At 40.5% G+C, this 53778-nt stretch overlaps 2 protein-coding genes across 3 annotated transcripts; one reads left to right on the forward strand and one right to left on the reverse strand.

The window, feature by feature from the left end:
- Positions 1-15035: 15035 nt before the first annotated feature.
- ctns (cystinosin, lysosomal cystine transporter) lies at positions 15036-35819 on the reverse strand. Of its 2 annotated transcripts, none has more exons than XM_070960292.1 (12): positions 35672-35819; positions 32861-32918; positions 31860-31962; positions 31322-31400; positions 28332-28422; positions 27570-27673; positions 25189-25326; positions 21086-21185; positions 19074-19193; positions 18489-18659; positions 17779-17896; positions 15036-15553 (listed from the first exon to the last, which is right to left on the reverse strand). In XM_070960292.1, exons 3-12 carry the CDS (start codon positions 31933-31935, stop codon positions 15405-15407), a joined length of 1146 nt encoding a protein of 381 aa, XP_070816393.1. In that variant the 5' UTR covers positions 31936-31962; positions 32861-32918; positions 35672-35819; the 3' UTR covers positions 15036-15404. The 2 variants fall into 2 exon arrangements, with proteins under 2 accessions (XP_070816393.1, XP_070816392.1); XM_070960291.1 differs by having other exon boundaries at positions 31854-31962; positions 35672-35717.
- Positions 35820-49265: 13446 nt separating this feature from the next.
- On the forward strand, positions 49266-51607 carry mrpl55 (mitochondrial ribosomal protein L55). The gene is made up of 3 exons (XM_070961118.1): positions 49266-49396; positions 49715-49919; positions 51160-51607. Exons 1-3 carry the CDS (start codon positions 49344-49346, stop codon positions 51307-51309), a joined length of 408 nt encoding a protein of 135 aa, XP_070817219.1. The 5' UTR covers positions 49266-49343; the 3' UTR covers positions 51310-51607.
- Positions 51608-53778: the final 2171 nt, after the last annotated feature.

The raw sequence follows: 53778 nt of genomic DNA on the forward strand, positions 1-53778 counted from the left end.
TCCTCCTTACTTACAAAGCCATAAATGGCCAGGCACCTTCTTATCTTAAAGAGCTCATAGTACCTTATTGCCCTACTCGAACACTGCGTTCCCAGAATGCAGGTCTACTTATGGTTCCTAAAGTCTCAAAAAGCAGAACAGGAGTCAGAGCATTTAGCTATCAAGCTCCTCTCCTGTGGAACCATCTTCCAGCCTTTGTCCGGGAGGCCAACACTGTCTCTACATTTAAGAGTAGGCTTAAAACTTTCCTTTTTGATAAAGCTTATAGTTAGGGCTGGCTCAGGCTTGTCTCTCTCTCTCTTTCTGGCTGCATTTCTGTCTGTCTGTCTGTCTGTCTGTCTGTCTGTCTGTCTGTCTGTCTGTCTGTCTGTCTGTCTGTCTCACTCTCCCTCTCTTGCTCTTCCTCTCTCACCCAACCGGTCGAGGCAGATGGCCGCCCACCCAGAGTCTGGTTCTGCTCGAGGTTTCTGCCTGTTAAAAGGAAGTTTTTCCTCGCCACTGTCGCCAAGTGCTTGCTCATGGGGGAATTGTTGGTTTCTTTGTAGATAAAAGAGCTTGGTCTGTACCAGCTCTATATGGAAAGACAAATAAAATTGAATTGAATTGAATTGAAAATTGAATTGTGCAACGGGCCCCTGGTCATCATTTATATCATCATCATCATCACCATCACCATCCTTACAACTCTATATCTATATATCTATATCTATCTATACACACACACACACACACACACACACACACACACACACATACATACATACACGCACATACATATATATATACATAAACACAATCATACATATATATGCATACAATACATATATTTATACAAACATACAGACTTACACATAAATGCACATACACACACACACACACACACACACACACACACACACACACACACACACACACACACACACACACACACACACATTTTGTGCTTATATTACTTGTGGGGACATTACATAGACTTACATTCATTTCCTAGAGCCTTACCCTTAACCATAACCACTATTTGCCTATTCCTAACCCTGTACCCTAACCTAACCTAACCTAACCTAACCTTACCTAACCCGTAACCCTATCCTCAGTCTGCACCCTAAAATTTAATGATTTACATTAAGGGGACCTGCATTTTGTCCCCATAAGGGAGGTCAGTCCCCACAATGTGACTGTGTAAACAGAGTTTTGTCCCCACAACGTAATAAATACCTGGTCACGCATACACACACACACGCATCATTGCAGTGACTACAAATTACGCAATATTGTACCTGTTCAAGAGGGGAGAAAAGGTTGAAATATAACTAAGGCTGTTCTTAAATGACATGACTCCACTCCCAATATTCTGTATGTAGATAATTGCATAAACAGGCTTTACCCTACCTTATCATTTTGTGATTTGTATCAATGTGGACCAAGGAGAGAGGGCCGCAGACAGAATAACTTCTTTGCACAACACGCTCCAGATCAAGGATCCGTGAGAAGATCCCTGCAGCATCAACTTGGTGCATGGAGGCCATCATTCTCCACCACTGAATGCGAAGGCCCAGTGAATCCAGATGGCCTTGAACCATTCGGTATCCAGCATTTGGCATCTGAATTTTAACACCTGAAATTATGTTGTCAAGGTCAGTCACAGAACTGTATGATCCTCTTACTGACAAGCCAAATTCTTGCATTCTCCTGTAAACAGTCCTTAAAACACCAAGGCATTTTGCAATGCAGAAGACTGGCAGATGTGTGTCCAGCAAACTCTTCGGTTTTTCTTTCTCTATTACAATTTTGGGGTGACCAGGACCTGCACTTACTACTGAGCTTTTTTTTCCTGTTCCACAATAGGCATAGAGCTGGCATTAATTTCCCTCTGGACAATGTGATGGAGGTTTTGGAGTGTCTCTGTAATCTCTGATACACCTCCTGTCTGCTCAGAGAATGATCCAAATAGTATAAGATCATGGCGAGTTAGGAACTCCAAATAATCCAGATTTAGTGGTTGCTGGTTTAAGGCAGATTGCAGTCTGATGAGAAGTCTCTCCGTCAACTGCTGTGTATTCTGTTGGACAGAGAGATCAATAAGAAATAAAAGAAAAAAGGGACTCATGGTCAGCCATGTGTTGTATTTGACATCTCAGGTTACAGTATGCCTTATGGTAATTTTTCTAAAACAGTCCTACAAATCTACAGCAATCTTTCAAAGAAAGGTACGATTACAAATGTAACCGTAAACAAACTGTAAGTGCTGTAACTTGTAACTGTAACTTTTTTTTTTCACTGTCAGTTTTGCCAACTATCATGTAAGTAACGTTAATGTTAGTAAGCTTCTGCTTTTCTCCCCGACATTAACTAACTGACCTAACTTACCTAACTATCAAGATAGCTAACTTGGTTTATAGGCTAAAAGTGTACAGACAAAAACAAACAGAATTTCATAAAGGTTCATAAAACATGACATAATACTAAAGTAGAAACTACTTACATGTGGCTGTGGTTTGTTCAGAAGACATCGTCTGAAGCTAGCAGCAGCCAGGATTGCTAAAGCGGGATATGAGTGAAAAATGTCACTCAGTGGCCGATGTCTCAAGATACATGGACGTGTAACGTTAATGTTAATCAAATTAACGCAGCAGGCATCATTATAATGTAATATCATTCAATAATACTAATATTTAGAGTGAAATACTGACCGAAAATGTGTTTTCATCCAATCAATTTTCGTCTGTCTTGACCTTTGGTGGGAAGCAACACAACTCCACTGGGATGCTGCAACCTCATTGGAGCCGAAGCAGCCAATCAGAATGTACCCACCTGCCCCCGAGTTTTCTCATTGGTTGATAATTGTGGCACATTTGTAACACCCATGTACAACTCCAGCAAGTGCTGCTGGGGGGGAATCAAGATGGCGGAATGAGCAGCTGCACCTTTAGCAGGGTCTGAAAGAAAAAGTTAATTTCGTCCTAAAAATGTCATTCTAGATCAAAATATCTAACCTAACGCAACATTAAGATTAACACAACACTGTAAAGTAAGTTTCTAGACTCCAGCTGTGAAAAAAATGTTAATCTGACTGACAGCATGGATAAGGCTACAAAACAAGCTAGCATGCAAGACCATGATTACAACTTGACAGTATTCAAAGAGGTGTGTGATGAAGAAGACATTCAGGAGTTTGAAGACATGGAAGAGAGCACGGTAACTCTTTTGAATGAACACACACCGCTTCACAGTCCTGATCCCAAAAGACTGAAGAAGAGAGACAAAATGAGAGATAGAGAAGCTAACATTAGCAACGATAGCATCTACAAAGCATCAAACAGTACTTGACACACAGGACAAGCGTCTCAAGAGCTTTGAACTCCGCATAGAGGCTAACACACAAGCGGTTAAGGAAAACAAGGAGGAAATTGAAAAAATGCAAAAACTAATAGCCTCTCTGAAGAAAGAAAACCTAATGTTGACAGAAATGTGCAAAGAAAACGCCAGATACAAGAGGAGATGGGATCTGAGGCAACTGGGCTTGCCGGAGAAAGATAACGAAGATGTAAAAAAGGTTGTAATTGGGATCCTGACCAGGGTGATTCCAGTGGCAGTGGACAAAATCCGGGAGTTGGTCAACACGGTTCATCGTCTGGGAAAGAAAAATTATGCAGCATACAACAAAATGCCGAGGCCCATCATCATTCAGTTTGCAACGCGGACAGCCAGGAGCAACATCTGGAAAGAAGTCCAAAGATGCAAGAGTCTGCAAAGAACTGAACATCCACTTCAGGGAGGACTTTTCCAAAGAGGAACGAGAGGCCAGAGCCAAGTTGTGGCCAAGAGTGGAAGAGGCCAGGCGTAACGGCAGAAAGGCTTTCCTGAAGGAGGGATATGCTATCATAGATGGCATACGAGTTGAGCCCTGACAAATGGACAAAAAAGGCAAATGGCTTTATCTCAGGTAACCTGAAGTGCTAATAACAACAGAACTGAGGTTGTACAGTATAATCTATACTTGTGTTAGATAAGTTAAATAAAGGGGAAAAAACACTGATGTGAAACACAAATGTTGTTTTCTGTTTTGAAATTTTGTTTTCAGTGGAGAAATAGTTTTAAAAGAAAAGGTATCTTTATGTTCAAAGCAAAATGACAAATTCAAATAACAAAAAATGTTAGCTAAGTTGCAATCCCTTGCCGCCATCTTTCACGCATGCGCAGTTTGTAGAATCGATGTTATCTTCCACTCGATACATAATGCCTGTGACCTCGTGACGTAGTTTTGACAGTTACTTCATGCTTGTCAGATTCGTATTCATTCTGAAGGAAGCGTACGTCCATAAACTGCAATCCGTATTTGTCATTTTGGAAAGTTGTAACTTTACAAGTTGCATTCTCACAGATAATTTATACACTGCATAATCTATGCATGATTTGACTTAAACAAGAGTTTACAATTTTTTTATTTATGCACAACTACAGACTAACACGCACACATTTTTAATACGTGCACGATTTTTATGTCCACGCACAAAACTTTTGACAGTAACCTTACCCCATACAGGTGGAACCACAGGATTGGTCAGTACACTCATCGGGGGGACGGGTCCGGGACGGTCGGGAGGCATCTCCGAATCAGGAGCTGCCGCGAAAGGGAATCCCCGATGACGTCACGGTTCCCATGCTGCTGAACTGGAGATGCTCATGAATGAACAAATTAAACAGGATTTAACGCACAACGCCTGTAACAATGATATGGAAAAAGCTAATGGAGTGTTTATAAAATCAAGAACCAGATGGATAGAACTAGGGGAAAAAAAAGGATTAGAAAAGCATAGACAGAGTAAAATGAGAATAAATAAACAGGAAAAATGATACTATTACTGATGACCAAAAACAGGTAAATGATGAAATATGGCTTTTTTTTTATAACAATTTATACAAATCCAATTTCCAAAAAGAAGACTGTGACATATTATCTGAAACAGTCAAAGATAACATAAAAATGTTAATGAAGAAGATAAAAAGAATTTTAGAAGAGGATCTTACTACATCAGAATTGGAAAGTGCACTAAAAAAGATGATAAAATGGAAAGTCACCAGGAATAGATGGCATAACATCAGAGTTTTATAAACACTTTTGGAATGACATTAAATATCTATTACATAAAGCTTTTTTGGAATGTATAGGAAAAGGATGCTTATGCACAATGAAAACTGGGTTGATAACACTACTACCCAAACCTAATAAGGACTTACTGAACCTAGACAGCAGGAGACCAATAACTCTTGTTTGCAGTGACTACAAATTAGTAGCTCTTGTATATACAAATCGACTTAAAAATGTACTGGTCAATCTGGTTGATGAGTTTCAGTCAGCCTTCATTAAAGGTAGACATATACACAATAATGTGAGATTAATACTGGATATGCTGGACTACCAATCACTTATTGATTCAGAAAGTCTCATTCATTTCATGGACTTTTTCAAAGCTTTCGATTCTGTAGAACACTCCTTTCTGAGACTAAAAAAAATTTGGATTTGGTGAAAAGTTTTGTAAAGTGATTGAAATGTTTTAGAAAGAAATAATCAGTTATGTTTCTCTTAATCCAGGAATGACCCCTAGCACTAGCGGAAAAAATCAGTGCCGGGCCGGGGCCGGGCACATGACCGGGCCCTTTAAACCCAATAAAGCTCATGATAACATTTCTTTACAACATACACACCCAACCGGTCGAGGCAGATGGCCGCCCACCCAGAGTCTGGTTCTGTCCGAGGTTTCTGCCTGTTAAAAGGAAGTTTTTCCTCACCGCTGTCGCCAAGTGCTTGCTCATGGGGGAATTGTTGGTTTTCTGTAGATAAAAGTGCTTGGTCTGTACCAGCTCTATATGGAAAGTGTCCTGAGACAACTTCTGTTGTGATTTGGCGCTATACAAATAAAATTGAAAATGAAAATGAAACACGTCTGCAACAGCGGGGCTTACAAGCACACATACTACATTTTTGACACAAGGCTAAAAGCCTTCAGTAAGGCTGGGGCCACCCCCAAAATCAAGGTATCACTCTATTGTGAGGCAAACAATCCCCCATTAAGGCGGGGTAGGGTGCAACCCTTGGGTGTCAACGACAGTCGTCTGCCTCGTTAGTGTCCCATTCTTGGGGGTTGGCCTCACTTAGAGGATAAATACTTGAATCTAACACCATTTCATTAGACTAGAGCTGTCCTATCTAGTCTGATGCGCATGAAGCCTGCTCGGATGAGGGGCGAAACGTCTTCCAAGACAAACTGACAAAGTCCACTTGCGAACGTATCAATGCCCTGAAGCTTACAATGACCTGGATGAATGAGAATATTCACAGGCAACTGCCACTCATGTTTAGCTTAGTCCGTAAAAATGCTCCACCTAGTTTGCACTCTGTTGACAAATGATTGATGATGACGTGGTAGACGGTTGATGACGATTTTACCCAAAATACACTTGGAGACAATATCGGTGATCCACTTGTAAATTTGTACGTAATGAAGTTAAATGTGAGAGTGAAAATAAAGCCAGTCATGCAGCATGTCATTTTATTCATATTTTACACCTAACTACATCACTAAAGTCAGTCTTGTACAGTTTTTTACCAACCATGACTCATCCTGACTGGGTCAACATATTGCACATTGAAAAATATCGTAGGGAATGGGCCTGGTGCTCCCTGCATGGAACAGAGTTCTCTCCTTACCGCCCCGCCCCCCGGCCGAGGACGCGCAGCCCCCCCCCCCGCGAGTGGGTGTGTTAATGGTTCATCAGTGTTAATTGTTCATGTGTCTCTGATGTGCACATCCCAGCATCACCTCTAATGTCACCACAGGATCAACAGCTGTAGAAACGTGCGTACGCCAGCCATGAAGCTTCCACGGTCATTTCACTCTTGATACATCTGAAATTTGCCTTGAAAAAGAGCGTACGGCACGTTTTTGTGCGTACGCACCCTCTGTACATGAGGCCCCTGGTCGCTCGGCGATCGAAACAAACGCTTCCGCCGAGCTTGAAAGTTTGTTTGCTGGTCGCGACTTTGAACAGGTGTTTTGGTCTCTGAACCACGGCTTTCTCCAAGGTTCGAGAAAAATTCAGCGGTGTTTAAAAGGAAGTGTTGAAGTCGGCTGCTGTTAAGTGGAGCTCGCGCTCTGTGTGCCTCGCTCGCTTATTCAGTTTTCCTGCTAATATGAATGAATGAATGTTCACACAACCACCTCAAATCCTCATGAAGGGCACAGCTGGCTGAGCGTGAAGGCCACAGCTGGCTGAGCTTTAGTTTTTTGACCTCCTCCCATTCATTCTTTATGTGAAATTTATCCGATCCCGATCAAGACACACGTTTTGATATATTCGCCTGGGTGCTCTCAAAGCTGTAGGACAAGTAGCGAATTGAAATTTGACACGGAAGAGGAAGAATAATAAGAAGAAAAAACACGCAGGATAACAATATGGATTGAGGATTCACCTCGTGGCCCTAAAAACGTACTGAAATTGCACTGCAGTCAAGCCAGCCTCCACTTCGAAAACCATTGTCAATCTAGCCCCCACTTGTTTTGTGGTGCGCGTATATACTAACCATTACGGTAAGGCTGCATTAAGGACTGATTTCAAAATAAAAGGAACCTTCTTGTGGACTTGATCGCACAGATTCGATCGCTCAGCCTGTCTAATGGCGTGGTTGTGAATCCATCCATCCATCCATTATCTATACCGCCTATCCCTTTCGGGGTTGCGGGGGGCTGGAGCCTATCCCAGCTACAATGGGCGAGAGGCGGGGTACACCCTGAACTGGTCGCCAGCCGATTGCAGGGCCACATTCAAGGACAAACAACCATTCACACTCACACTCACACCTACGGACAATTTAGAGTCATCAATTAACCTAATGAGCATGTTTTTGGTCTGTGGGAGGAAGCCGGAGTACCCGGAGAGAACCCACGCATGCACGGGAAGAACATGCAAACTTCACACAGAAAGGCCCCGCCTGACCCGGGGATCGAACCGGCAACCTTCTTGCTGTGAGGCACGCGCACTACCTGCTGCACCACCGTGCAGCCCGTGGTTGTGAATCAATTAATGAATTTTTAATCAATTCATCTATGAAGTATTTAAATAAAACCACAGGAGGGAATTCAATATGTGCAATTAATATAAGGATATTTCCAGTATTTACACCTAATTGTGATTGATATGGAAAGGAAACGCCCTGTTTCCACAGAGCAATTATGATTCAGAATGATAGTACCCATCCTCAGTGTGTCACTCACAATGTTTCAGGGAAGTCTGATGTAGAATTTCAAAATTAAAGCCCTGAGAAACATCCAATATTTTCAGTATTTACATCTAAATTCAGATTGATATTAAAAGGAAACGCCCTGTTTCCACAGACCAATTAGGATTCAGAATGATAGTACATCACCTCAGCGTGTCACTCACACAATTTCAGGGAGGTCTGATGTAGAATTTTTAAATTAAAACCCTGACAAATTTCCCAATTGCATGGTCATTAAGACAGTAATTTCATACCAAACCATTGTTTATCATACTCTAACAATACTTTCTTTTACCAAAAGGGACACAGATAGTGGGTTGAAAATGTCATGGTCATGAGTACTACATATCTCTCGAAATCAAGTTTTCTTAATAACAGTTTTTATAATAATGATCCCAATTCTTTCACACTTGAAAATATTCATATTGTCATAACAAAGCAAATTACAAAAGTAAAACATATCAAGTCCTAATAAATAATATTTATTAAAAAAAATCAAAATGAGCTAGCCAAAAATACAATTATTCTGTTTTTCTTTTACTGAAGAGAACATGCAGTAATTGCCTCATCAAGTCCTTTAAGAAAGACACGTGACTCGAAAGAAAATGACTCAACACACATAAATAAAATAAAAAGCACCAAAATTGTGTTGTCCAGTTCTTTTATTTTAATATTAATCACCACCAAGTTTTAAAAACACAAGCAGCAATTCCACATTTCTGCCCTCGCCTTCTCCAGGGCTGCAGTGTCCATGTTAAGGCACTGCTCATGGTACCATCTGTCACACTTTTCACATTGTATCTACTGCAGACAAGTCTCTGTGAGAAACAGACAGTGTTATATTGTCATCCTCTATGACAAGTCTGTAATAATGGAGGCCCATATCCACCAATGGGATCCTTAGGATCCTGTAAGTCATTATAATTACACAATTTGTTAAAATAATTAAAGTCTAAAATAATGACTTATTATATCAAAATATTGAATCAGTATGTCAAAAACATAATATCTTAAAATAAGGAGAAGCCTTATTACCTAGAAGTCCTTATTTTGAGATGCAGATACTAAGTTATTAAGATTTTGATTATTTTTATATAGTGAGGACATAGGTCAATATTAATAATTTTATGAACAGCATTTTCACTTCAGGCACACAAATGGCCAACGGAAAGTCCACAAATCATGCACAACATAATTTTATGTCTAAGCACTTAAAGTTGACAGACCTTGCAATGATTAAAAAAAGAATAAATTAGATACATATAATCAAAAAAGTGCCTTCGTCACCCAAACACAAAAGGAATTCATTTTGAATTTAGTATGAAATTGTATCCTAACTATGATGACATTTACAGAGCATAGCATCTGACATTCAGCATTTAATGTGGATTTCAAAACAAATAACAGTCATCTAAAATTCCATTATGTCATGCATATTACTGAAATAGAGAAATATGCTTATGCTGTAAATTTTTGACTTTGACACTGTGACTGGTATTTGATGGAGAGCTAGGTACAGTAGGCTATGTCAGACAAAACATAATTCCACTGCATTATTGTACACATTACAAAATTGCCCAATATATTGTTGAGAATATACTATGCCTTACATTTTTGCATGCACATAAGCTTGCCACACATATAGTCACATATCAGTGCTGAACGTTTCACCTTACACACAGAACATGACACTTGGCAGATGACTCATGCACAGTGGAAATAACTCAAACACAGATAAAGACAGCTGATCAACAATTTGGTGCAAGGCATACAGGAAGATATTTAGGACAACTAAACCACAGTTCCTCCCCACCAGTTTAGACCAATTAGATAGTAGCACATTTTTAATATAAAAGTTTTAACGTTAAGCCAGACACTCTTTCTTTGTGAAGTGGCTACAGCTAACTGCTTGCAGACTGTGGTTTCTGACCAAGGAAAGATCTGTGTACATGCATTTCTGTTCTGCCAATGTCAAATAATTTTTTAACTGAGGATTAGATTATCTCCTCGACTTCTTGCAAGTAACAAACACACTCACAATATACTTAATGGTGGGGCCCACTCCTCTTAGTTTGCCATTACATTTTCCAATAGTAAAATACCAAAATTTCCATTCTGTCAGATGGTGAACTAAAACGTAAACACAGAGGGCCAATGAATCTACTGAGATTGTGAGTCTTTAGCAGCAGCCCTAGATTTGACTCCTGCCAGCAGACTTTTGCTGAATATCAACCTCTCACTCTTTCTCCCACTTTCTAATCCTCAGTTCTGCTGTCAAAAGCAGAACTGTCATTATTCTTAAAATGAAGAAATTATGAAACAATAAACATCTAATGAAAACAATTAAATTACTTCTTTTCACAAATAGAATAGAACAAACAATGATTTCATAAAAAATGAAATCTTGAGAGTATCATCATTTTTTTATTTTTACCAAAGATGTATGTGTTCCCTTGCTTAACACTTTTGGCTGTGTTTTGCATATTTGGGGCTTTAAAAAAGCCAGCATGAATGTGAACAGTGATATAACACTCAGAGAAGGTTGAAGAAAAGACTGCTGAAATTACCTAAATTCAGGTCGGCATTATTGTATATATAATAAATAAGTGCAGTCCAGCTTGTTAATTTTCTACAGTCAAAAACATTTAACAAGTTTCCACAAGATGTGTATATCACTTGGTTTGTTAGCAAGCTTGCATTTATGTGCATTCACTTAAATAAGTTACCATTTGCTACTTCAGCTGAGAAACATTAACCTGTCCTGTGTCAGTCTGAGGATGGAAAATCTGTATGTGAGTTTTTTCTTCATCCAATCGGTCAGAAAATGTAAAGATTATTTCACGAAAAAGACAGCATTACAAAAATTAAACGTCTCATAAATGAATGAGAAATTATAGTTGTGCAAAGTTTCTGGAGGAATCCAAGACTCAGGTGCAGAGAGACTCGCAGGACTCAATGTAAAATGCAAAAGACATATTCTTTACTGAGGTTGTGAAATCATGCACACAATATCAGTCAAAGCAAGTGAACAAATTCATATAAGAAGAATAATTAAAATCAGAGAAAGAAGCAAATTCCAAAAAATGCTAAATGACTGTTGCAAGGAAAAGACTGTAAAGTAAACACAACAAGCTCTTGCAGTACAGGGACAGGTGATGGAGCGTATACCAGCAATAAAAATTGTTGGTGAGACTTTAAATTGAATTCAGTCTAATTGGACAGGGAAACTACTGGATATTTCCCGGGCTTTTATTTTGAAATTCTACATCAGACTTCCTTGAAATTGTCAGTGACACGCTGAGGTTGAGTATTGTCATTCTGAATCCTAATTGGTCTGTGGAAACAGGGCGTTTCCTTTTAATATCAATCTGAATTTAGGTGGAAATACTGAAAATATTGGACGATTCTCAGGGCTTTTATTTTGAAATTCTACATCAGACTTCGCTGAAATTTAGTGACTGACACAATTGGTCTGTGGAAACAGGGCGTTTCCTTTTAATATCAATCTGAATTTAGGTGTAAATACTGAACATATTGGACGATTCTCAGGGCTTTTATTTTGAAATTCTACATCAGACCTCCCTGAAACATTGTGAGTGACACTCTGAGGTGGTCTACTATCATTCTGAATCACAATTGGTCTGTGGAAACAGGGCGATTCCTTTTAATATCAATCTGAATATAGGTGTAAATACTGAAAATATTGGGCTTTTGTCAGGGCTTTTATTTTGAAATTCTACGTCAGACCTCCCTGAAATTGTGTGAGTGACACTCTGAGGTGGTGTACTATCATTCTGAATCCTAATTGGTCTGTGGAAACAGGGCGTTTCCTTTTAATATCAATCTGAATTTAGGTGTAAATACTTCAAATGTTGGACGTTTCTCAGGGCTTTTATTTTGAAATTCTACATCAGACTTCCCTGAAATTTAGTGAGTGACACTCTGAGGTGGTCTACTATCGTTTTGAATCACAATTGGTCTGTGGAAACAGGGTGTTTCCTTTTAATATCAATCTGAATTTAGGTGTTAATACTGAAAATATTGGACGTTTCTCAGGGCTTTTATTTTGAAATTCTACATCACACTTCCCTGAAACATTGTGAGTGACACACTGGGGATGGGTACTATCATTCTGAATCCTAATTGGTCTGTGGAAACAGGGCGTTTCCTTTTAATATCAATCTGAATTTAGGTGTAAATACTGAAAATATTGGACGTTTCTCAGGGCTTTTATTTTGAAATTCTACATCAGACTTCCCTGAAACATTGTGAGTGACACACTGGGGATGGGTACTATCATTCTGAATCATAATTGGTCTGTGGAAACAGGGCATTTCCTTTCCATATCAATCACAATTTAGGTGTAAATACTGGAAATATACTTATATTAATTGCACATATTGAATTCCCTCCTGTGGTTTTATTTAACTACTTCATAGAGGAATTGATTAAAAATTCATTAATTGATTCACAACCACGCCATTAGACAGGCTGAGCGATCGAACCTGTGCGATCAAGTCCACAAGAAGATTCCTTTTATTTTGAAATCAGTCCTTAATGCAGCCTTACCGTAATGGTTAGTATATACGCGCACCACAAAACAAGTGGGGGCTAGATTGACAATGGTTTTCGAAGTGGAGGCTGGCTTGACTGCAGTGAAATAGCTGAGCTTTGGTGGAGCACTTTCAGATCCTCCAAACATTCCCCTCATTTGCATTTCCCAGTCCAATCTACGAATCTATCCATTCCTTTGTCTTCTTCCTCTTTCGGAATCTTCTTCTGCTATAGAGTCACTGTTTCAAATAATGCCGACCCCAAGGAGCCAAGTTTGCAGTTCTTCCACTTATGAAAGACTTTCTATGACATCTTTAAATATTTTACACATGTTATTCAGAGAGGGTGAATGGCGCAGTGCCTGAGTGAGGACCCGACCAAGAAGCTTCTACACGGAGTCTAATACTCTGTGCGCTTGATCGCTGGGGGTTCTCAAGATGTTAGAACTGAAACATAAAGTGTGATCACTTTAAGAGCATGTTTGGAGCTCAGTTTACTCTGGACATTGGAGGGTGGGGATGTGTTTGTAGAGGCTCCTTAGATGGGGACCCCCGGATAGACCTGTCACATCCATCAACTGGCATAACTAAAGGCATTTAATCAGACAATTTTAATTTTGTGAGTCCAATGTGCAGAAGTTTCTGATAGAGAGGAGGTTTCTGCATACCTTTTGATTTAGGCACCTGGAATTGTCTGAAAAAAAGTTCTCCTCCAATCAACTCCGGTGGTCATCAAATGGACACGGTCTCAGAGTCAGCCAATCTGGGTCACGGCACCAGTTTGTTAGCCCGATTCTTTTGTGGGAAGCCCAAGAATGGTCCTGAGCAATCTTGAGTTGACAGTCAAAGTATTTATTGAGGTCACATATAAAGCAGGGCGGCACGGTGGTGCAGCAGGTAGTGCACGTGCCTCACAGCTGGAAGGTCGCCGGCTCGATCCCTGGGTCGGGCAGGGCCCTTCTGTGTGAAGCTTGCATGTTCTTTCCGTGCATGCTTGGGTTTTCTCCGGGCACTCCCACAGACCAAAAACATGCTCATTAGGTTAATTGGTGACTTTAAGCAAAGGTGTGAGTGTGAGCGTGAATGGTTGTATGTCTGTATATGTTATGTCTAGCCGTGAAGGACATTCTTGGGTTACACAAATGCAATGAAAGGATGGTCAGCTGGGAGCAGATGAACCAGGTTGTGATTGGAATAGGCATCCTTAGTGTTTACATACAGTAAGTCCAGTATCTAATTTTCGGATGAAAAGTTACATTTCTTTTTGATTACAGCCTGTATTTTAATGGTATTTAATGATCATGTTTTCTATATTCAACCACTTCTACAGGGCCTCCTGGACAGTTTTCTTGTCGAAGGCAAAGAAATCCTTCACATACTGTACAGGGTATACCAGTGAGGTGCCACTGCGCTGATGATTTGTCTGCTTTTGCCTACAACCGTGTGTGATGTAGTAGATGTCACAACATATATATCATAGCTAAATAACTACACGTGTCATCTTATGATTTGATACACAGGACAGTGACCACTGGGACAACTTGGAAGCAAGGCTGAGTGGCAGCGTATCCAGGTCCATCATTTTAACAAGCATATACTGTTAAAGTGGACTTGGGGTAACTAGGTGTCCCAGAATGCATTTTGCACCAAATGGCATTGCTGGCTGAGATTTTACACCGAGCTGGTAAAGTACAAATAAGAACACAGATTGGGAAAGGCAGATTGTATGTGACCAATATAAGGGGTTATCATTCAGATTTAAGTTTTCCATTTGGATATAAGATGTCTCCCAGTCCCAGGAACTTCTTTTACTGGAACCAGTCCCAAGAACTATTTGTCAAGGAACTAAAAGGTCCCTTCAGCCAATTGTTGTATGCATTTCAATTGTGGTCTAAAGACCCGTGAAGATTAGAAAAATTATTACGCTGCTGTATGAAAAGGCATTTTTGCAAGGCCTGTGCTTGATAGAAGGTCAGTACACCTGCATTCTTCTGTAACTCCATGTTGTGTCAAAGCCCAGTTAACAAAAAAATGTTTTGATGACAGTGGTGCAGAGCACTGTCTTACAAATTACTCAAAAATCTTTCATGGGTGTTCAGTTGGGTTCAGATCAGGGGACTACACCAATGAAAGCACCAATATCAAAACAAAATTACACAAAAATGATCACCCCCCCAAAAAAAACATTAAACACAGTGTTCTTTGCTGGACAAACTGTGTAATGGAGATACTCTCTTAAACATATCTTAGACATCTGTTGCTGTGAGATTGCATTTAATAAAAAGTGTTTACACTGAAATCATTACATCAGTTTTACCTAAACCTTCTATCAACCAAAATATTTATACAGTGGTTAAAAAAGGACAAGTGCTGATCCTGAGATATTTAAGAAAAAGGCACACTGTGTGTAACCTGATCTGGAGAACTCCGCAACATATCATGATGGAAGTCAAAAATGACAACTGAATGGCCTGCCTTTAGCAGCTTGAATAACATGTTGGTTAATCAGGTAACAACTGACAGAAATCAGTCGAGTACCCTTATGATTGTGTGTTACACAGCACTGATCAGCATCAGTCTTGTTGTTGCTCGGAAACAGCTTCATACTCTGGTGGCCGTCTGTAGAGACAGTAGTGCTGAGTCATGAATAGAATGTCAAACACCACAGAGAAGAGACCCAGACCAAACTTTGTAGGATCACCAAATATCAGCTGCCACTCATCTGAGGAGAAACACACATTAATTAGTACAAACAATATGCTCTGTCAGTCAGATATACAGTATACCATTTGTTTTGACAAATATTACCAGCATTATCACCAGCAGGTGGTAAAAGTATTTTCTTTTTTTTAATTCATTTTAATCTTTCTGCAAACACTGTCCTCTGCATTAATTTTCATGGTTGATATTCCCAAGTAACAAACACGCATTGTCTGCCTCCTGTCTGGTGCCATGTATTTTAATTTCCCTTCTCCATCTCTCAGTCTCAGAGCTCCAATCATTTCCTAAACAATTTGCTAAACAGCACTCTGTTGATTTACAGGAGACTTTGTACTTTTAAATTTAGAGTGAATCCCAAAACTGTGGGATCCTCACAGCACACACGTTTTCCATCTCCCCTCCTGTTTCTCCCTTTGTCTCTCAGAGTTCAGAGTTCAAGTCCACCTGAAGTGGGAGAGGTTATTCTCTCAGAGCTCTAACAAACTGGCGTCCAAAACAACCAGTCTTAGCAATTTACATGCTTGCACCATTTTTTTTTCATTTTAGTTCAATATTCTACTTTGACTACTATTGATTCTGGCAAGACATATAAAAGCTAAGAACAAGCGAACAGAAAATATTTCTCTCTCTCTCTTGGAATGCTGCTGATAATGCCAAATTGATGCGGAAAATGAATAACACCTAACACCTGACAAAAGTGTAAACCCACCATGATGTCACCCAACAATTTGAGGAATACTGTACCGCCATCTTGTTTTTTGGTGCCAGAAGTGAACAGATTTGGATGAGAGAGACAGAACTGACAGACAGAAGATATAAATTGCACCTCTATCTTCACTGGATCTGACTGAGAATCCGAAGCTGTGGTCGTGATTTGTCACGAGGTCACCATGCCCTGAAGCACACCCTTTTTCAATCGTATATTTTACTCTAAATCGGACCATAATTTAGAGAATGAACATCATGGTGAATTGAAGATGAGTCACTCTTTGATGGCCATGAGAAATAAACACAGATTTAAAGCACTTCCACATTGGCTTCTCTTTTCATACCTCGAAGCTCTGCCCACAATTTTCCTGTCAGTGCCCTAAACCAAGCACTGGCCAAGAGCTGGGGCTGGTCCTTGACTATATAGTGGAACTTAGACTTTTACTTTATTGATGACAATTTGGGAAATTATTTTGTTGCAGCAGCAGTTTAAACATACACATAAACATAAAACACATACAATAAAGAAGAATAAGGATGAGTGATGAAAACCAAGAAAAAAGGAATGTTCTCAATAACTAAGCGTATAGATGGAATAACAGCAACTGTTAAAAATATAACCAAGTATAACTAAATATATAGTTATATAATATGTATTATAATATATAATGCATACCATATAATATTCTGATAATATAATAAAAATACAATATCTCTTAAGAATACAGGTATTAACAACAGTCCTTAAGAGAGTGTGCCAGAGCTATAAACTATATATTAGAAAAAATATGTGCAAGTTGCAGATGATAAATGAATGTAAACAATGTAAACAAAACAGTATAATAACTGTAAACAATAAACAGTATAACAGTGGAAATAGGATGAAGTGCCTATTATGAGGCTATGAAAGTGCTCACTCTGTTTTATGGAAGGTTGTGACAGATCAAAGTCATCACTGCGTCACTGCAGCATTTTTCCAGTTGCCAAATATCTTGTGTAAATGTAATATATGCTGTATTAATGTATGCTGTATTAAAAAATATAAAATATGTTGACTAAGGTGGTCCTGACTGAACTGTGCATAATGGTTGCGCATAATTACAGTTGTTCGGGTGCTGTTGGAGAACATTGCCGATGCAATACAGTCAGTCACTTCTTTGCTGTTCTTCTCATTGACTGGTCTAAGAAGTGATTACATCTTATAAAAACAACAAGCCGTACATAGCTTTATATATAAATTTGAAAAAAGTTTATTTTACCTTAAAGATTATAGTTTGCCTCATTTTTAGAATACAGCCACAGAGTCTGTTCAGACATCATTTACGAACCTTCTTTAGACCTTCAAGTCCAATGGAGCTCCTCAAAAGGAATCTTTGATATTAGTTATGCAACCACAGAAACTCAATTGACATTTTGTCAAAGGTAAAACCTTTACTTTAATTTAAATATGTGGTTGTCCTAAATGCTACAAATGTTACCAAATGAAGTACGTCACAAAGTATTAAGTACAGTAGTTACCATTATTGTGAGACTGCAAGATCATCTGTAGAATACTGAGGATTCCACCAGTGAAGTCCAGCAACACATTGCCAATACTCCACCCCTCAGTACTCTGTCTTCTGTAGTTCATGTACACCTTGAAAAAGAGCAAGAAAAAAAACCCAATACTGTATCCAGGGATGTCAGGAATAATTCATCTAATGAACAACACATAAAAAAAATACAACAAAATAAAATACTGGATTGAATTTTGAGCAATAGCAATGAAACAGGCTCTCAAAGCATATTGCATATTGGATATTGTATTGACCAATTTACAATAAACATGGTATCAAGCAAACTATATGTATAACATGCTGTTAATCAGTGTATTTTCTATGTGCAAAGGGAGTAGAAAAACAGTGAAATATAGTCTGTACATTGTAATGCATTTCGATTCTTTCAATCCATTTAATCAGATCCTGCTTTTATGAAATTTTAGCTGTTGACACTGTCAGAAAAGTGTAATTGTAGTTTTATCTGTTGCTGTACTGAACCTTATCGGATTGTTTTTAATAATTTTTTCAAGAACAAGAATGGCACTACCTCAACTACAGTATCAAAAAACTGACATGAACTGAAAATTTTAACGAAGGTAGTATTTACTGCACGGCTACTGTACTGAAATACATTACAAAGTCCAGGTGTTTCAATTTTTTGTACTCTCACTGTATATGTGTACAGCTCACCTGTGGCACATATTTGACCAGAGTGACTGCTAGTTTAATGTAGGAAAAATAGTAGAGGTAATCCAACCACATTATCCATTTGGCTACAGCAAGAAAGATGCTGACCACAGCAAATGTCCAGCCGATCAACAACAAGAACAGGGCCATACGGGAGACCTTTTGACCTCCCCTCTGAAAGAGAGAGGAAACAGAGGATTATGAACCAATTCAGAGTTGAGATATATATAACAATGACAGCTGTAGACATTCATACACAAACATATTACTTAAAGAAAATCTGCAGATACATTTAACATTGTCCTAACAACTGTCCTGTATGACGGAATTTTCCTTCTTTAAAGCTGATAAGGCTTTAAAGAAGGAAGTCTCTATCTTCCATGGGGTCATATGCTGCACTCTGCCCCAGATTCAACAGACTGACTGACTGTTGCCCTAAAATGTAATACATGTGACCTACGTGTACCATACTATGCAACTTAGGAAGGCATAGTTTCTGGTTTCTGATCCAAAATACAATATGAATACTGAACATTTCAACTTTGAGCATCCACTTATCACAAGCTTCTCTACATTATACACACACACCTCATATATTGCAGCCTGGTTAATGTAGATCAAACACAGCAGAACAGCATGGAGACTGAAGAAGACATCATTTGCATTGACAGGGTTAATTCCATTCGGGTTCCTCTTCAGAAACTCTTCCTACAGGGCAGGCACACAGCAGCTTAATAGACAACAGACATCAGACATGTTTCACTGAAATCCTACCGTAACTCTAAACAAAGGAAAGTTGTTGAACAACTGAGCCATTTAGAAGCTGTTGAAACTATTTATATAAATATGAAGAAATGCCCAATATACTCTGTGGCTATATTGTGTTGCTTAAATTAAATTTTCAAACAAATGTGTTTCTGAGATTTCGTTCCCAATTTTAACATACTCCACTGTTAACTGCCCTGAGATTCCAACCATGAACAGTGACCTGAGTGCAAAATTTATCAGACAAAAATGTGACATTGTGTCTGATTAGGAAAATAAGACTGTGATTTTTAATTCATAGACTTCAGGACTGTTGCTAACCCCATTACTGTTCTGGGTGAGGAGGTGGAGGTGGTGGACACATACAAATATGCTGACATTCATCTAGACAACAGACTGGACTAGAAATGTAGGCTGTTTCAGGGAAAGGAGAGACTCTACTTCCTGAGGAAAACATCTCACATTCTCTTCACAACCTTCTAGTCAAACAGCAGACCACTTTCAGTCACAGACTGATGCAGCTCAGCTGGGACAAAGACTACTACAGGAGGTCTTTCCTGTCAGCTGCCATCTCCGTGTACAACCAGTTTCCTCTGTGCCAGGAGGGGGTGTCAAGGTCCCCCTAACATACCAAAACTAATACAAATACTCTCACCCTGGACATCTTTCAATTATCTGATCCATAATTGCACTACAACTTTACAGTAAATTTGCATTAATTTTAAACTATCTGCACTTTGTCAATTGACTCAATTGACTGCAAATGTGGCCTTTAAATTTAAATTCTTAAGTTGCCCTATTTATTGATGTACTCCTATTTCTGGGCTGAGCAACCCCTCAACCCCTCTTTATTTCGCAATAAAACACTTCAAGCACTTTAAAGGTCCAATGTATAGGAATAAGGTGGATCTGATGGGAAAGTGTAATATTCACAATTGTATTTTAATTTGTGTATAATTACCTCAGTATAAGAACAGTTGTTTTTCACCTTAGAATAAGTTCTTTATTCTGTATTCTTTTACAGACAGTGGGTTGTCCATTTTCCCTCAGAGAAGACTGCTCTGTAGCTATGATTGAAGTGATAATACTAGTTCATTTGTATTGCACCTTTCATAAAAGAATTGCAGTTAAATGTGCTTTACAATAGGAAATCACCTCATTGGAGGGGCCTGAGAAATCATCTCAAGATACAGCAGTGACAGCAGGAGGGGCCCAGAATCTGGAGATTGGGAATGGGCAAATGAACTGAACCTGTTTTTCAACAGATTTGATTCCTGGAGAATCAATTCTGATGAAGTAACCGGGTGATTCAAAGTGTTGTAGCAGGGGATGGAGGAGACAGGTTGAGGAGGTTTGTAAGCCTCATCAGCTGATCCAGTGGTTTTAGTAAACATCCAGGGCAGCATGTCAGCCAAGCCTGTGACAGGATGCTCACATATACAGCAGCTACATACAGAGTCAATGAATTGCTCCTTTTCACTTATTTGTTGCAGTGTTTCAATCTTCCTTTCAAGCTGTGCAATTCCCTCAATCTGCTGCTAACATTCTGTGTACCATATAAATTTAAGTCCAAGTGACATATATGTATAAAGGATCCATATTCCAAAACTTTTGGCAAAAAAAAACAAACAAGAATATCAGCAAAAGAATGCATGCAAAGCAAGCAGAAAAAGCATCTGCTCTGTAAAAGAGCAGGTAGACAGATGATGAACACTGTTGATCGAAGAAGTACCCCAGTAATTTTGCTTCTGAAAGGTTTTGCCAAGATAGCTGTACGAAACTTGACTAGAAGGCTGATCTTCCTGTGTATGAACAGTGGAGTGTTTGAAAGTTACCTTTACATAAGGTACCCAGAACAGGCCTATATTGAAGACGCTGTAAGCGATGAAGCCCGTCAGGTTGAGAGCCAGGAAGTCAAAGTTGAGACCTACAACACTGAAAACAAACTTGTTAGTATTATTTGTCTAGTTTGATTTCCTGTCTGTCTCTCTTAAGTTGATAAAAAAAAAAAACAAAATCAAAAATAAATTATTTTGCTGGCGCATCCTGGCAGCCAAGGGATTGCTGACCATGTCAACATGGAACATCCTGGTTTGAGTTCAGCTGTGGACCTTTGAGGCATGTCATCCTCCATCTCACTCGCCTCAGCTACAGTATCTACTGTCTCTATAATAAAGCCAGCAGTGCCCCAAAATACTTCTGGTACTTCTGGTCAGGGCTAGAGAATGGTGTCACCTGTTAAGGCTCGTTTCCACAGCATGATACAGCTCGGGTCAGCTCTTCTCAACTTAACTCAACTCACTTTTGGTATCGAGTGCTTTTCTTAATTGCCTGATGGCAAAGTAAGAAAAAAGTCTGAAAAAAACAGGAGTTTGGGAAATCCTGCATCAGAAGGCAGACAACGAGACAGGTCTCAAGTCATGGTAGTGACCATTGTCTCTGACCAATCAAGTCTGCAGTGTTTTCACTCTACCTTTAAGTATCCATTCAGCTCACTTGGAACCTCTACCAAGGTGATACCAAAAATGAGCATACTACGTACAACTTTTGTTAATGGAAAACCAAAAAACAAATGGTTCCAACTGAATCGAGTCAAGCTGAGCCATACCATGCAGTGCTTGCATGCTTCTAAAAGTCCAGACTTCGGTCCCCATCTGGGCCAAATGGCAAGTCAATCCAGACCCAACCCATTTTGTTAACTGACAGCCCACAGCATAAATCTAGCCCACCAGGGCTTCCAATCCAGCCCGCAGAGTATTAATAATTTCAGAAAATGTGCACACCTAACATTACTTACCTGTTGAAGAGGCCCAGTAAATCCTAAGAATAATCATGATTAGCTTGTCAACCCCTGGCAACAAGCCAGAAGTCCATAAATTAATATATATTAAAATATAGTTCACCCATTCTACAGAAACAATCTTCACAGAGAATCACTAAGCTTGTTTATTAGATGCAAGATGGAGTCTCTGTTACGTGCGTGCGTGTGTGCGTGTCAGTCTGCCCTCCTCCCCCTCCCTCTACCTGCTACACACCTGTGTAGCATCACGATCCGGGCTGGAAAGGGGAGGGGATGATAAACTGGGCAGAGTGCAGAGAGTGGCACGGGCAGAGACATGGCAGCTTGAGATAGTGGTGAGAAAGTCCCTCTTTTCCCTCCATCGGGTTCTTTTTTCCCCCAAGCAGGTTTTCCTCCATTCACGTTTAGGTGCTGGAGGTGTGTTGTGTTAGTTTGTTGTTTTAGTTTGGGCTGGAGATTACTGGTGGTTCAGTTATTTGTTTTTTGGTTTAGGTTTAGTTTTTTTCCTTCTTAGGTAGTTTAGGGAGAGACGTTGGGGGCGACGACCCATTGCGTGGTTGGTCCCGCGCCTTTCCTTCTTTTGTTCATTTTGTTCATTTTCAAAGTGGGCAGATGAGCTGAACACCTACTTCTGCAGGTTTGAGGAAGCATCTGCCCCTCCCCCAGCTGTACCAGCACTGCAGCAGCCCTCCTTTGATCTGCCAGCACCCCCGGCCCCCCCCCCCCACAGTATTCAGCTCACCGCCACCAACGCCACCCCCCACTGTTCCTCCCAGCCCCCCATCCACTTCACAAGACACTCAGCCCCCCTGCTCCAACTTGTCCCTCACACCTCTCCAGGTGAGAAATCAGCTCAGGAGGTTAAAGACCAGGAAGGCTGCAGGACCGGACGGCCTCAGTCCCTGGCTCCTCAGATCCTGCTCTGATCAGCTGAGCGGGATCATTGGACATCTGAGGCTGGGAAGGGTGCCATGCCTTTCAAAGACGTCCTGCGTGGTACCTGTGCCAAAGACCCCACATCCTAATGACCCTAGCTGCTACAGGCCGGTGGCACTTACATCGCACCACATGAAGGCCCTGCGCCCCCTGATGAGCTTGTCCATGGACCCGCTGCAGTTCGTGTACCAGCCTGGCATCGAAGTGGAACGATGCCCTCATCTTCCTCCTCCATCGAGCCCTGTCTCACCTGGAGTTTCCTGGGAGCTCTGTTCGGGTCCTTTTCCTGGACCTCAGCAGTGCTTTCAACACCATCAGGCCAGCCATCTTGAGAAACAAGCTGGAGCTTTCAGGAGTGGACCAACACCTCACATGCTGGATAGTGGACTACCTCTCCAACCGCCCACAGTATGTGAGGACACAGGACTGTGTGTCAGGGACTGTCCTCCTCAGTGTCTTATAAGTACCTGGGTGTTCATCTGAACAACAAACTGGACTGGACTCATAACACCACTGCACTTTATAAAAAAGAACAGAGCAGACTATCTGCTCAGGAGGCTGAGGTCTTTTGGGGTGCGTGGAGCACTCCTGAAGACCTTCTATGACTCTGTTGTGGCATCTGCCTTGTTCTATGGTGTAGTCTGCTGGGGGGGCAGCATCACAACAGCTGACAGGAAGAGGCTGGACAAACTCTTCAGGAAGGCCAGCTCTGTCCTGGGATGCCCTCTGGAACAGGTGGAGGAGCTGGGGGAGAGGAGGATGACAGCCAAGCTGTCCTCCATGACAGACAATGACTCCCACCCCCTCCAACACACACACTGCATTGAGGAGCTCCATCAGTGATAGGATGCTACATCCAAAGTGTGTGAAGGAGCGGTATCGCAGGTCATTCCTTCCTGCAGCCGTCAAACTGTACAACAGAAAGTGCTCCAAGTAATCGGTACAATAATATGTGTAATAATCTGTGCAATAACCTGTGTGATACTAATACTATTAAGTATAATGTTTTTGTTATTTTGGAATGAAATTTCTATTGCTCAATAAATTGTTTGCAACAGTACATATACAGTGTAGCTAAAGATCACTAACGGTGATCCTATCCTCAAATAAATCTGGTTTTAATGCGGCATATTTCCCTATAGTTGCCATCGTTGACATGGCAATGTTAACTGCTAGGGAGGGTGCTGTGTGTTGTTGCTGCCGAGTTCACACATTGACATTACACTGCAGTTTGCTATCAGCTCCTCAATCAAAGACAAAGAATGTGCCTCCTTCGTCTAGTACACAATTTTTAAAACTAGCGTAAATGTAGTTGTAAGAATATGTTTGAGTCAGAAATAACTATGGACTAACTGCTGTCCAAATCACAAGAGATTTTATGTTAATAAATTGATTAAATTTTGTTTTTGTTTTTGCTAATCGTTCCAGACCACTGACCATGAATATAAATCAGATGCAGACCTTTGGGTAATGTTTGAGAACCCCTGCTTTAGAGGGTTGAGTAGATTTCTGACGATACCCACTGTAGAGCCAAGTGAAAAGTCAAAACATCATGAATACTGGGCCTCCATAAGAATGCTCACCCAGATTTTGGCACATTTTTCAATGTACAAATGCACAGATCAGAACTAATAAGAGTTTTGTTGTTAACCCCCTGTGCCTTAAATCTGGGCCTCAAATGTGACCATTACTGCAAAACTTTGCAAATGTAAGCCTTTTAACTACTTTTCACAAACACAATAATTTGGGAAACATCCATTTAGAATTAATGTCAGATTAATTAGCTAACTACAGAAAGCATTAACATGATGATCAACCTTATGAACAACTACAAAAAAGGTGCTGCAGATTTAACATAAAGCATGTTTCCGCATATGCATGGCCTATTGTTAGGCTTACAATTATTCAGAAAATGACTCTTGTGGATAGTTTCATTTTCATTTTCACATTTCCAGTGCAGAAACCATGTTTTATTTTAGAAAATTTAAGGATAGAGCTTTCAAGTCTGTTTGAGCAGGAGTATATTTAAGTGAATGCATATGGTTTCATATGGTATATCTGTGTCTCTAGATGGTATTAAACCAATGATCATGATGTTGATTCTAACAGGATAAAACACCATTCTCCTATAGTTCACTTGGGCAAAACTGCAAAATATCCCAAAACCTAGATGACTGAAGAGCAGGGCAGACAGAAAAATACCTTTTCCTTTTCCAGTTTTCCCAGGCTTGTGGATAGAAGGAGACTGACCAGGCCAAAAAGTAAATCCAGCCAATCACCTGATTGATTTCTGACAGGACGTTGCTATGGACGACCATAAAGCGGATCCTGAGGGACAAACTAGAAGAGATAGAGGCAGGCTTACACACACACAGGGTAGCAATGACATGGCATGTATTGGTGTGTCTAAGAAATTGTGCTATTTTTATTATTGCGCATAAAATTTAGTTCACCTGTTCATGGGTGGTGTGTAGCTGTGGGTAAAAGCAGCTGAAGCATAACTAATGTTCACTACAGAACAGAAAATGGTTGGAGAGTTGAAAACAGTCTTCTGTGTCCAGGGTTGAGGCATTTGAACTAGATCTGTCCAAATAAGTTGCCAGTCACCAAATTCTTCTCGACACTTCACACAGTAACTTAGAGAAAATGACAGGTGACAGATGGGGTATGCTGCTGCTGCTGCTGCTGCTGCTGCTGCTGCTGCTGCTGCTGCTGCTGCTGCTGCTGCTGCTGCTGCTTTTTAAACATTTTCCATCATTATGAAGTATTTGACCAGTGTTGCTGCCTGACAATACTGACAGGCCTTCTGCTCCTGGTCATATTACACATGTACTATGTATATAACAACTAAACAGTTTATTGTTGACAGGGTACAGAATATAAGACTTTAGTGAGGAAACTTATGTCATGTTTGTCTTGAGGGTGGGTATAGAGGAACATACTCTTAGACATACAGGACTTCCTGCACTACAGAGCAGACACATTTCTGTTTGCTCTCTCCTTTGCTTACATTCTTTGACTAAAATTTTATTGACATTTTCATATTTTTTTTAATATTTAATATGTTCTTTAATAGTCAATATTTTCTTCAATATTTAATTTTCATGAATACCTTGTCATCTGGTTGAAATGCTGTGGCTGGAAAGTATTCTCCTCTTGACCAACTACTCAACACTGCACCCCACCCGTCCAGTGTTGTAAAGAACACTGTTCTTCAGTAACAAAATAATTTCAAATAGAGGCAGCATTGTTGCTGATGTAAACACAGATTACCTCAGCAAACCCTGTAAAAAAACATGTAATAATGCGAAAAATGAACCTACATTAACTAAGTTCTGCACGATTGTTACTTAGTATAACTCCTCCACTTCAAATATTGATTCTGTACCCTGAGCATCTTTAAAGCAGGTGTTCAACGTAGTAAGGACGTAGAAATACATCTCTGCAAACAGATGCCTTCAAAACAGCTGCTGTAAAACCCTTGTTAATGCCCCAGATTACGTCCATGCTAGTAGGGGAGTCTACTTGAAGATGAATGAATCTGACTCACGAAATAATAACCACACGTGTGCTATAATGTTAGCTAAAGGTATCAAGATTCAGATTCACAAGAAAGAAAGCAAAATGAAATCTAAAGTGTATGATGGACAGATTAATCAAAAGGCAAAAAGAAAAACGTGATGCTCATCCGCAAAAAATATGGCAAATGTCCTTTTTCAAAAAGAGTCAGTTGAGGGAGCAAAGACTATGCATTTTCAAAAATAACATGCATTTGTGTGGACATGACTTCTTTTCGAAAGGAACAGTGAAGGGAAGGCAGAACACTGAAGAATGAGAATAAGGGCATTTTCACACCTATTGTTCATTTGCTGTATTGCTATTTAACATGTAGCAACGGCACAGCAGGCATTTGCTTATAACTGTGGTAATTATCTGGGCAATATACCAGGCAAAACTAAACCAGCGGAATGGTGACTGCAACTCGTCTTGAAAATACTACACTGCTTCACACTTTGAAAAGAAGACATGCTGCCTTCAGATGACTGAGCAGAACAAGGAAGCTAATAATGGACATGGACAACAAACTATTTAGCTCACACTTGAAGAGTACAATTGGTGGTTGTGTCTGATCAAGGTCAGATCACGTTCCCATAACTGAACTGCTTCAGAGTTTGTTTTGCCCCCTCCTCGGTCGTTTTGGCCCACACCGATTGCTGTGTTGACACCTGCCCAAATGAATCACACCATGGGGGAAACTGAACCAGTCAGATTTAACTGGACTAAAACGCGCAGGTGTGAAAATACCCTAAAGGAAAGCCATCTTTGCTGAATCATCTGTATATTTTAATCTCTCACAGGACAGCTGGCATCTCAAATATTTTCTGTACTGTGGCATAGGCTGTCGGACATCACTGCATCACTATCAACAAGTGAAATCCACTGTTAATTTATTGTACTTAGTAAATTAAGTGATTCTTAATGTCATGCTGGACTAATAGAATAATGGACCCACATCAGAATTAATGAAAGAGGGAGAAAGTTGAGTGTTATGTCAGTTTGTGCTGAGTCTGTGCACTACCCACTTGTTGAAGTCTGTGTGGTTGCTAAGTAGGTATGTGGTCACCTGACCAACATCATGAGCTGTCACATTGAAAGTGACTGAAGTTGTCTCCACTGGCAGCAAAACCTAAATAAAAACAAGAACATGAATCCAAGAGGTTTTAGTCAATAACATATTGGCACATTATCCATTTCATCTGCTGCAATACCATCACATCTTGTGCTATTTTTGTTGTACATTTTTTCTCAACGGTGCAAAATATACTTATTATCCATACTGGCGACACTGGTTTCATAAACTCTACACATTGTGCATAATACATAGACTCGTGAAATTCAATGTCCTTTCTATGCAGCAGTATTTCTCAAGTGCAACACAACATATGACATTGGTAGTTTTCTCATAAGATTACTGGCAAAAGTATTTTTATGGGCAGTAGTACTTTTACGGCATTTAGTTTTCTTATAATCTGTACATAATGTTTTAATCTATTCTATATGCTGTAGACTTTTTATCTTGATCCTTCTGTGCCACTGTTTTTGCTTTATGTAATATTTGCTGGCTGTAACGACTTAAATTCCCTGGTGTGGGATTAATAAAGTCTTATCTTTCTTTTGAGGGGAATTTTAAATAATACTGTATTTGCAGCGTATCTCTATATTTATGAGGCTTTTTGTTTAGTTTTTTTCAAATTCCTTTTCATGGGAGTCACACTCAAGGCTGAACATGCACCACTGGAGTTTTTTTTTTTTTTTTTTTTTTTTTACTTGGATACATGTGTTACCTGTTCAGGCACTGTGATTACAGATGAGTAGTTGCACCTGGAGCTGTAGGTTACATTTAATTGAATCACAGTCGACTGGTTGACAGGGGAACTAGAGAAAGACACAAAAATCAAGTCAGAACAACACTGATCTTGACAGCCGTTTCTGAAATAGGATATATATAGGAGCGATACCAGGATCTGGATTTTACTTCTTTGATTACTTCTTTTTAGGTTTTCCCTGCTTCATATTCACATACACCAATAGCTTCAGTACACTGTAGTAGTTTGTAAAGTGGGATATGTCTGCCCGTTCTGTTTCAGCCCTGATATTCACGGCAGTTCCAGCACTTTCTTCAGTCTGCCATCATACTCATTTCTTGTAGTGAACCTCATCATCCCGGAAAATTCCTGCCATAAACTCAACTGCTGAGGCTATGGTGTATTGAAGGTGTACATCTTCAATGTTTCCAGCGACATGACATGTGACTATGTTAGTTGACAAAAGTGTCTCTCGGATCCATACGCAGTTTCAAATATCTATTTATTTCTCAAGTATGACCAGGGACTAACCCATTCATTGGGTTCCTTCACTTTTTTCACAATCCCTTAGTAAATGAGATTTTTCAGCTCTTTGTCTTTCTTTCAAAACTACTGGTAGCTAGCTAGGAGTATGACTGGTACAGCATTATCCTTTAGCTGAATTTGTACTGCCCTGGTAAACAGCAAATGCCTTAGAAAACATCACTCCTTTCCATTACTATTTCAGCAGTGGCTGATGACATACCTGTCTGCTTTCCCCGTGTATCACCCAGGGCCACTAAGGTGCAGTTTTCTCTCGGTCTTTCAGTACTAGAATTTGCATTGATTCTCATTGTCTTCCATGTCCACATGCGTCACCACTGCTACAAAGAATGGCCATCTGTCATCTCATTTTGTCTATCCAATTACTTGCACGTCTTGATTAGTGAAACAGCATTTGGCAAAGTGATTCTTTGTGCCACATTTATGACAGTCTTTTCCATACAGTATTGTTAGCATTATATTAGCAGCATGTTTAGTACCACATAGGGCTGGGCGATATGGCTGAAAACTCTATTGCGATATAAGTGTTTTATATTGGTCAATATCGATAATTATTGATATTTTTTATAACCTATTTAAAATAAGGACCAGGAGAAAAATACATTCAATTTAAACATTTTTATTTTAAATTTAACCTTCTTCTGATTATAATCCCCTCAGCTATCAAGGCAGAAAGGAAATGTCAACACAACCATGGAAAACACTCAAATAATAAATGTAAAGAAAAGTGTAAAAATGTAAACAAAGAGAAACCTGAGAACTTTTTTTCTGCAGGTTTAGTGCAGAAAAGTTCACAAGCTGATTCACCCTCTGGTGAATAAAATGTTTTCAAATATGTGCAGTGTTTTGGAAACATAGCAGAAACTGAGGTAGACTTGACATCTGTAACATACAAACAAACAACAAACAAACATGATAGACAGTACAGTAACACTGACTGAACTATAAAACCAGCCAAGACATATGAACAACTTTAGTCACTCTTCTTACTCTAAACATACATGAACTATTCAATTATATTTTCATTGTGAGTGTGTTTTTTAAAAAAAAAGCACGTGTAAGATGTTTATAACCTGGCTTCTCCAAAGTGCTCAGTGAAGCATGTCTTTAGCTATATGATATGCCACTGCCTCCGTTACGTCTTCGTGCCTTTAAGATGATTTGTCATCAGGTACTGAAGCAGATACCTCTGCATGGTGGTCAGCTGCTTGTGCGGGGGTGCTACGGTTGGCGGACGTTGGCGAATACGGCTGCGCTCCAAAGAGTGAGCGTGGCTAAGGTGGTTAAACAAGTTTGTGGTGTTACCGGTCTTGGTGGGGACGAAAGTCTTGCATAAGTTACAGACCACATTGGTCTGACTACGTTCCGACTTATAAAATCCAAAAAACTCCATACTGGCGAGCTGACTTTCCCTGTTTTATCGATGATTTCTTCGCTCGCTGCAGCGCTCACTTTCTATTTCTCATCTAACTCCTCGTGCAGCAACAAACACGTGACAACGACATGGCGCAACCGAACTTGATAATGTTACATGATTGGTGTGTTAGCGTGTCTCTCTCACTGATTAGCGATTACTCCCTACGTTGCTCAGTTACCTGAGGGCGAGTGCCTTTGTTCATGCAACCAACCTCACTTCGCAACTTCAGGTTTCTTCCAACGAAGAAAAAAAAAATTATCGAATGCTTTATCGATCGGCCCAGCCCTAGTACTACATCATTCACAGTTTTTCCTTTGGCCACTTTTTGTGTTTTGTTGGCTTACTTCCTTTGTTTTTGCTAATTTGCACAACCTCCACAGCCATGGTTTCATTATCAAGTCTTCAGCTGCAGCTTTGTGCTTGCAAACTGCTGAGCAATTTTTTTATTTCCTTGTCCAAGGTTAGTCTGTTCCTTTTAACAGGAACATTCTTGGTCGTTTGTCGTCTATTCCTTTGACTATCTGATCTCTGATTAGAGAATCAGCCAGTGTCCAAGTTGCATCAAGTACTGTCATAAAAACTGTGTTTCTGCACACGGTTTCTAAAAACATATCTCTCCTATTTATCACGCAATAGCTCTCAAAACATATCTAACACTGCAGAAAATGTATCTTATTTTGGTTCTGTGAAGACAAACGTGTTGTCCACACCCAGCACAGTGACCAACAACTGTCAGGAAAAGGACAATCTTCTTTGTCTTTTCCCTCCTCTGTTCCTACAGCAAGCAGATACAGCTCTTCTGGCAGTTGAGAGCCACTCATGTTAAAACAAATTTTTATGAAATTACTTCTGGTTCCATGCGTTGAAGAAAGAAGACATCATGACTATTGACTATGACAGGTTACATTACAGGTGGGTCACCTCCCACAATCTCCCTAACTCCCCCCAAAAATACAGACCATGGCAAAGCAGTGCATGAAACTTGCGCAGACTTTGTTTCTGTAGTTACCTGGACGTAATAGTGATGTTGGCTTTGGAGTATTCCTCAAGTGTGACAGCATCAGGAGCAAACAAATACACTCTGGACTCTGGAGGGCAGACAGAGAAACATAAAAACAAAAAATAATAATAATAACAATAAAATAAAAATAGGACAATCAATCAAAGATGCCCACAGAAACAAACAGTCCATAGTTTGGCATGAAAATGTAGCGTAGATTGGCATCATCATAAAGCATATTTATTCACAATTTTACCCTTATCATAATCATCAGATTATGATAAGGGTAAAATGTTCAATGTTGACTGAACATGTGTAACATGTCAAGAACCTGTACATCTTGAACATGTTGTTTTCCATTCACTGAATGGAAAAAACAACAGGTACCATGTCAAAATGTAGCCATGTTCAACTTTTTTGAAGGACACTGCATTTTGTTTGTAGTCTGTGTCAGCGCCCCTACTGTGTCAACATGGTTGCTTAATTGAAATTCATTTCTGATAGTGAAGCTGGTGGATTCAGTATAAGTGCTGTAACAGACTGTCACCAGATACGTAGGTCAGCCTCCACAGGAGGAGCAACCAAGCAGGTAACCATCTCTTTGTCAAGCCCGGACCACACATTTGTGCAATGTGATGGACACTGCCAACCTAAAGGACAGAAGGCAAAAAAGCTTCTTAGTAACTAGACAGAGCTATGTCATTCATATTAATAAGCTAAAATGATCTAATTGGACAGCTACTTAAGCTGAAATGTGGTGCACATGAAACTGCCAGAGCAAACAAATAACCAGTTATTTTCCAGCTAATTTCTGGCAAAACTTAACAAAAAATTAAATTCAATAAATAAAAACATGTTTCACAAATGCCCAAGGATTCATTAACAACAACAGTGGGGTTTGCAAATTGAAAAAAAACACCACTAACAAACTAATGCATCTGTTTTGCAAACAAAATATAGAACATCAGCAGACAACAAACAAAATATCATAGGAAACATCAAAGAAATACATGTAAATAAAATGTTTAAAACATTTTTCAACATTAGCTTAAATTTCATCTTAGCTCTTTACAGATTGTCAATGGCCCTTTGCAGAAGAAATTCTAACTTCATCTTGTCTTTTAATCATGACTTCCGAACTGAACAACTGTTAGGTGTCAAGGCAACAGCAACAAAGTGCATGTGGTTAATCACACTTGGGTATCATTGCCTGTAGTTTTCTTGGTGAACCAAGGTGGAGGAGACTTTGATTATTGCCGTGCCCAACCAGCTAGTGTTGTGCGATATTGCCAGTGAACACTACAAACTGCCCCACAAGAGAGATTGCTGACATACCAAGTAAATGGAAAATATCACATCATATTTCGTGGCATTTGTAAGATAGCGACCTAGCTACAAACACAACTATAACAACTGTTATTTACTGTCATTAACTTGTACACTAATGTTTGTGATCCATATCGTCCATTAAACTAAAACAAATGAGACAAGTGAAAAATGTAGTTGCAATTCAGCATATGTAGTTATTTTGTTCATTTGTAACCTTACTTAATAGGGAGCAGTCAGCAGCAGCCAGTGCCAGGGGCCAGTCAATATCAGCAACAACCTAAAAGAAAGAGAGTGTCAGCTACAAGTACAACTGAGGAGGAAGATACTTTTGAGTTGAGTTGATAAAGTCCTTTTGTCCAACTTTTGCCCCCTTCCCTGCACCAACAGTTATTAAACAAAGAAGTGAAGCGCAAAAGGCCATGCTCATGCTTGTTCATGATGCTCATTTCCAACTTTAAGAAGGTTAAAAGGGTCTATTTAAACTCTTGTGTGTTGGTTATCTTGTATTTCTTGTCTTAGGGCCACATAAAAGTAAGCGTTGATTAATCCAGTGGTCCTGCATTTTGGTATTATGATTATATTTACCAAGTGTGACAATATCATAATGACCAATAGTGGCATGGAACCTTGACAACAAGTGGTTAGAAATAACTGTCACACAATCATCATGCATAAAGCAACTTTTGCATGGCTCTTACAAGAACTTCTGTGTCATGTGGGATGTGTAGTGCTGGTCTCATCTGAGGAAGGTGTGGAGGGATTCTGAACTATGAAGCCATCAAGTCAAAGGCATTCTCCACAATCATTTACAAGTATGTTCCATCACAGAGGAAGTGCTTCACTACCCACAAAACGTGGGGAAACATAGAGCCTACTCCTCCCAAAAGCCCCCCACATCCACCACATGGAACGGGTATTTTGCATCTACCACTGCCATAATACCGTTTGAAAACTGTCCCTTATATTTAATGAATTTTCAGGTGCCTTTAATGACTATGTGTTTGCCATCTATGGCATCCACAGAGTGGAAAGTCCAATCTCTGACCAAACACATAGGCTAGTGCTTTCCACTCATTCTCCTGTGACACAGGCATTCTCAACCAACTCCTCAATCACACTATCCCAGATGGCATCTGCAGGAGAGGGCACAATGCCAACCACAGTGGACTTGCCAACTGCCTTTGGGAGCTTTTAGTAAATGGAAAAAAATATAGGTGCCAACTATAGTTATAGGCATATGAACCCCTACCACACATCATCATTATAACCTCGCTACTGAGAGGAGATGTGGGTGTTACAACAGCAGCAGTCCCAAACAGAGATTAAAAAAAAAAACAGATATTAAACATAAAATAATATGTTAATAACCAACAAGCAAATGAACAAAAAAGTGTAAAATTCACAGAAATATAAAGTATCCCCAGTGTTATGAAAGTTTAAAGATTAATAATAAGTAAAGTGGTTCACTTTGCACACAGGATTAGGTGGCTATCTGCCACACTATTTGAAACTTTACTATACTGACTGAAAATAGACATGGTTAGCTTGCTGGCAAGCTATCACAATACTTGTTAGAGAGCTAGCAACTTAAAAGACAGCAATGTTCATATAAAAAGTAGTTAGTTACTGAAACAGATGGCAAGCCATTCCACTAGATTGATGGCTACACACCAAAAGATGTCTTGCCCTTGAATCTGTGCTTTCTCCAGCAGCTGATCAAATTGCTGCAAATTAAGCCTGAAGTACTCTGCGAAGCATGTTTAATCTTGTCGCAGCTCCAAAACAAGCTGGAGGTACTCTCCGAGGTCTTTTCTTGCTCTAAAGGTTGTATGGACCCACAACTTCCTCTTGCCCATGACAACCTGTCTCATTCTCCTCTTGACAAGCAATGTCAGAATCTCTCTGCTCTTCAGGATACATCTTCCTGTTGCAAAACCAACATCACTCATGATATCACAGCCACTCAAATGGACAACAAACCAGAAAAGATTATTCACTGACTGCAAAATAGCATGGTTAGTGTTGGGATTTAGTAGGAGCAGGATGTGTGTAAATGATGGGATTTCCTAGGACAGTGGTAGTACCTTGAAGGCACTGCCACTGTTCAGAGGGTAGCTCAATTATTAAACACTGTTGTGAATGTTTCTAGTTTTCTGAGTGTCCCTCCTCTTTTATTTAGATGTTAAGCAGATATTGCACAAACCAAGTAGAATTGGTGCCCCAACCTTACAGTTTTGAGGGTGTATCACATATTAGGGCTGTCCTGTGGCTATTGTGAGTCCACAGATAATAAGTCAAATTGGCAAGACATTGGAGAGCCTCAATATTCCATGTCATTCATTCTGACTGATCTCTGTGTGAAGGAAAGGATGCGGTTCAGGATGCTGTAGTGGCTACCCCTGAAATGAAAGTGAAAGGCAGGACCTGTGTTTGCACCAACTATCTGAGGAGTATTTATATTGGTATTGTGCCGCTCTGTTGTGTTGTGATATTAATAATTAATAGTATTATTTAATCTTTATTTGGTTCAATGTACAGTCTGCATATGGGAAAATTAGGGTCTTCCACAGACGAGCAGTGTAGTCCCACAGTTTTCACTCTTTACGCACACAAAATACAAAAGTCCAACGTTAGTGTAATCATTAAAAAAAAAAAAAGAAATTATTTATTATCGTTAGTAACTAACAGTAGTAGCAGATGGCATCAGTGCGTTAGATCAGTCCCGCGGCTATAGCGCTTAAGAGGGGTTATAACGTTATATCGTTATAGCATCTCCAGAGAGCCAGACACAGTTTAACGTTAAGTGTCCAAATTTCTTGATGTTTGACAAAAAAAAAAAAAAAAAAAAAACTCGCACTGAATAACCCTAGAAGATTATTCTTCAGTCTGCGCCATTTGTTCTCGGAGAATAAGTGAAAGCGATAGATGAATTTTACAGTTAGTTATCGACGTCATTAGCATACTAAAGGAGCTTAATGATCGAAAGTCTATATTTGCTTTAAGAGAACCAGTAAAAATAATGAAACTTACAGCAGTTGTTTCGACCACTTCCTCATAAGCAGGTCATATGATCACCACCACCACCACCACCACCTCCTCCTCCTTCTTCTTCTTCTTCTTCTTCTTCTTCTTCTTCTTCTTCTTCTTCTTCTTCTTCTTCTTCTTCTTCTTCTTCTTCTTCTTCTTCTTCTTCTTCTTCGAATTTGCGGCAGGCTAGACAGTGACGGCGTATTGCTGCCCTCCACGGGTCATTAGTAATACTCCATTGAATTAATTGAATCCTTGCGGTACAACACAGTGCGATGAAGGGAATTGATTATACTTTTTGTTGTTTCACAATGTTCTGCGTCGATTTCAATGAATGATATATGACTTCAATTTCTGTCATCTCTATTTGCATGAGGCTTCTCACTGTAGTTGAGGCATTCCATCAAAATGTGATTGACAGTTTCTGCGTCTCCACATGTGCATTTCCCATCTGTATGCTTACCAGCCTTTGGCAGCCCATGATTCAGTACTCAGTGATCGTCTCAGCCTAGCCCATTTTTTTTAATTTAAGATATGTTTCAGTGTTAGGTGTATTGAAAAATACAACCTGCATTTGTTTCTTTGCTTCCATTTTTTGCCATAACTTTGACATTCTTTGTTGTATTATGCTTTTACACTTGATCTTTCCATGCAGTACTTTTTGTTGTCTTATGACCTTCTTCATTCCTTCATGTGATATACTGTCTCTGGGGTTACTTCCTTCTGGATCGTCATTGGTGTTTCTATGGTGAACTTTGGTGCTGCCCCTTGAATCTCTTGACTCTGACTGGTTGAGAGAGGTGTCGATCATCAAATTCGACCACTGGGTTGCTGAGACATTGACTGGTCTAACTGCGCTGTTCTTGCTGTAGAACGCATGCAACATTTACAGGGCTGACTACAGTCCTTTACAGCAATGGGGGATAGAGCAGTGAGTTTTATCTGATGATGATGATAACCTACTTAACTTCACTGTTCATACACCATAATAAACTAAATATAGTCAGCCAATGCCACACATTCAGATCATATTTTTTTTCTTGAACAAGTTTTTCCTAAGCAAATACTGTATATTACACATGAAACACTATTCAGCAACTGTTAATATAGTGACATTTTGCACTTTGAATTTTGTAGTTTCTCAGGTATTTAAGTGTGTATATTTTTTTTTGGCTTATTTTTTTGTGTTGAAAGTAAGGAGTTGTGGTTCTGTGTCATGTGCACAGAACATGACACCCCCCCCCCCGCAACCCTGAAAGGGATAGTCGGGTATAGACAATGGATGGATGGATTTTTAATGTTAAAAAAAAAAGAAAAAAGAAGTTACCAGTTATGGAATTTTGCCTCAGTCTTCACTGGCTTGACTCTGCACTCTCCCTTCATGGATTTTGGAAAGCTCAGTTTGGAAAGAGGATCCCTGGTGATGTGGTGCCTTGTCCTCTATCAGCATTCTCGTTGTAATGCAGTGCATAACAACAGTAGTCCTTGCAGGACACAGTAGCCTGGACAGCTGTAACAAAAGTATAACAGTATAACAGGGCATACTTTGAAGTAAAACGTGACAGCGCTGTTACAGTATAAATTCAAGCACTAAAGGCAGCAACAGCTCACTGCTGTTTGATCAACAGCAGGTAACTGTAATGACGCACTGGCCTATATAAAAAAAGAGAAGTGACATCAACTTCATCTCCCATATATACGCAGAGATGCACACATATGTGTTTACCCCAAGGATGTGCTCTGAATTGCAGTCTATTGAGTTAGTTTTTAGAACAATATCTCCTCTGGTAGCTGGTTTCTGTCTGGGCTTGTAATTTCCCATCTTGTTTTCTCTTTTTATTTTAATTTTCCTTAAACTTGAAAATTTAAATTTTTGGCTGAATTGGACATCTAAAGACATATTTAATGGACAAATATTTAAAAGTTGTGGATGACCTTTGCGACATCTGATATTTCACGGATACACTCTGCTCTGGCCTGGCCTGCTCTGACAGAAAAAGCCTACTTCAGCCTACTAACAGAAAACGCCTGCCGGCAGCTAAAACTAACTAGAACCAAGATGCCTCCTTTCTCCACAGATGACCTCTACAAACTTCTGCAGCAGGTTGCAGTGTTGGAACTAAAGTTCAGCGTCTGGAAAATAAACACAGAAGTGAACAGATCTTGTGGAAATGACAGCACTCCACGCCATTCACTCAAAACAGCGGACTGGAGAATGCTAACATCCAGCTAATTAGCTCTGATACAGCTCCCACAAAACTAAAGGGCTGTGTACCGGGTAATAAATCTGCCAGTATCAGTCCTCCCTGGAATGCTCTTGGGGCAAAGCCCAACAGTGTTTGTCTCAAGATGGCACTGCAGACGGCTTGGTTTGCTTTGTTTCCATGAAGTCCTTTGAGTGCCTTGTGCTCTCACACCTCAAAGACATCACCGACCCTCTCCTGGACCCCCTGCAGTTTGCCTACAGAGCCAACAGGTCTGTAGACGGTGCAGTCAACTTGGCCCTCCACTTCATCCTCCAGCACCTGGACTCCACAGGAACCTACGCTAGGATCCTGTTTGTGGATTTCAGCTCTGCCTTTAATACCATCATCCCAACTCTGCTTCAGGAGAAGCTCTCCCAGCTGAGCGTGCCTGACTCCACCTGCAGGTGGAATACAGACTTCCTTTCTGACAGTAAACAGTGCGTGAAGCTGGGGAAACACATCTCCGACGCAAAGACCATCAGCACCGGATCCCCCCAGGGCTGCATTCTTTCTCCTCTGCTCCAGTGGCGGATGCAGAACGTGACAGATGGGCGGGCGTGGATTAAGTCTGGGCGGGCCTGATCGTCACTTCGCCAAAATTGGTGTGTGTGTGCGCGCGCACCTTATTACGCACACACACACTGAAGCCACCACGCATCAAGTATTTGACCAATCACGTGCGGCTTGAACGAAAAAAAAAGTCGAGAAAAATACGAAAACGAAACAAAACAAAAAAAAGCCCAAAGAGGTTCGCTCTCTGGCTCCAATCGTGTACTTCAAACCGACACATCACTACTGTGTTACGCTAGAAAGCATTCAGCACCTACCTAATAGGGGGTTTGGGGCTCAATCCCCGATTATTATTATTATCATTATTATTATTATTATTAAACTGGGCTGTTTGTTTGAAGGAAGGAAGAGAAATCGTCTTGTCTGACATGAACGAAGTGGATGGCTGGAGTGGAGGAAACACATGTGAACGCAGTTTATGCACCTTTACTATTAATGAAAAAAAAAAAAGAGTTCATGGCATGCACCTCCATGCCTTGAAAAATGAATTCAGTCCACGGTGCTCTTCTGTCCTCTGCGGCTAGGAGCCGATGGAGTGATTTGTGCTCCTCTTTACAGCCAATAACAGAACAACGCCTGGACATGATTCATAACACAGTGCTTTCGATAACCTAACAGCGGATCTGTGAGAAGGTGGCGCTGGGTGGAGAGACACTGAGCGCCGAATTCAAACGGCTTGTGTGGACGCTGGTGTGGAAGCTGTAGGCAGGGTGCTGACAGAGATCCGTATCTCACTCAAAAAAGCGCGGACGGTCTTGTTTCACACTTTGCATGTGCGTGGCAGCACCAGAGACCCAAACAAGTGAGTTTTTAATAATATGAGACATAACTGTGAAAATCGTTTTATTTAAATGTTTTTAATTTGAACTTCTGACTGGGCGGGCAAGCTGTCTCCGCCCCTGCTCTGCTCTTCTCCCTGTACACAAACAGCTGCACCTCCAGTCACCAGTCCGTAAAGCTCCTGAAGTTTGCCGACGACACCACCCTCATCGGACTCATCTCTGATGGCGACGAGTCCGCCCTCTGGCAGGAGGCTGCGGTCCATCAGGACCAAAACCTCACATCACAGGAAAAGTTTTGTCCCGTCTGCTGTCAGCCTTATTAACAAGGCCAGGAACCCTCCTGACACTCTTCACACTTCACCTCTGCCCCATCATGTCACATTGACATTGCCATAACCCTATGCGTTACATTATTGCTCAGCTTGGACTTATTCTTGAAAAAACAGACTGTGTTTCCGAAAAAGAAAAAAAAAGAAAAAACAAACAAACTTACTACTTACCTACTTCACCAAAGCAAATTCCTCATATGTGTAAAATCGTACTTGGCAATAAAGGCTTTCCTGATTCTGATTTCTGATTTCTGATTCTGATTCTGATTCTGATTCTGATTCTGATTCTGAAGAGTAAATCAGCTGATATGGGGAGACATCCAACAGGTGGAAACCAGTGGCCAGAGATCTGTGATATAAAAGGCTGGCCTGCGTTATCATCCTCCTCAACACCTGTGCAGAGTAAGACACAGCTGTGGATAAAAGCTAAAGGGAAGATGAGCAAGCTCCCAAACCAGCTAGTGTGCAGTTACAAAATCGGTTTGCTCCACTACTGCAGGACCCTGGATCTCCAACTGAAAACCTGGATAACTTATCGGACTCACAGAGAAGGGTAAGGCCTGACAGGAAGTCAGTGAGTTCTCTGAATGCTGAAATCTTTTTCAGTGGGCCTTTACCACCAGTCAGAGGAGGAGGAGAGAGATTCAGCAGATTGTTGGCAGTAAACAGATGGCTTTCAACTGCATGTGATGTCCACTGAGTGCATTTTATTGACAATTTTAACTTTTTCTGGGACCACAGACATTTTTTCAAAGGAGACGGACTTTCCCTAAACAAGTCAGGAGTAAAACTTTTTGCCTCTAACCTATCTTTCTTCCTGCGTCACACTGTTCCCACTCCCAAGGACAAGAGACAAGAGGAATCCAAACAAAAGCAGCAAACACCAGAACATGAAGGAATACCGACTCTCCCTTAGCCTGTATGTTCTAACCATGAGAGATGCCAGAGCAATAAATGGGATGTGTCATGTCCTCCACCAGGGGCCACTGCTCGTGAGGATTCACCAACCAACCACACCTAGGTCACCATCTCCAACTGCCCAAACTCCATTTAGCTCATCATCTTCACTGGGTATCCTTTCACCCTGCTGGAGTTTACTGACCAAATGAACAAACTTGTCAGCGCTGGCATCAGGCTTACTCCTCGCCCATCTGGGATCCTGTCCCCCCAAATTCCACCCTGGCCCCTACAACCACCCTGTCCCCCTCGACCACCATTGCGCCGACGGGCACCACCTCCACCCCCTCCACGGCTTGATCTGAACCTACTCCAGTCCTCTAGTAAGAGCCCACCACAGCCACCTATTTGTGTTGGTAAGTGATGTGTTCTGGGTCCAGTTTTTAAGGCAAATGTTATGCCTGACTTTTCCAAGGAAAGGCCAGGGCCCATTGTGCTGTGCATGGTGCTGATGTGCTGAGGTAAGCGTATCGTCTCACTTCCTGTTTCTGGTTGCTGCCTTAGGAGTAGCGTGCGTTTGTCGCTCTTGTTCCTCTGAGTGTAATTTGTTCTGTGTTTTGTTACAGCGGCCTTTTATCCGCGCTCTAAAGTAACATTAGTTCTGCTCAAGCACCCATAAGTCTGTTCATTTAGCGACTGTCAATTTTATTTGTCTACGCGCTTGTCTGCTCTGCTAGCTACATCAGCTTAGCCTAGCAGCTAGCGATGGCTTCTCTCTGTCCCTCTCCAGCTCTCTCCTGCTTGGTGTGTCACATGTTTAGCTACTCCTCTGCCTCCTTTAGTGATACTGTTACGTGTAATAAATGTAGTTTATTTGGTGAGTTGGAGGCGAGGCTTGGTGAATTGGAAGCTCGGCTCCGCACCATGGAAACCAAACCATTAGCTGTAGTTAGCCAGGCCCCCGTAGCCGGTGCGGACCGACCAAGTGCAGCTCCTGCTAGCCGTCCCTCGACAGCTCCCGAGCAGCCGGGAAACCAGGGAGGCTGGGTGACTGTTCGAAGGAAGCATAGTCCCAAGCTGAAGCCCACGGGTCACCACCAACCACTTCATGTTTCTAACAGGTTCTCCCCACTCAGCGACACACCCGCTGAGAAACCAACTCTGATTATTGGCAGCTCCATTTTGAGAAACGTGAAGTTAGCGACTTAAGATTGTTATTCACGTCGGCGGTAATGACACCCGGTTACGCCAATCGGAGGTCACTAAAATTAATGTAGAATCGTGTACATATGCTAAAATGATATCGGACTCCGTAGTTTTCTCTGGACCCCTGCCAAATCTGACCAGTGATGACATGTTTAGCCGCATGTCATCATTCAATCGCTGGCTGTCGAGGTGGTGTCCAGCAAACGGTGTGGGCTTCATTGATAATTGGCAGACTTTCTGGGGAAGACCTGGTCTGATTAGGAGAGACGGCATCCATCCCACTTTGGAGGGAGCAGCTCTCATCTCTAGAAATCTGACCGATTTTATTTATGAACCTAACCCCTGACAACTCAGAGTTGAGACCAGGAGGCAGAGCTGCAGTCCTACACGCTTCTCTGTGCCTCCATTAGAGCAGTTACCCACCCAACACCCCATAGAGACTGTGTCTGCCCCCCGACCACGTAAACCAAGTAAACCAAAAGTACAGAGAAGAGGAGTTAAACATAAGAATCTAATTAAAATTAAAACAACCACTGCAATAGTACAACAAGACAGGAGAATTAAATGTGGACTCCTTAACATCAGATCTCTGTCCTCTAAAACTGTTCTAGTAAATGAGTTAATATCAGACCATAATATTGATTTATTTTGTCTGACTGAAACCTGGCTGTGTCCTGAAGAGTTTGTGAGCCTGAATGAAGCTACTCCTCCGAGCCATATTAATACTCACATTCCTCGAAGCAGTGGCAGAGGAGGTGGAGTTGCAGCCATTTTTGACTCAAGCCTTTTGATCAACCCTAAACCTAAACTCGACTATAACTCATTTGAAAGCCTTGTTCTCACTCTTTCTCATGAAAAATGGAAAACAGTGCAGCCAGTTTTATTTGTTATAGTATACCGCTCTCCTGGTCCTTACTCAGAATTTATAGCTGAGTTCTCAGAGTTTCTATCAGGTTTAGTCCTTAAAACAGATAAAGTAATTATTGTAGGTGACTTTAATGTACATGTCGACGTTGATAATGACAGCCTTAGCACTGCGTTTATCTCAGTATTAGACTCAGTTGGCTTCCATCAGAATGTACATGAACCGACTCACTGTTTTAATCACACCCTCGACCTTGTTCTGACATATGGCATTGAAATCGAAGACTTAATAGTCTCCTCACAGAATCCTCTTGAATCAGACCATCATTTAATAACTTTTGAATTCATATTACCAGACTACCAGCCAGTAGGCAAAAATTCTTATACCAGACTCCTGTCTGATAGTGCTGTAGCTAAATTTAAGGATATGATCCCATCAGTATTAAATTCAATGCTATGTTTCAATACAACAGAGGATTCTTATGCTAACGTTAGTCCCTCCCAGATTGACTACCTGGTTGATCGTGCTACAGGTTCATTGCGTATGACACTTGACTCTGTTGCTCCCCTAAAAAAGAAGAAAATTAAACAGAGGAGGTTAGCTCCATGGTATACTCCTCAAACCCGCAAATTAAATCAAACTTCACGGAAAATAGAAAGGAAATGGCGTTCTACCAATTTGGAAGAATTTCGGTCCGCCTGGCAAGACAGTCTTAAAATATAGAGGAAAGCCCTCCGCAGTGCCAGGGCAGCCGATTACTCTGCACTAATAGAGTAAAATAAGAACAATCCCAGGTTTCTCTTCAGTACTGTAGCCAGGCTGACAGAGAGCCATAATTCTGTTGAACCATGTATTCCTTTAGCTCTGAACAGTAATGAGTTCATGAGCTTCTTTAATGATAAAATTCTGACTATTAGAGACAGAATTCATTGGCTCCTGCCATCAACAGGTACTGTTTTGTCTTCAAACACAGAAACCATTGAAACTGTTACTCAGTCTGTCGCAGTTTTAGACTGTTTTACTCCTGTCGACCTTCACCAACTAATTTCAATAATTTCATCATCAAAATCATCAACCTGTGTTTTAGATCCTATCCCGACTAAGCTGTTTAAAGAAGTATTACCTCTAATTGACTCTTCAGTATTAGACATGATCAATCTGTCTTTATCAACAGGCTACGTACCACAGTCCTTTAAAGCAGCTGTGATAAAACCGCTACTTAAAAAGCCTACTCTTGATCCAGGGGTTTTAGCCAACTATAGACCGATATCCAACCTTTCCTTTCTCTCAAAAGCTCTTGAGAAAGCAGTTGCCAATCAGCTGTGCGACTTTCTAAACAGTAATAGTTTATTTGAGCATTTCCAGTCAAGATTTAGAGTACATCATAGCACAGAGACAGCACTGGTTAAAGTTACAAATGACCTTCTAATTGCATCTGATAAAGGATTTGTCTCTGTACTAGTCTTATTGGATCTTAGTGCTGCATTTGACACCATTGACCATGGCATCCTATTGCAGACACTGGAACACTTCATTGGCATTAAGGGAACTGCGCTAAGCTGGTTTAAATCCTACTTGTCAGATCGCTCTCAGTTTGTACGCGTTAATGACGACTCCTCTGTGCTCACTAAAGTCAGCTATGGAGTTCCGCAGGGTTCTGTGCTTGGACCAATTCTAATCACCTTATATATGCTTCCTTTAGGTAAGATTATCAGGAAGCACTCAATAAATTTTCATTGCTATGCAGATGATACCCAGCTATATTTATCAATGAAGCCGGAAGAAATCAGTCAGTTAACTAGACTGCAAGCATGTCTTCATGACATAAAGACCTGGATGACCTGCAATTTTCTGATGCTAAACTTGGACAAAACTGAAGTTATAGTAGTAGGCCCTAAACATCTTAGAAAGTCACTTTCTGATGACATAGCAGCTATGGGTGGCATTGCGCTGGCCTCCAGCACCACTGTAAAGAATCTGGGAGTCATCTTTGACCAAGACACTCCCATGTAAAACAAATTTCAAGGACCGCCTTTTTTCACCTACGTAATATCGCAAAAATCAGGCACATTTTGTCTCAAAATGATGCAGAAAAACTAGTCCATGCATTTGTAACTTCCAGGCTGGATTATTGCAATTCTTCACTATCAGGCTGCCCAAATTCGTTGCTGAATATTCTCCAGTTGCTCCAGAATGCTGCAGCACGTGTTCTGACAAAAACCAGGAAGAGAGATCATATTTCTCCAATACTAGCCACTCTGCACTGGCTCCCTGTAAAGTTTAGAATAGAATTTAAAATTCTCCTCCTTACTTACAAAGCCATAAATGGCCAGGCACCTTCTTATCTTAAAGAGCTCATAGTACCTTATTGCCCCACTCGAACACTGCGTTCCCAGAATGCAGGTCTACTTATGGTTCCTAAAATCTCAAAAAGCAGAACAGGAGTCAGAGCATTTAGCTATCAAGCTCCTCTCCTGTGGAACCATCTTCCAGTCTTTGTCCGGGAGGCAGACACTGTCTCTACATTTAAGAGTAGGCTTAAAACTCTCCTTTTTGATAAAGCTTATAGTTAGGGCTGGCTCAGGCTTGTCCCTCTCCATCTGCACGCTTTCATGTCCTACCACGGCGTGTTACTAACTTAGCTCCTTCCCCGGAGTCTCTGTGCTTTGTCGTCTTGCAGGTTACACAGTGGCTGAATCTGGTTTGTGGATTGCAGCTGCATCTCCTGCCTTGGCCCTGCCTGACATCCACTGCAACTGCTACTGCTATTATTACATCCACTGTCACTGTTACTGTGATTGCATGTCTGTCTCTCTGTCTCTCTGTCTCTCTCTCTCTCTGACTGCATTTCTGTCTGTCTGTCTGTCTGTCTGTCTGTCTGTCTGTCTGTCTGTCTGTCTGTCTGTCTGTGTCTGTCTCACTCTCCCTCTCTTGCTCTCCCTCTCTCACCCAACTGGTCGAGGCAGATGGCCGCCCACCCAGAGTCTGGTTCTGCCCGAGGTTTCTGCCTGTTAAAAGGAAGTTTTTCCTCGCCACTGTCGCCAAGTGCTTGCTCATGGGGGAATTGTTGGTTCTCTGTAGATAAAAGAGCCAGCTCTATATGGAAAGTGTCCTGAGACAACTTCTGTTGTGATTTGGCGCTATACAAATAAATTGCATTGAATTGAACTGAATTGTGCCTGAAGCTTCATTCATGATTCATGTCTCAATAGCTAGGAGGAGAAGATCGGTCCATCTCTCCAGAAACATCACATCATCGAATTTAACATGTATTCCATGTCAGCCACAGTATGTTCTAAAACATGGGGATGTTGGACTTTTTAGCGCATTTAAGTTAGCTCTTTTAAATGTTAGGTCTTTGGCAGGCAAAACATTCTTAATCAATGACTTTATCATCAAGCACAAGCTTGATTTTATGTTTTTAACTGAAACTTTGTTTAGGACAAGATAACAGTGCAGCAGTTCTCAATGAGTCAGCCCCTCTGAATTTCAGTTTCATAAGTGAAGTAAGAATGCATAAGAGAGTAGAGTCGCCATTTTGTTTAATGATAGCATTCAATGCAAAAGAGTCTCTTACGGTCAGTTTAAATCTTTTGAATATGTTGCTATTCAATCAAAGTCTCCCTGTCGATCAGTCTTCATAACCTTCTACAAACCCCCAAAATACAATGCAAAGTTTTGATTGATGATGAGTTTGCCAATCTACTGCCTGTTGATTGTATTGATTCTGATTGTGTTGTATTAATGGGTGACTTCAACATTCATGTTGATAATCTCAAAGATGGATGTGCTAAAGAACTTTTAAACATTCTGGATCATTTTGGCCTATCTCAGCACGTAACACATTCAACACAACACAATTCAACAAAGGGCATATATTAGATTTGGTTATTTCCAAAGGGCTTAATATCTCTGAGGTTGTGGTGACGGATGTTGCTCTTTCTGATCATTACTGTGTGTCATTTAAAATGGCCACATCTGCTATTCTTAACAAAAGTGGAACAGAGGTAATCAAAAAGTGTTATATTAATGATACCACCTGTGCAGTCTTCACTCAGTCTTTTACACCATCACTAACACTGCCCTCTACTTTAACTGATGGCCTTGTAAATAGTTTCAGTTCCAAAGTTATAACTATTATTGACTCCATCGCCCCAATTAAGACCAAAATTTTGTCAGGAAGGAAAAAGGCACCTTGGAGAAACACCATACTGGTCAAAGTCCAGAAAAGAGTCTGCAGACAGGCAGAGCACAGGTGGTGAAAAACCAAACTCCAGGTTCATTATGAGGTTTACAGAAACAGTCTCCACACCTATAACCATTAACTAAAGAGGGCACAGGCAAGCATTCTTCTGAGAGATTATCAACAGAAACTGTATTAATGTCCACACTTTGTTTTCTGTTGTGGATAGACTGGCAAAACCCACAGCATCAGTCCCTCCTGAACAGCTATCCAACAAGTCATGCAATGATTTTGCAGCCTTTTTTACAGATAAAAGACAAACAGTGTGCAGCTTCAGCTCAGGCAAAATGATAAGTCCACCTGTGCCTTCTTGTTCTCCAGTTAATCTAGCACATTTTAACCTTCTAGATAAAAGTAAATAAAGTAATAAAACCTCTCCTAAAAAAGACAAATCAAAAGTAACCCAGGCCAGTCCCAGGCCAATATCAAATCTTCCCTTTCTAGGAAAAATGATTGAAAAGGTTGTTTTTCAACAAACGCATGCTTTCATGATGTAGAACAATCTTTTTAATGCATTTCAGTCTGGATTTCGTCCACACCACAGCACTGAGACTGCACTTATCAAAGTTTTAAATGACATACATTTGAATAATGATGCTTCTAAAACCTCAGTCTTAGTATTATTAGATCTCAGTGCTGCCTTTGATACAGTTGATCATGACATACTTCTTGACCGACTGGAAAGTGGGTGGGACCTACTGGCACTGCACTACACTGGTTCAAATCCTATTTACAAGATAGAGACTACTTTGTGTCAATTGGTGAACATGTGTCTGAACAAAAAAAGGTGATGTGTGGGGTGCCACAAGGGTCCATTCTCGGACCACTTCTTTTCAATATCTACATGTTGCCCCTAGCTCAGATTATGAAACATCATAATATTTCTTATCATAGTTACGCAGATGATGCACAACAGTCCCTTACTTTCACTGAATGTATTCATCAAATCAGTGAGTGGATGTGCCAGAATTTTCTTCGGCTTAATGCAGATAAGACAGAAGTGATTGCATTTGGCCCCAAAAATGAAAGGTCAAAGATAAGTGGTCACCTTAACTACATGTCACTGTCAACAACAGATAAAGCCAGAAATCTTGGTGTAATGGTGAGAGGGTGGAAGGGTGAAGGGGAGGAGGGATGAGGGATGGTAGGATGAGGGGTGAGGTTGATGAGGATGAAAGGGGAAGCGGAAGGAAGAATGGGACAAAAGAATGGATGGTGGACTCTGGGCCTTGGATGTACGGGGGGTGTGATGTTAGAACAGTGTTGGCTGCTGGTTTGGTGACAAGAGGACCCCAGGGAAGGTAGAGACTCAGGGTGGGGCAGCTGTCTCTCCTGATGTCCTTGGGTTCTAGTTAAGCCCACGGTGGTTCCTGTATTGAGGGAGAGAAGGGAGAGAGAAAGAGGAGAAGAGGAGTAGAAGAAGGTGGGTTTAGGGGGGAGGGGTGCAGAAATTAGTCGAAGGGGAAATGAGGGAATCAGGAGCGCTTAAATACCTTGCTGATGTGTTTGAGGTGTGGTCTTGTTCCCGAACTTGGTTGTTAAACTTCTTTTAGCGCACATTACTTTAAAAAAAAAAAAAAACATATGGATGTATACACAAGTTCATGTGCTGTAATTATTGTAACTTAGTGCATTTAGTACTAACTGCCAAAAATTGCAGTTCTATCTCTTTGTATTTACACATTCAAATTGCCTGCCAAGAAGATCTAAAATCTATGTAAAACAAAAGACAATCAAGCATTTTGAACTTGGTTGTTGTGACATCCTCTTTGGCTGTGTTCGAAATTGCATACTCATCTTACTGCCACGCAAATCCTACTATAAAAAGTACTATTGCCAGTATTCTTATGAGAAAAACTCCTGATGTCATTTTGGGCTTGAGAAATACTATTGCACTTGAGAAACACTAAGTCTATGTATATGCACAATATATACAGTTTATAAAAATACTGTCACCAATATGGATAATAAATAGTTATTGCACAGTTGAGAGAAATATACAACTTAGAAATCGCATCAGATGAAATGAATAATGTGACAACATATTGGCCTTGATAACAATAGTGCAAAACAAAATGCATTTATGATGTAGAATTGAGGAAGATATACATCTGGGTATTTATATGGAGCGCTGCATCAGATATGTAATATGATTGGCTTTACCAGCAGATGTCGCCATTTTTGCATTTTTTAAAATGTATAACGTGCTTCGAAACAGCGAAACCTTCTTGGTAATAATTGATTCAAAGTGATTCACTGCCCCAGTAAAGAGGGTTTTTTTTTTCCACCATTACAGTTTATGATCATGCCAATGGCCGTATCCTAAATGTCAAAAATCGTAAATGAACACAAAAAAAATTAAATTTCAAAGCGACCGCTCGGAACGAGTCTTCGCATTGTTTCGGTAAGACATTTACTCTGTGAACTCCTGCGTTTGACTTTATAAGTGCTTCCTGTTTCCTGACAGGATAAACGACTGGACCACCACTGGGTTGTTGCTTCGATTAACAGTCGAATCTTGATTTATTGATTTCTTAATGGCGAACATGTTGTTAATCAACCTTCGTACTCCACAGAGTTTATTACCCTGGTAAGACTCGTAGAATAATGTTGTGAAATGCATGCTTTTTAAGTAGAGTTCTGATAAGAACGGCTCGTGTTCGTTTTCAAACGTTCTTTAAATGAATGAAGAGGTATGGACACGTCAAATTTCGTTTCATTTTCCTTTCTCAAATGACACAAGATCGCTATTTGCTAATGATACGTAACGGTAAATGTGGTCCGTATTTAGTTAAAGGAAAAATACTTTAGCATGTTTTGGCAATGGTAACTTATGGCTACATCCGACATTTACTGTAAATTTTTTTGTGTGTGAAAATGGTGGTCCTGTGTATGAACGGGCGAACAGGGCCAGAGCAGGTTGCCGTGCACAGACAGCAGGGCTCGTCCAGGCTTCAACTCTCCACACTCAAATTCCTCAGTTCAACTCAAACAGGACGTCAGTGGCACGCTGTGGTCGGCAGAGATATGAGAGACTGTACCCCGTGATCCTAGTCCGGTCTGATGGTTCTACAATCAACATCAAATACAAAGAACCCAGACGCATCCTCATGGTTAGTGCACCACCTCATTCACTCTCTGCTCTGTTTCTATGTAGGGCTTTCCAGTAATTTGTGAGAAATTAAATTTAAATGTCTCATTTTCACACAAAATTCAATTTCCAACATGGTGTAAAAATAGTTTTGTCCACTCTCCTTGCCCATGCTATAATGATTAACAAACTGCATTTTCTGGAGCAGTTTTTGATAGAAAAAAAACAAACTTCATTTGGTTTTTCATTGGGATCTGGACCAACATCAAAATACATACAGTGTTAGATAATAACAAGATAAGTGTGCCAGTTTTCTTCATTTAAGCAGCTGCAGTTAATGAGTGTCACATTGTTAAGACACCCTTAAAGAGGCTTAATAACAGTATGTCACTGTCTCTCCACCAGCACATGCCAATCTCCACTTGCTTTATGATGATTCTTACTAACATGCCACTGTGCTATGCCAAAATGTAATATCACATATAGCACTTCTTACATTAAATTTCCATTTAAGTATAAATGGTAAATGGATGCTGCACGGTGGCGCAGCAGGTAGTGCGCGTGCCTCACAGCAAGAAGGTCGCAGGTTCAATTCCCGGGTCGGGCCTTTCTGTGTGAAGTTTGCATGTTCTTCTCGTGCATGCGTGGGTTCTCTCCAGGCACTCCGGCTTCCTCCCACAGACCAAAAACATGCTCATTAGGTTGATTGGTGACTCTAAATTGCCCCTAGGTGTGAGTGTGAGTGTGAATGGTTGTGTGTATCGGCTGGCGACCAGTCCAGGGTGTACCCCGCCTCTCGCCCGTTGACAGCTGAGATAGGCTCTGGCCCCCCCCCGCGACCCCGAAAGGGATAAGCGGCATAGAAAATGGATGGATGGATGGTAAATGGACTGTATTTACTTAGAGTTTTTATTAGTCTGACGACCACTCCGCACTTTGTCCACCACTTTGTCTTGACAAAGCTCCGCAAGAACCACAGAGCTGTTTTTTACTGTAGGAATAGTACTTCCCATAATGAATAAACAGAAGTCATGATATTTATTTCTTTTAAATTAAAACAGGCTTTTGAAACATCTTGTTATGTCACAACCCCAACCCATCCTGTTAATACTGACATCTAACAGATGCACAGCACCAAAATCATAACCTGCATGCTCAAGATAATGACGTACACTGGTCATATATCATATGAATCAATGAGTGTGTTAGTTCATATTTTATGTTTTGTAAGTTTATTGATGTTTCTTCATGTTTTTTAAAAGATGCCAGTCAATCTGTCCACTCTGTCTGAGGAAGAGCGTCGAGCTCGACAGAAAAAGAGAGAAGTGAAGAAGACAAAAAAACAGACCACAGTCCACTATGAAGAAGACTTCAAAGCTGATAAATACAGCCACTTCTGGAAGAAGAAATAATGTCTTGATATGTGAATGTAAAGCACAACTGGGGCATCATCCTTAAAAATCAGACTCTCATTCTGAAGTTTCCATTTGTACCCAAAACTTGGATTGCTTTCTTGCCCAAAAAGTGATTCCTCCAAAAGATTCAGTTGTGGGATATTCAGACCCAGACTAATGACCTTTGGCAGGATGACCGACTGAACACCATGTGTACCAGGGGTAGCTCTGTTGCTGAGTTATACTATGAGTTTGGGGTTATTTTTCTTGAATTGTAAATGACCCATTAAAGCTGGAGACTGTAACAATGATAAAAGCTGTGTTTCCATGTGGTGAATTTTTATAAAACACACACATTTGTTTTATTGAAGCAATTTGTACATACAGTGCTACTGTTATAGTGAAAGCAGGAAACATCTTTCTAAAATATAAAAAGTATGTTGGTAGCAGAAGTGGGCCATTGTAATCATTTAAGGTTGGATCATAGACTCTTAGTTACACACTTCATAAACACCCAGTAATAGAAGTACAACCCCTGTTTTGAAAAAGTTGGGATGCTGTAAAAACAGATTGCAATCTTTTGCAAATCCTTTTTAACCTATTTTAAATTTAGCACAGTACCAAGACAAAATATTTAAAGTCCAAACTGATTACTTTTTTTTGTCTTTGTATATATACAGTCATTCTGAATTTGATACTGGCACCCCAAATATATTTTTTGAAACAGTCCACAAATAAAAAGGTTAATTGATAGGTGATAGGTGACAGTGTCATGATTGACTATTTAAGGGGCAACCTCAAAAGGCTCAATCATTCATAAGTAAGGATGGGGCAGGGTTCACCACTTTGTGAAAGTCTGTGTGGGCAAATAGTCCAGCAATTTAAGAATGTTACTCAATGCACAATTACAAGAAGTTTAGGGATTTCGCTATCTACAATCATATCAAAAGATCTGGAGAAATCTCTGCACGTAAGGGGCAAAACTGAAAAGCAACATTGAATGCCTGTGCTCTTCAGTCACTCAGGCAGCACTACATCAAAAACCTACATGATTATATAAAATATATTACTACATAGGCTCAGGAACAGTACAGAAAACCATTGTTGGTAAACAGTTTGTCACTTTATCTACAAATGCAAGTTTGCCCCTATGAATTAAAAGGGTGAAGCTTATGTTGGCATATTGGCTTAATCTCTAAGGACATAGTAGACCACACCCATCAAAGACCATATTGCAAGGGTTCTGGGAGTATAATAAGTTCAGATTTTATCATTTTGGTTGGATAAGTAATGTTCACAAGCTAAATGTATGCCCATGTAAACTAAAACTAAGCCCCTCTGTTCTATCATCTGCCATACCTCCTTAAGATTAAGATTAAGATTTATACTTTATTAATCACAGCACACACATGCTACAGGGAGGAGGAGACTGGTCACACGCCATGCTTTTTGTGAAATTATTTTTTCCGCGTTTTGACCCATCCTCGGTCCGTCGTTCCTCCGCGGCAGACCAGGAGCGGTGGGCTGCCAGCTGCCAGCCGATGCCGGTGCCCGCGCCCGGGGACCCATCCTTTTTTCGTCACCGTTGGTCAGGCGGTGATCTTTTTGCATGTTTTTGGTGGGGGTTATTTAAGGAGGAAACCCCGGGTGAACACAGAAAGGCCCCCTTTTTCCTCAAGCAGCAGGCACTGAAGACATGGTGGAGGACACGCCACCAGCGCCCACAGCGGGATTCGAACCAGGGACCTTCTAGCTGTGAGGCGACAGTGTTACCACTTGTGCCACCGTGCTATCCTTAACAACTCATTATGCCATCCTTAGATCTACGCCTGCACCAAAAATTAAAAGAGAAAATTAAACTTGTACCAAAACGGAGAATAGTACAAAACCATATTGAACACCAAGACAAGATATTCATACGTATAGAGGGTTCAAAAGAACAGGAGAATGGGTGTACATGTAGACCATCTTTCAGTGTACACAGCTGAATTACTCTGCATTTTGTTAGCAATACAGTGGGTGGAAGAAAATAAACAACCCAGTGTTGTAATTGCCTCTGATAGCTTGTCAGCACTTTCAAGTATCAAGTCTGGAAAGTTGTCAAGTTGTCATGGCATATGAAATCTTTCATGTGCTATTCAGGCTTCATTGTAGATGATTCAATATCTTCATCTGCGTTGTTGCTCATGTAGAGGTGGAAAGAAGTGAGAAGGTAGATGTATTAACTAAAAGAAAATTGAAGCAACAGCTAATTGACACATATGTACCGTTCAGTAAAGTCAAGGTTAAACCAACAATAAAGAACTATATCCACAAGACTTGGCAAGAACATGGACTTAAGTGATACAGGAGGACATTTTTACAGTAAGCAAAAACACGTAGGTGTTGGTGGAATTAGGAGCAGAAGCCCAAAGGAAGGGGTCATTACCTGTCTGAGAATAAGACAGCTCTAAATCAAACACTCTGTATAATAGGTAAACACTGTGC

Source organism: Chaetodon trifascialis, chromosome 4, assembly GCF_039877785.1.
Source record: "Chaetodon trifascialis isolate fChaTrf1 chromosome 4, fChaTrf1.hap1, whole genome shotgun sequence".
Classification (NCBI taxonomy): domain Eukaryota; kingdom Metazoa; phylum Chordata; class Actinopteri; order Chaetodontiformes; family Chaetodontidae; genus Chaetodon; species Chaetodon trifascialis.

Excerpts from the sequence above, each read along its gene's own strand:
- mrpl55 (XM_070961118.1), top strand. The coding sequence starts at position 49,344 with ATGGCGAACATGTTGTTAATCAACCTTCGTACTCCACAGAGTTTATTA. Across the intron at positions 49,397-49,714 it reads CCACAGAGTTTATTACCCTG|GGCCAGAGCAGGTTGCCGTG; the intron begins GTAAGACTCGTA and ends ACGGGCGAACAG. Across the intron at positions 49,920-51,159 it reads AACCCAGACGCATCCTCATG|ATGCCAGTCAATCTGTCCAC; the intron begins GTTAGTGCACCA and ends GTTTTTTAAAAG.
- ctns (XM_070960291.1), bottom strand. The coding sequence starts at position 31,935 with ATGTGTGGTCCGGGCTTGACAAAGAGATGGTTACCTGCTTGGTTGCTC. Across the intron at positions 21,186-25,188 it reads GAAAACTGGAAAAGGAAAAG|TGTTGTAGGTCTCAACTTTG; the intron begins GTATTTTTCTGT and ends GTTTGTTTTCAG. Across the intron at positions 18,660-19,073 it reads ACCAGGCTGCAATATATGAG|AGGGGAGGTCAAAAGGTCTC; the intron begins GTGTGTGTGTAT and ends TCTCTCTTTCAG.